The sequence below is a fragment of the Hyperoodon ampullatus genome (assembly GCF_949752795.1).
Source record: "Hyperoodon ampullatus genome assembly, chromosome: 6".
Classification (NCBI taxonomy): domain Eukaryota; kingdom Metazoa; phylum Chordata; class Mammalia; order Artiodactyla; family Ziphiidae; genus Hyperoodon; species Hyperoodon ampullatus.
The window spans coordinates 38745269-38816528 of record NC_136919.1 but is presented as its reverse complement, the minus strand read 5'-3'; the positions used below and the strand labels follow the sequence as shown (position 1 = coordinate 38816528).

Sequence of the window (71260 nt, the reverse complement as noted above, 5' to 3'; positions counted from 1 at the left end):
GTAAAATTTCAAAACGGTGAATCTAATAGCATCATATTATCAATTAAAATGTTGTAATAGCTCCCTGCCCCATGTAGGGAAAGTCTTCTTGAGTTTATTTTCTGGACCATCCTATACATTTCTATGAGAGTGATCTTTATTTTCTGTCTTTTTTTTCTTCAAGTTTTATTAAGATATAATTGACATACAACACTGTATAAGTTTAAGGCGTACAGCATAAGGATTTGGGACTTTTTATTTTTTTTTTTTTAGTTTTAAAAGTTTCAAACCTATGGAAAATTTAATTTAGGGGAAAAACTTTAGTATCTGAACCATCCCAAGAGTAAGTTACAGACATCATGACTGTATTTCCTAAGAACAGGGACATTTTCTTACATAACCATAATGTCATTGTCAAATTCAGAAAACTTAACATCCTTACAATGTTATCGAATATTTAGTCCATCTTCAAAATTCACCAGTTGTCCTAATACTGTCCTTTATAGCACTTTTTCCCCTGACCCAGGAAGAAATGCTTTTCCTAAAGATTAGCCTCAGTATGTACATTTTTGCAGGAGTTCTCTGCTGTGATGGTGTATCCTTGATGTATCAGATTAGGACTCCAGGATGTCAATTTCCCCCATTCCGGGTAATTCATGAACTTTGATTCATTAAGGTGTTGTCTGTCAGATTTTCCACTGTAAAGGTGTAATTTTTCCCTTTGTATCTAATAAACAATTTGTGGGGAGATACTTCAAGACCACAAACTTTCACCCAATGATTCAGTACACATTGATGATTCCAAATGAGTTGTTACTATTCTGTATTATACTATACAATGCAGACTGGTGATTTTCTAATTGTCTTCTACATTCATTAGTTGGCATCCTAGACCTAAATAGACATTTCTCCAAAGAAGACACACAGATGGCCAATAGGCACATGAAAAGATGCTCATCGTCACTAATTATTAGAGAAATGTAAATCAAAGCTACAATGAGGTACCCCCTCACACCAGTCAGAATGGCCATCATTAAAAAGTCTACAAATAATATGGGATTTCCCTGGTTGCCCAGTGGTTAAGAGTCTGTGCTCCCACTGCAGGGGGCATGGTTCGATCCCTGGTCAGGAACTAAGATCCCACATGCTGTGGGGTGCGGCCAAAATAATTTTTTTTTAAAAGTCTACAAATAATAAATGTTGGAGAGGGTGTGGAGAAAAGGGATCCCTCCTACACTTTTGGTGGGAATGTAAATTGGTACAGCCATTATGGAAATCAGTATGGAGATTCCTCAAAAAACTAAAAATTGAGTTGCCATATGATTCAGCAATCCTACTCCTGGGCATATACCCAGACAAAACTATAATTCAAAAAGATACATGCACCCCAATGTTTTTTGTTTGTTTGTTTTTTGGCCACACCCTGAGACATGCGGGACCCTATTTCCCTGACCAGAGATCAAACCCATGCTCCCTGCAGTTGGAGCGCAGAGTCTTAACCACTGGACTGCCAGGGAAGTCCCATACCCCAATGTTTATTGCAGCACTATTTACAATAGTCAATACATGGAAACAGCCTAAATGTCCATCAACAGATGAATGGATAAAGAAGATGCGGTATACATATACAATGGAATATTACTCAGCCACAAAAAAGAATGAAATAATGCCATTTGCAGCAACATGGATGGACCTAGAGGTTATCATACTAAGTGAAGTAAATCAGAAAGAGAAAGACAAATACCGTATGATATCACTTATATGTGGAATTTAAAATATGACACAAATGAACATATCTATGAAACAGAAAGTCAGACATAGAGAACAGAATTGTGGTTGCCAAGGGAGAGGTGGGGGAGGGAAGGCTTGAGAGCTGGGATTAGTAGATGCATAGTATATATAGGATGGATAAACAACAAATACAACACAGGAAACTATATTCAATATCCTGTGATAAATGAGAATGGAAAAGAATATGAAAAAGAAAAAGTTATATATATATAACTGAGGCACTTTGCTGTACAGCAAAAATTAACAGATTGTAAATCAACTATATTTCAATAAATTTTTAAAAAATTGGTATTCCATAGAAAAAAGAGCTTTCTTTTCTCTCCCTTTTATGTATGTATGAATGTATGTATGTATACATGTAGGTGGATGGATGGATTATGGATTATCACTTGTTTTCTACAATGGGTTATAATCCCTTACATTGTATATTTTGATGCTCAAATTGTCCCAGATTTGACTAGTGGGTGGCTCTTCATACTAGCTTCTGTGTCTTTTTGACATGTCCCCATCAATTTTTTAGTGCTTTCTTATGTTCTGGCACAAGAACATGTGTAAATTGTCCTTTCTGAGCCCTGGTCCTAGAATCATCCATTCTTTCAGGAAGGCCCAGTTCCCTTCATTGGGTAATGATATTTAGAAAGTATATGAGGCCTCTGTGATCTGGCTTTGGTCTCATCTGAAAATCCCCTCCTGTGACTCTGTCACTGCCTCCTGTGCTCAGCCACATAGCGTCCTCAAAGTGCCGTGCTCCTCCATATACTCGCTCTTCCTGGATGCCCTTGTCACTACTTTTCTGTATGGCCAATTCTTACTCCTTTTCACAACTATTCAAGTATTAACTGATGTGTGGTCTTCTCTGACCACCACAGAATCCTACCCTGAGCTACGCTCCTTGCAGCACTTCCTCCAGAACTCCTCTCACATGGTAGAAAAATGGCATCTCATTGTTTTAATTTACATTTGCCTGATTACCAGTGTAACTGAGAATATTTGCTTTGTGTGTGGGAAATAGAAAATAATACGGTTCAAGATAACAGGAGACCTGGGATTATAAAGCAATGAGGTTGCTATTCTTTGTGGTACTGCAGTTGAATCTTCTATAACCAATTAGTATCAAATAATGTAGAGAAGGTTATAGTGCAATGACAATTTGGATTATTATTATTTATAAAAATAACTATTTATTTATTAAATAGATAATACACCAACATGGCTCAAAATTCAGAAAGTGCAAAGCAATAGACAATAAAGAGTCTCCATCCCTCTGGCATCTGCAAATCACCTGGCTGCCTTCCTATAGGTAAACAATGTTTTCAATTTTTTTATGTATCCAGATATAGTCTATGTAAATGCAAGCATATATTGGTTATTATATACTCCGTATGTGGTTTACTTTTATATCTTAAAACAAAATGACCTAAAAAAACTTACAAGCATAATGACTTTTATAATTTTTAACAAAAATATGTAAGATTACACTGCAGTCCATAGATTCTAACTCAATATTAGAATAATATCTCAACATTAAGAATTAGCTACATTTTTTCCCTAAAAAGGTGGGAGAAAGATGTTTAAAATGTTTGTGGTCACAGGTCTCTCTACCAGAATGTCTCTGGTACTATATTTTATTTTCTCCATTACAAAACATACATGGATCATTGTTTCCAATACATTTTTGAGATATAATGGACATAACATTATATTAATTTCAAGTGTACAACATAATGATTTGATATCTGTATATATTTTTAAATGATCACAATAAGTCCAGTTAACGTTCGTTACGGTACATAGTTATAATTTTTTTTCTTGTGATGAGAACTTTCAAGATCCATATTTGAAAAACTCTATTCAGATATGCAATACAGTTATTATTAACTATAACCACCATACTGCACATTATATCCCCGTGACTTACTTATTTATAAATGGGAATTTGTACCATTTGAACTCCTTCATTCATTTTGCCCACCCCCTTAGCCCCATCTCAGGCAACCAACAATCTGTGCTCTTTATCGGTGAATTTATTTTTTTGTTTGTTTGTTTTCATTTGTTTTGTTTTTAGATTCCACGTATTAGTGAGATCATATGGTATTTATCTTTTCTGTCTGACATTTCACTTAGCATAATGTCGTCAAGTTCCATCCATATTGTCACGTGTCAAGAGTTCATTCTCTTTAATGGCTAAGTAATATTCCATTGTATATGTATATATCACATCTTCATTATCCATTCAGCCATTGACAGACACTTAGGTTGTTTCCATGTCTTGGCTACTGTAAATAATGCTGCAATGAATATGGGGCTGCAGACATCTTTTCAAGTTAATGTTTCTATTTCCTTCTGATAAATACCCAGAAGTTGAATTGTTGGATATTATGGTAATTCTATTTTTAATTTTTTGAGGAACCTCCATAGTGTTTTCCATAGCAGCTGCACCAATGTATCATCCCTCCACCAGTGCACAAGGGTTCTGTTTTCTCCACATCCTCACCAACACTTATTATTTCTTGTCTTTTTGCTCCTAGCCATTCTAACAGGTGTGAGGTGATATTTCATTATAGTTTTGATTTGCATTTCCCTGATGATTAGTGATGTTGACCATCTTTCCATGTACCTGTCTGTATGTCTTCCTGGAAAAATGTCTCCAGTACAGATTTGTTTTGTTTTTTGTTTATTTTGCTTGTCTTGGGTTTTTGTTTGTTTTGGGGGTTTTTTGGGTTTGTTTTTTGTTTGGGTTTTTTGGCCACTGCACACGGCTTACGGGATCTTAGTTCCCCGAACAGGGATTGAACCCGCACCCTCAGCAGTGAAAGCAAGGAGTCTTAACCACAGGCCCACCGGGGAAGTCCATCCAATACTTTTTTTTTTTGGGGGGCTGCGTTGGGTCTTTGTTGCTGTGTGCGGGCTTTCTCTAGTTGCAGTGAGCGGGGGCTGCTCTTCGTTGTGGCGTGAAGCCTTCTCATTGTAGCAGCTTCTCTTGTTGCAGAGCACAGGCTCTAGGCGTGTGGACATCAGTAGTTGCAGTGCGAGGGCTTCAGTAGTTGTGGCATGTGGGCTCAGTAGTTGTGGTGCACGGACTTAGTTGCTCCTCAGTATGTGGGATCTTCCCAGACCAGGGATCGAACCTGTGTTCCCTGCATTGGCAGGCAGATTCTTAACCACTACGCCACCAGGGAAGACCCTCCAATAGATTTTTTTAAAGCATTTTCTTTTGCTTCATTTTCCTCTCCTGTGGCAAACAGAATTAATTGACAATATAGACACAAGCAACAAAACATCAAAAGCTGAGCTTTCAGTTTTAAAAAATGGAGAGGAAAGTGCGCTGGTTTAGGCAGAAAGAAAGATGAATGTTGTGTTTATAAGAGATGTTGCTTGGAAATATGAAGCTATTTTTTATTTACATCAAATCAGTAAATACATTCACATATGGCATTTTAAGTCCTTAAGAGTCAACGTCTGGAAATGTCAGTGATTACAGGCTGCTCTCAGAGTAAAGTTAACAGAGCTGGAATCATTTCTAAAGAAACCTTTAAAATATTCTGAGTGCTACCTATTTTTAAAAATGGCATTGTAAGAAGATTGGCATAATATTTAAAATAATTTTCTAGAAACAAGCTTTACTTCCAAAAGAGCTTTGATCAAATACATCATCATGATGAATAAGGCCAATTACACTTGGGGTCCTTGTGAGCTGCTTTTAGAAATTCATGTGCAAACCTTCTTCGAGCACTTCAGTCTCCTGCATTTCCCTGCAGGACCTTCTTCAAACCACTGTGAGGTTTACTGCCCCTCCAGTGGGCTATTTATTTTACTACTCTATTTTGTTGGTTACCTTGATATTCTTCCTGCCCTCCCCAAATATATTCTCAATGATTAAAGGCAGAAATTCTGCTTTATGTATCCCTTAATTCTCCCACAGTACCTAACACATAATAGGAACTCCAAAACATCTTTTCCTTGATTATCAGTCTACATCACCTGTAAGGCAGAACCGCAGCACAGATCCCAAGCAAGAAATACACCTCTGTGTTATCATTTTAGGTGGGAACCGAAAGGAGAGCTACATGTTCTAAAGGTGTACAAATTATTTTTCCACTTCCCATGTAAAAATATAAAATTGATGACTGCCCTCTCTTTCAATGCATAAGCTATAAAGGCAATTATTGGATAATAATGTAAGGCACAAAGCAATTCATACATCTACAGAACAGGCTATGGTATATATATATTTTTTGAATATATTATATATATTTATGTGTGTATGTATATATACACCTATACATTTAATTTTCAGAAGTACTATACACCATTTAAGAATACAAAATGTATAGGGCTTCCCTGGTGGCGCAGTGGTTGAGAGTCCACCCGCCGATGCAGGGGACACGGGTTCGTGCCCCGGTCTGGGAGGATCCCACATGCCGCGGAGCGGCTGGGCCTGTGGGCCATGGCCGCTGGGCCTGCGCGTCCGGAGCCTGTGCTCCGCAACGGGAGAGGCCACAGCAGTGAGAGGCCCGCATACCGCAAAAAAAAAAAAAAAGAATACAAAATGTATAAAGAATGACATTACAGATACCCATGTACCCACTATGCCACTTAAGAATGAAATGTTGCCAACTCAGCCATAGCCCACCATAACCACTCTAGTTATCTCGACTTTCATCCCCTAAAATATTTTCATTATCCTTAATTTGCTATTTACCATTCTCTTGCATTTCTTTAAAACTGTAATACATATGTAGGTATCCTTAGCAATACATACTATTTGAAACCTAATACCACAATTAATTCATCCATTTTCCTGGTGATGAACATTAGGATGTCTCCAGTTGATAGATATGAACAAACAATGCTGCTGTAGACATTCTTGTGCATTTTTCTGATTTATATAAGACTGACTCTAGAGCTATACATGTTTTTTATTTTACTAGGTGTTGCCAAATTGTTCTGTAAATTGTTTCTTCAATTTATGCTCTCACTGTCAGTGTATGAAAGTACCCATGACTTCGTATTCCCAACACCTGTATTGTCATACTTTTTATTTTTTACCAAATTCCTGAGTATAAAATAGTATCTCATTGTAGTTTTAATTTGCAAGTTCTTAATCACTAGTGAGGTTCGACATACTATCATATGTTTATTAGCTTTTTAAGAGGTTTTCTCCCCTATAAATTTGTGGTTGTATAGTAAAGAATATGGTCACTCCCCAGAAGAGGTCTAGCCTTTGGTCTCAGCTTCTTAGAGCTGAGCAGCTGGGCCCATGAGCCATGGCCGCTGAGCCTGCGCGTCCGGAGCCTGTGCTCCGCAACGGGAGAGGCCACAACGGCGAGAGGCCCACGTACGGCAAAAAAAAAAAAAAAAAGATTGATGTTGTTTAGGGTGCGAACTTGCCACAAGTAGTAAATAAACCATAGAGATCTAATACACAGTATAATGAATATAAACAACAGTATTGTACTATAAAAATATAACGTGATAAATTTTGTTACAACTGCAATCATATTATAATATATATCAAAGTAACACATTGTACACCTTAAATTTACACAATGTTAAATGTCAAATTTGTTCAATTAAAAAAATGCAATTGGAACTTCCCTGGTGGCGCAGTGGTTAAGAATCTACCTGCCAATGCAGGGGACATGGGTTCGAGTCCTGGTCCGGGAAGATCCCACATGCCGTGGAGCAACTAAGCCCATGTGCCACAACTACTGAGCCTGAGCTCTAGAGCCTGTGAGCCATAACTACTGAGCCCGTGTGCCACAACTACTGAAGCCCACTTGCCTAGAGCCTGTGCTCCACAACAAAGAGAAGCCACCGCAATGAGGAGCCCACGCACCGCAACGAAGGGTAGCCCCCGCTCGCCAGCAAAGAAGAAAGCCTGCACGCAGCAAAGAAGACCCAATGCAGCCAAAAAAATAAAAATAAAATAAAAAACAAGAACAAACAAAAAAAATTAAGCTATTAAAAAATGCAATTTATGGTAGAAGTTTTAGTCATGTGGTATCAGCTTAACCTCTGGAAGGGCTGGAGACTGAGGTCAGCCACTTGGGGAGTTAACCATGGATCCCCAGTAGAGACTCTGGATACAGCTTGGTTGAGCTTCCCTGGTTGTCAGTACTCCATGCCTATGGTCACTCATCAGTGCCAGGAAAGAAACACTGTCCAGAGTCCAAGGGGAGAGGGCAACTGGAAGCTCTGCATGTGGTACTTTCCTGGACTTGGCCCTATGTGCTTTTTCCCTTGGCTCATTTTAATCTTTTAAAGATTTTTAAGACCTATTGATTTTAATCCTTTCCCTGTGATAAATTGTAATTGTGAATATAACAGCTTTCAGTGAATTCTGAGTCCTTTTAACAAATTATCCAACCTGAGTATGGTTTTGGGACCCCCTTGAAATGGCAGTTGGTGTCAGAAGGGAGGGTGATCTTGTGTATTGTACCCTCTAATTTTGCAGTGGTTGATCTCTTTTGCCTATTTATCCTATTATGTTGTTTATCTTGTTTAAAAATTGATTTGTAGAAGTTCTGATATATTCTTGATATTAATCATTTTTTTGTTGTTATAGGCATTGCGTATATCTTTTCCCAATTTATTTTCTCCTTTTTTGTTACCCACTGAACAGAAGATTTTGATCTGATGGAGTGTCTCAGTCTTTCCTTTATGATTTTTGTTTTCTTTAAAATCTTATTTAAGGATTTCTTTCCTACCCTAATTTCAAAAAGACATTCTCCTACAGGAAATAAAAGTAGAAACGTTTCGGTTTTCACATTTAGGTCTTTAATTCTTGTGGAGTTTGTGTGTTTGGTGTGAGTTAGGAATCTATTAAAGAGGATTAGATTTAGCTGAAAATGATAGTGATTTGAAAAACAGTGGCTTACAAATATTGCACTAGTGTATTTATCTTATCCTATGGTAATCAAATATCCCAGTACCATTTATTTATTAATTCTCTATCCTTTATGCAGCATAGACTTGGTCATATATCAAGTGTCTATGTATGTGTATGGACTCTCTATTCTATTCCATATGTGTATATATATTTTGCCAATTCCACACCATCTTAATTGTTATGGCTGTATTCTGCATTTTGATATCTTATAGAACAAGACACTTCTTGCTTGTTGTTCTTCAGGAATATCTTAGCTTTTCTTGACTTTTTGCTCTTCTACATAAATTTTGGAACCAGCATTTCAAGTTCCATGAAAAAAATCTGTGAGGATTCTGTTAGGCAACTGTAGATCAATTTGGGAATAACTAACATTTTTAGGATAATGAGAATTCTTCTTTATGAATATGTTATACCTCTACATTTATCAGCTCCTTTAAATATTTCTTTAATAAAGTTATATAATTTTCTCAGGTTTAACACATTAGATTTATTCCTGGGTCCCTTATAAGTTTTATTGTTCTTATAAATTATTTTATTTTATTTTATTTTTGGCTGCACTGCGCGGCTTGCGGGATCTTAGTTCCCTGACCTGGCATTGAACCCAGGCCATCGTCAGTGAAACCACAGAGTCCTAACCACTGGACCGTCAGGGAATTCCCATAAATGATTTTAAAATAAGTTTTTCTATTTATTAAGGGTATGTAGAAATGCAGCTGAATTTTGAATATTGATGTCATATTCAGCAACATACCTTACTAATTCTAAATATTTTCTTTTTGGTTTTTTATGTTGACAATTATGGCATATGTGATAAATGAGAGTTTTAGTTCTTTTCTAATTCTTATACTTTTTGTTAGTTTTTTTGTGGTTTTGAACTGGCTAGAAATTTGGTATAATGTCAAATGTTAGCAGTAAAATGAGCAGTCTCATCATAGTCCTTTGTTTAAAAGGAATAGTGGGACTTCCGTGGTGGTGCACTGGTTAGACTCTGCACTCCCAATGCCTGGGGTTCGATCCCTGGTCAGGGAACTAGATTTCACATGTATGCCACAACTAAGAGTTTGCATTCCACAACTAAGAAGCCCACCTGCTGCAACTAAGACCTGGTGTAACCAAATAAATAAATATTAAAAATAGAATAGTTATGGCATTTTCTCATTAAATATGATATCTGTTGTAGGTTTTTGGCAGATAGATTTTACCAAATTGACAAAATTCCCTTTTATTCCTAGATTTCTTAAGGTTTTCTTTTCTAATGTGAACAGAGGCTAAATTTTATCATGTGCTTTTTCTGCTTCTTTGAAATAACTATATACATTTTTTCTCCTTTAAATGTGATAATGTGGTGAATTATATTAATTTTTATCTGTAAAACCAAATTTGCATAGCTGGAATAAACTATTGTAGTAAATTAAATGTTTTATATATTGTTTGATTCTGCTTGCCGATATTCATTTTAGGAATTTTGCATTTGTCCAGGGGAGAGTCAAAATTATGATTTTCCTTTCTTTTATTGTCCTAGGCCAATTGAAGTAGCAAGGTAAAATTAGTCTCATTTTTCTATTCTCAGAAAGTTTGTATAAGATTGGAGATACCTATAACTGAGTCTCTTTGTTGTACAGAAGTAATTAATACAACATCAAAACACTGTAATTCAACTATACTTCAATAAAAAAAAAACATTGGAAGTATCTTTTCCTTGAAAATTTGGTATAATTCACTTGTAAAAATTTGGTAGAATTTACCTCTTGATCTGGTGTTTTCTTTGTTAGAAGAAACTGCTGGTTCAATTTTTAAATGGTTATAAGGCTACATAGTATTCTATTATATTTTTTAAGACTTTTGAAAAGTTACTATTTTTTTAGATAAAATATAGTCATTTTCTCTAAATTTTCAAATTTATTGGCATAAAGTTATTCACAGTTTTTTTTATATTTTAATCTCTACTATGCATGTAGCTATGTCCCTTTTTTACTACTAATATTTGTACTTACTCTATTTGTTTCCTTCATCAGTTTTGCCACAGATTTGTCTACTTAATACCAGATTTTGGCCAGTTGTATCTCCCTATTATTTCTTTTTTTAAAAAATTAATTAATTTATTAATTAATTTGGCTGCGTCAGGTCTTAGTTGAAGCACGCGGGATCTTTCATTGTGGTGTGCGGGCTTCTCTAGTTGTGGCGCACGGGCTCTAGAGCTCTCGGGCTCAGTAGTTGTGGCATGCGGGCTTAATTGCCCCACGGCATGTGGGATCTTAGTTCCCCGACCAGGGATCAAACCCTTGTCCCCTGCATTGGAAGTCTGATTCTTAACCACTGGATGACCAGGGAAGTCCCTCCCTATTATTTCTTTGTCTCTTTAATCAATGGCCAATCTAATTTTTCTTATCTCCTTTCTTTTTTTTTTTTTTATACAGGTTTAGTTTGCTTCTTTTTCTTTTGTTTGTGTTGTTTTGTTTTGGTTTTGGCCTCACCACGTGGCTTGTGGGGTCTTAGTTCCCCAACCAGGGATGGAACCCACACTCTTAGCAGTGAAAGCCCGGAGTCCTAACCACTGGGCCCCCAGGGAGTTCCCTAGTTTGCAGTTTTTTTAATTTCTTAAAGTTGAACACTTAGTACATTAATTTTCAGCCCTTTTTTTCTTTCCTAATATGAGTGTTTAAGGGTATAAATTTACATTAAAATACTATTTCTGAAGAATTCCATGAGTATTGTCATTATTCAGTTCTAATTCTTAACATCCATCACAATTTCTATTTTGTCCCATGACTTTCAGTGTTTTTTAAATTTAAAAATGTCTATAGACGTTTTTTGTTGTTGTTATTAATTTCTAATTTCGTTGCAGTGTGATAACAGAACATGGTCTGTATGAAATTGAGTCTTTGAAATTTATCAAGATTTACTTTAAGGCATAATATATGGTTAATGTTTTATGTTCTTGAGAATGATAGGTGCTTTTAATTATTGTTTTAATTTGTTAATTAAATCAAGCTTATTATTTCTATTGTTCAACTGTTCTTTATCCTTAATTATTTTTTAATTTATTTTATTTGCTTCATCCATAAATGAAGATGATCAATAAGGTGACCATATAACCTATAGTCCAAACCAGAACATATGAGAGTGAAAAAGCCACAAAATAATTAAGATTATATAATTTCTTGAAATATTAATTGACAATTGTTTCAGTGTGAAGGGACCTATAATAATCTACTCAAAAACTATTAAAATATTTTTCTATACATTTTAAAACTTTTTATATTGATTATCTGAACTTTAAAAAGGGAATTCCCTGGCAGTCCAGTGGTTAGGACTCTGTGCTTTTTCTGCTGAGGGCCCGGGTTCAATCCCTGGTTGGGGAACTAAGATCCCGCAAGCCATGTGGCAAAAAATAATAATAATAATAAAAAAATAATAATGCAAGCAGAATAATTATGCTTAGCCCATGTTTATATACTTTAGTCCATTTGTAAGCTGAATCTGTCTCTAATACTACGTCTTTGGTATGTTTCTGAAAACTGTGTTATTCAATATGGTTTTATTATTTTTAATTTTTATATAAAATTCCTTGCAACCTTCTCTAACATTGCATTTTATGGTTAAATGACTTAGAATTGTAGACCTCTTCATCTGAGTTTTCTCTGTAGTCCACATTTCAAGTTGACAATATTCAGTCTCTACAGATATTGAGGTACCTGGTAAGCTCAGGACAAATTTTGCTAAATGAAGGATATTTTCAGGTCAATATTTTCATATGAAAAACAAATACTTGTGGGGGAGGGATAAATTGGGAGACTGAGATTGACATATACACACTACTGTATGTAAAATAGATAACTAATAAGGACCTACTGTATAGCACAAGGAACTCTACTCAATACTCTGTAATGACTTATATGGGGAAAAAATCTAAAAAAGAGTGGATATATGTATATGTATAACTGATTCACTTTACTATACATCTGAAACTAACACAACATTGTAAGTCAACTATACTCCAATAAAAAATTTAAAAAAAATAATTCAGCCCTAACATTTTCAGATACTGTTTTTTTGCTTCCACTCAGAGTGTCTTTTTTTTTTCTTTTTTTTTTTTTGCAGTACGCGGGCCTCTCACTGTTGTGGCCTCTCCCGTTGCGGAGCACAGGCTCCGGACGCGCAGGCTCAGCAGCCGTGACTCACGGGCCCAGCCGCTTTGCGGCATGTGGGATCTTCCCAGACCGGGGCACGAACCCGTGTCCCCTGCATCGGCAGGCGGACTCTCAACCACTGCACCACCAGGGAAGCCCTGTATATACATTTTTAAAAACTGGCACATTTTGTCAAAACTACAGTAAGATATCACTTCATACCCATTAGAATGGCTATTTTTTTTTTTTTAAAGCAAAACAGAAAAATGTATGTAGAGTAATTGGAACTCTTGTACATTGCTGGTGGGAATGTAAAATGATACAGCTGACATGGAAAACAGTGCAGCAGTTCTTCAAAACAAACAGCATGCCCACTTGTGGGTATTCTACTGTGGGAATATACACAAAAGAATTGAAAGCATGGACTCAGTTATTTGTACACCAATGTTGATAGCAACATTATTCACAATAACCAAAAGGTAGAAATAACCCAACTATCCAGATGAATGGATAAGCAAAATGTGATACACACACTCACACCCCCCCAAGAACATCCAGCCTTAAAAAGTAATAAAATTCTGATACGTGCTATAACATGGATGAACCTTGAGGATATTATGCTTAGTGAAATAAGCCGGGCATAAAAGGGTATATATTGTATGATCCACTTACGTGAGTACCTAGAATAGTCAAATTTATAGAGACAGAAATTAGAACAGTTGTTACCAGGGGCTGGGGGATGGGCAAATGGGGAGTTATTGTTTAATGGGTACAGAGTTTCAGTATTAGATAACAAAATTCTAGAGATGGATAGGAGTGACGCTTGCATAACAATATGAATATGCCTAATGCCACTGAACTGTACACTTAAAAATGTTAAAATGGTAAACTTTATGTTATGTATATTTTACAATAAATAATGCTTATAATGGTATATTTAATGTAGTATATATTTTACCATAATAAAAAATTTTTAATTGGTAAATTTTAACAACTATAATCTCTGTTTTGATTGACAGCTTGTTTGGACCTAATTATGAATTATGTGTGCACCACAACACATTCCAAAACACATCTGCCCCATAGGTTTCTTAATATAGTATGAACATTACTTTTATCAAAATATATATTCATCCAAATCTATGCTCATATTGTCACCACAAAAACAAATCAGTTTTTCTTCAGGGTTGAATTTTTAAACTGAATTTAGAGTAGCACACACCATACTGTCAGATATTTCATCTTCCGAAAGTTTTGCCTTGATTTTGTAAACTGGATTAAAAAAAAAAGAATCTTTTTTTTAAGCTCCTTTTTAAGGAATGAGTTTATCTGATTTTCTATTTGAAGCATCTGATAATACTGATTTAAAACTGGCATCCTGAAACTGTTTTCAGAGTTTTCTGCTAACAGAGCCAGTACATGAAGAGCTACCACTTCACTTTTTAAATGTGCACAAGAAAACTTGGAATTGAACATAAGTGAAATTAATTTAAAAGAACTCTGATTTAAATGAAAGATCGTTCTTCACAGAATGATGTGTAAGTGTACCTTCTACAACTGCATGTCTTAAATCATCTTCTGGAACACTTCTTAAAATAACTCTTAACCTTGAAGTAGATGTTGTTGCTTCTTTAGAAAGTTTGTCTTCCAGTTTTCATGTGGTCAGTGTTATCACTTTGCCCCCCGCCCCCACCATGGTAGATGGCAACACGAACAAACATTTCATGCAGGCTATTAGCTATCAATCTCCTTGAGAAACAAAAATACTTGAATTTTTAAATTAAACATGAACTTTCATTTTACTGAAATTCTTTTTGCCACGAAGGTTTATTGCAGAAGCTTTACAACGTATTTCCTCACAGGGCTCCTTGGTCTATAGACAGATTTGACTGCAGCCCATTCTTACACTGTCGTAGCCCTCAGAAGTCCCAGGTCTCAGGTAGTGCTTTAGTGGTCTTACTATTAACTCTACAGTGTAAGGCCTTTGAGTTGGCCAAGGAACAGCCTTCTCTAACTCCTGGGAGGGGGACAGCCCTCAGGGCAGCCCATGGCTTCAACGCATGGTCAACAGCCTGGTTTCTGCTTCTGTTTGGCCCTTGTGGAGTTTCCTCACTTTCTTGTAAGTTCAACTTAAAAAAAGATGTTGTTTCTGTTCTGTAGAATGGAGTTGACAATGATAATGATGATAGTAATATCAATTCCACAGAGCTAATGTATGTAAAGCACTTGGAATAGTACCTGGCAAATAATTAGCCCCACAAAACTGTTAGATATTATTATTTTATTCAGCACTTCTACATATTTATCACCAAAAGGTTTTTCAAAATTTTGCATCCAGTACATTATTGGATATGGAGTATATGTTTCACAGCACCTATTATAAGTAATTTTTATATTAAATGCTTGTTTGGGTAGGCAATTTACTACTGCACTGTATTTATGTAACTGTTCCTCCATGAAACCACGTAAAGAACATTTATGTATCTTAAAAAATGTGGTGCACATTTTTATAATGTATATACATAATGTACATTATAAATGTAAATATATAAATTTTGTGTAAGCTATGATTCAGCAGTTTTAAGTCTAAAATCAGTAGAAGGATCTGGGCCACTAGTCTCCTTACTATAAAAAATAGCACAAAATACCTTAATTTTAACTTTTATAACTCATTTTTATTGATTAAAAACATGATTTTACATATATATACACATGAAAATAGATTCAAATTTTTGGACACTTTAAATTTATATTTTGTGTATGACTCCATATGCTTGTATAAGTTCAAAGCAGTATTATACTTGCTAATAATTACAAATTAATTTTGCTGTACTCTTCATCAGAATTCCTGGGACACTTCCAACAAAACATATTATGATTCCAGAAAAATAAAAGATGACTATAGTCTACTAAATAAAAGAAACTTGGAGGTGAGAAGTAGAAACTGTCCAGGAATATACAACCAAACCACAGTGTACATTTAAATTACAAAGTTTTTTTGGTTTTTAGTTTAAACAATTCTTAAAATTTCCTTTCAGAAAGCATACTGATTATACATATCTTAAATATCTAAAACATATTTTTCTCCTTTTACCAGCAACCCCTGCCCCCGTTGCCCCAAACAAAATCCTAGTGAAATGGACGGTGGGTGTGTGGTCAAGATGCTGTGAACACAGGTTCTGTGTAGGTTCGATTTGCTGTATTTCCTCTGAGTAAAGCAATCAGGATAGAAACTTGTGGACTGCAGCCTATATAATTGTACCTTTGTGGAACTTGCTATGTAGCGATATATTCTTCGTATAATTTTAAAGACCTTTTCCTTGCCAAAAAGATGAATCATGTTCATTATAGAATAGTTGGGAAATATAAAAAAGTACGGAAAAGAAAATAAAAACACTTGTAATCCTACCACCTAGAGATACTTAACTGGTGATACTCTGGTGTGTTTACTTCCTGTCTTTCTTTCTAAAAAATATAAACATATACATACAAAAATATGATTATACTGTTTACAGAATTTGAGATCCTGCTTTTCCCAATGGATAAAATGGTCTTGGGTTGCTTCCCTTTCTCCTTATATGTTCTTCATAAGAATTTATGATTTTAATGGCCAAAAAAACCTTCATTGAACTGATATATCATAATGTAAAATAAAAAATGGTATTTATAATTTTATAGCTTTTAAAGTTTTATTTTGCAAAAATAAAATTTAATTTTTTTACAAAAATTTTTATAGAAAATAAAACTTTAAAAGCTATAAAATTATAAATATATATCACATTTTTGACAACTGATGCCTCTCAGCGTGCTATTCAACTGGTGGTACATGGTCTCTTTATGATTTCATAACTCCTCAAAGCCTGGGAAGAGCCAACAAGTTAGGCACTGCACAAGTATACTGCATTCCCACAATTGAGGTCATATCTCAAGGTCCATTTGAAAGCGACAGAGTCTGTAATGTCACACATGGATAACTGAAGGTCTGCTTGTAAAGTCCACGTGCTGAACTCCTACAAGCTGTAAAACAGAGTTGATGGGTTTGTGATCCAACCTATTCCTATCACGGTGTATAAAATGGATGTTGTTACCTAGAAGAGAATAAGAATAAAAGGTAAAGGTTGACACAGAGTGTTATTCATTAGATTTATTGCTTACTAGAATCAAGGAAGCATTTTAACTTTAAATTAGTCCAAAAGAAAAAATTATTTACCTGGAGTACATAATATTCTCTATATAATGACATAATAATTTTTAATTAAGGTAATAAAGCATGAAAAAAATTATCATTAAATAAGGCTAATAAGTAATGTTTTATGAGATCCAAGGGGAAAGATTCTTAAATTATAACCATCTGTTAGGTTTCATTAAATGTAATTAAATAAAATATCCTGTCAAACAGACAGGCAGAATATGGAACTAGCATAAATATCAAGCTGGAAAATCATCTGTTTCTTAAATGTAATAATAGAATAAATCACTTCCTTAAAAAATTCACTCCCAAATACTGGTTTAATAGGCTATCTACATTATAACCATAGACCAAAAGAGGCTGAAAAAAATAAGGGCATTAAGACAATCAGTTACAATACACTTAGATGTTCACAATTCTTTTATCTGCTCAAAAAATAGTTGTAATTTTTTTTTTTTTCCGGTATGCGGGCCTCTCATTGTTGTGGCCTTTCCCGTAGCGGAGCACAGGCTCCGGACGCGCAGGCTCAGCGGCCATGGCTCACGGGCCCAGCCGCCCCGCGGTATGTGGGATTCTCCCAGACCGGGGCACGAACCCGCATTCCCTACATCGGCAGGCAGACTCTCAACCACTGCGCCACCAGGGAAGCCCAAATAGTCGTACTTTATAGTCTGTGTTCTGTTTACTTTGATTCTTGGACTCAAGACCAGAATTTTAACTTAAAACATTAGATTAGTAAATATTATGAGGCATGTTTTCTGCATTGTATTTATCTGCTGTCTACAGTAATCACTGTAGATTTAATATCATAAACTGGCGTATTATCAAATAAGGCAAAATGAAATACTTGGTTAACCGTGTAAGAGGTTTGTATAAATAAGTAAGTAAACCCAGCTCTTTCCTTAAATGAGCTACAATTTTTCCAATGTGTAGTATCAAAATTTTCTCTTTATTAAGTCTGCTCCCAACTTGGCACACAAATGATGCTTTCTGTGTGCTCTTCATTCTCACACAACAGAATGTGTGCTCAAATGATTCTGAAACCTGGAGATGAGGGACTCAAAAAATAATGCCTTACAAGTCTGAGGATGGAAATAATTCATTCAGAAATATGGCTCAGTGTCATTCTGGGTTAATTTACAGGATATATTCTAATAAAACAAGGCTTTTTTTTTTTTTTGGCTAGTCTAACTAGTGTAAATTCATGAGAGAGAGCTAAAGGGAGATTAAATAAAATGAAAGATTTTAGCTAGCTATAGTGTTCCAGCTGCAAAAAAGTTATGATATTTGGTCAAAATCCTCCTTCTAAAGGTGCAAAAAACCAAAAAAGTTATGATATTTGGTCAAAATCCTCCTTCTAAAGGTACAAAAAACCAAAAAAGTTATGATATTTGGTCAAAATCCTCCTTCTAAAGGTGCAAAAAACCAAAAAAGTTATGATATTTGGTCAAAATCCTCCTTCTAAAGACTTCCTTATAGACATCTGGAATTTATTAAAGTAAATGTTAATTTTATAACCTGTAGAAGCTATGCTCACTAATATGAACAGTTTTAAACATGAAGAAGAGCCAAGAAGAATCAGTTTACAACACAGTGATTTAGGCTTTTTGGGTGTTTGTCCCTGACTGCAATACTTGAACATGGTAGAGATCCAATGCCTAACCATTTAGTAGAGGGAAGCCAAAGGAATTTCAGGTGGTACAAATTGATCAGTAAAACTATTTATAGATCAATGGAACAGGGTAGACAGCCCAGAAATAAACCGATGCACCTATGGTCAATTAATCTACCACAAAGGAGGCAAGAATATACAATGGAGAAAAGACAGTTTCTTCAATAAGGGGTGCTGGGAAAAATGGACAGCCACATATAAAAGAATGAAATTAGAACATTTTCTAACACCATACACAAAAGTAAACTCAAAATGGATTAAAGACCTAAATGTAAGACTGGATACTATAAAACTCCTAGAGGAAAACACAGGCAGAACATTCTTTGACATAAATCACAGCAATATCTTTTGAATCCACCTCCTAGAGTAGTGAAAATAAAAACAAAAATAAACAAATGGGACCTAATTAAACTTAAAAGTTTTTGCACAGCAAAGGAAACCATAAACAAAATGAAAAGACAACCCACAGAAAGGGAGAAAATATGTCCAAACGAAGCAACCCACAAGGGATTAATCTCCAAAATATACAAACAGCTCATGCAGCTCGATATCAAAACAACAACCCAATAAAAAAATGGGCAGAAGATCTAAATAGACATTTCTCCAAAGAAGACATACAGATGGCCAAAAAGCACACAAAAAGATGCTCAACATTGCTAATTATTAGAGAAATGCAAATCAAAACTACAATGAAGTTATCACCTCACACCAGTCAGAATGGCCATCATCAAAAAGTCTACAAACAATAAATGCTGGAGAGGGTGTGGAGAAAAGGGAACCCTCCTACACTGTTGGTGGGAATGTAAATTGGTACAACCACTATGGAGAACAGTATGGAGGTTCCTTAAAAAACTAAATATAGAACCACCTTATGATCCAGCAATCCCACTCCTATTCATATATCCAGAGAAATCCATAATTCGAAAAGATACATGCACCCCAATGTTCATTACAGAACTATTTACAATAGCCAGGACATGGAAGCAACCTAAATGTCCATGGACAGATGAATGGATAAAGAAGATGTGGTACATTTATACAATGGGATATTACTCAGCCACAAAAAAGAATGAAATAATGCCATTTGCAGCTACATGGATGAAGCTAGGAATTATCATACTAAATGAAGTAAGTCAGACAAAGAAAGACAAATATCATATGATATTACTTATATGTGGAATCTAAAAAAATATATAAATGAACTTATTTACAAAACAGAAACAGACTTCAAAAACAAACTTACGGTTACCTAAGGGGAAAGGTGGGGGGGAGGGATAAATTAGGAGTTTGGGATTAACATATACACACGACTATATACAAAATAGATAATCAACAAGGACCTACTGTATAGCACAGGGAACTCTACTCAATATTCTGTAATAACCTATATGGGAAAGGAATCTGAAAAAGAATGGATATATCTATAAGTATAATTGAATCACTCTGCTGTACACCTGAAACTAACACAACATTGTAAATCAACTATACTCCAATATAGAATAAAAATTAAATTAAATAAAAAAAGAAAGCTATTTAAAGGATGCAGCTTAGAGTAACTGAATAAGCTCACAGAATAAGCTGCCCCTGGGACTGACTTTCTTCCTTTTTTTTTTGGCCACGCTGCTCAGCATGCAGGACCTTAATCCCCTGACCATGATTGAACCCATGCCCCCTGCAGTGGAAGCACTGAGTCCGAACCACTGGACTGCCAGGGAATTCCCCTTGACTTGCTTTCTGACATAGGGCAAGTCTGCTAGTTTTGTTAGATATAAATAACTAGATTTGATCCTTCTATTGACAAAAAAAAGTTCTTGATGGTTTTCTCCCATTTGAAAATGTTCACCTCCACTGAAATTTTTAAAGAGTGTTATAGCCACATACAAGTCACCAAACCACTGCTGATTTCTTCTATCCCAAATACCTGTAATCACTCAGGTATGGAATCATGGCCACATTACATCCAGTAAACAAACATCAAAAATACACAGGAGCATTTGAAAACAAACGATGACCCCTATGAAAGCACAGCATCCTGACTGTTACCATGTCCAGTTGCCCATTTTTACATGGTGGCTATTTTATGAAGAAAGTGGATGGCCTCTGGACTTCTAAAAAGCACGAGAAGTGTACTGCTGAAGCTGGGCTTTGATGCTTACCTGGACCTAAAATGAGTGTTCCACCTTGCTGAGCTGGATCTCCTTGAAAATCAAAAAGAGGGCCAGTCACTGCCCGCCACAGGCTCCGAATGCTTCCTGAGAGTATATTTGATTTTATATGGGGGCTCTGTCCTGAAATATTAGGAATTGTCTTTAGAAGTTGTCATTTTATATTTGATTAGATATTAAGATAACGTTAGTATTTCTAGAAAACAGTCTCTTTCTTATGAGTCATCTTACTTTTGACTTGTCTTTTTTTCTTCCTTCAAAGAATAGTTCTCAGCCTTTCACAACTGATGTTTTAGACCAGATAATTCTTTGTCCTGTGCAATGTGGGGTGATTACCATCACCCTTGCTCTCTGTACCTACTAGATGCCATAGCAACCACCATTCACCAAGTTGTGACAACTGAAAATGTCTCCAGACAATGCCAAATGTCCCCTGGGGGGAGGGGTCAAAATTGTTCCCAGTTGAGAACTACTGCTTTAAAGGAAGAAGTCATGACAGACCCAGATCATTTTCTGCCACAGAAAAATGTCAGCTACAGACTTGTCAAACTGGTAGTGCTTTCCTTTTTAATTCCCCATTTATGTTTTGTTTAGTCTCTTACCAACTAATAGATAACTACATTCCTCTTCATGAGACATTGTGGCACAGACTGTTATATGCTTGTCAAAACCCGTTTCCTCTTTCTGGGACCACAGCTAAACATTTCCTGGAGTTTGGTAGGGCTATGTGACTACACTCTAACCAATGAGTAAAATGATGTGTGCCACTTCCAGGGCACCTCTTAAAAACCTCTCAGGGAGTGATTCTCCATGTTTCTTCTACATCCTTCGAAGATTGGATTGACAATGGCAGAGCCACAAGATGGAAAGGGCCTGAGTCTTTCCTACCGTGTCCCCGAATTGCTGCTTGGAGAAGCACACAATAGATATACCCTTCTTGAAATGTGAAAGAAAAAGAACCTTCTCCCATGTTATGCTACTGAGACTTTGCAGTTTAGCTGTAACAATAGCAACTATAGCTACCACTCCATCTTTGCTTGGCTGTCAGTTTTTCTATTTCCTTTCTCACAGTAACTGATACTTCACTTCCACTCCCCCCCCCTTTTTTAAAGTAATTTAATATTTTATTTATTTATTTATTTTTGGCCGGGTTGGGTCTTTGTTGCTGCGCGCAGGCTTTCTCTAGTTGCTGCTAGTGGGGGCTACTCTTCGTTGTGATGCGTGGGCTTCTCATTGCAGTGGTTTCTCTTGTTGCTTCAGTAGTTGCAGCACATGGTCTCAGAAGTTGTGGCTCATGGGCTGTAGAGTGCACGCTCAATAGTTGTGGCGCATGGGCTTAGTTGCTCCGCTGCATGTGGGATCTTCCCGGACAAGGGCTCGAACCCGCGTCCCCTGCATTGGCAGGCGGATTCTTAACCACTGCGTGACCAGGGAAGTCCTCCACTCCCTTTGAGTTAAAAAACTCAGTCTCTACCTTTCTTGTAACTTATCTTTTTCCTATCCCTGCCTTTTATGTCTTTTTAGTTTTTTTAAATTTTGGACTCCACCAGTTCTGAGGCCAGAGAATGACTGGTTGAGCAGCAAGACACCATGGCCCAGGTCCTCTTGCCCACCGTCTGCCCCTCCGGGTGCACGTCCACCAGTGTACAGCAGTTACCAGTCCCGTTCATCTTCTTCTGCCGGGTCGCAGCACAGAGCCCAACCCTCAGCCCTGCAGTCAGTTCCTACTAGTGCTTTTTGCTTTTTATTTTGATGATTATGCTGCCTTTGACCTGCCCGACTTCTTAATATTTCCAGATACCTATTATTTCCTTCATCTCTCCAACTTTTCTATTTCTTTCATGTTTATATTAGGATGGACATTCATCTGACCAAGAAACAAATACAGGCTCATTAGCTTAGAGACATGGGTAAAGGACTAAAGTTTACCGTTTTTTAGGATTTTACACTTAAAATAGATGTTCATAAATCCAAACTATCTCCTCATGTCTGAAGAAGGGTCATTTAACATTTCTGAAATTTTAGAAATTCAATTGAAGAAGATTTCACAACCTAGAATTTCACAATCTTTGCTGTAAAGCACAATCTAATTTGCTAGTACGAATTTAGTTATGTGTAAAACTCTTGTTTTTCATTTTTTCCTCTTAGTTTGATTCTTGGACTCAAGACCAGAATTTTAACTTGAAACATTAGATTAAGTAAGTATTATAAGAGGCATGTTTTCTGCATTGTGCTTATGTGCTGTCTACCATAATCATTGTAGATTTAACACCATAAAGTGGCTTATGGTAAGGCAAAATGAAATACTGGGTAAACGCATTACTCCCTTGAATTTAGTGGCTTTATTTTCTTACTCTTTGTCTTTATAAACTTTATAAACTTTAAAATTTATAAAATAATTTTAAATTATTATATTTTATTTTCAGTGTCATAATTTTCAAGTAGGATTATTCTGAAACTGATTCTGAGATTTGTGCTTTTTCAGGCAGGAACTTCAAAAAATTATTTTGTGAGAACCTAATGTTTTCTGTTTGGAAATACAGTACTTTAACACAGATCAAAGGAGTTTAAATGATTTGAATATACTCTCTCTTATAATCACAAACATGTATTTTGCTTTAAATTCATCTGTTTTCTTTGCAATTCCACATCTTTATTGAGGCAATGAATGGTGAGGTGTTACTAAAGTGAAACTCACAGTTTATATCTAAAGTGGCTAAATGACAAACAGACCTTACACATGCTGAGACTCTGCTATAGCACAGGAAAACAGTCTACCAAAGACAAAGGTTCACAACCTGTACTGTTGCAATTTCCTATACTAAAAAGAGAGGGGAAAAAAAGAGCAAATTCTGTATTTATGCTACCTCATAATTGGTTTTAATAAAGTTTAGGTTGCTTTCTTTAAAAACTTCAGTAAAGGGATCCTGTCAACTCTACCTCATAAGTAGCTCTGTGATCTGTCCCTCTGCATCCCTACTTCAGGCTGTGTCATTTCTTTCTAGCCTATTACTACAAACTTGTCAAGAATATCAATGACTCCTGTTTGGCACATTCCAATTGCTCCTCCACCTGGCAACAAGACTGTATCACTTCTCCACTCAAATATAATTCTTTTATGACTCCCCCATTGCCTCCAGAACAAATCCAAACTCCTTGCCATGCTCCCAGACTCAGTCCCCTGGCTCACACAATCCCCCAACTGGCTCCTAGACTCTGGCCAGACACAGGGAACTGCACTTCTCCAACAGTCACATTTTTTCATACCTGTGTGCTTTTTTTTTTTTTTTTTTTTTACTGTACATGGGCCTCTCACTGTTGTGGCCTCTCCCCTTGCAGAGCACAGGCTCCGGATGAGCAGGCTCAGCGGCCATGGCTCACGGGCCCAGCCGCTCCGCGGCATGCGGGATCTTCCCGGATCGGGGCACGAACCCATGTCCCCTGCATCGGCAGGCGGACTCTCAACCACTGCGCCACCAGGGAAGCCCTACCTGTGTGCTTTTGCATGTGCTACTTTCCATCAGCTGCACCATTCCCAGCCTCACTTGACCCAGCTAACTCCTTAAAGAATGAGCTTAGACAACACCGCCTCTAAGAAGCCTCCCCAGATTCTTCTCTCCCTGTGCATTTCTGGTGTTATAGGCATTTCTGCATTATAGGTATTGCCAGTACATGCTCTCCTCTTTTATGAGCCCTAAACTGTAATGTAGTTGACTGTTTGCTTCTGTCTCCCAGAGTAGATTATGAGCATTGGGTTGGCAGGGGCTGTGTCTTTTATCATAGTCCTCCCAGGAACATCCAACACAGTGGGTGCCATGGGTGTCATTCTCAGCATTTGTTGAGAATAAGTGATTTGGGTTCAAGTTGAGTTCTCTTATTTAGTATTTCGGAAGCCAAGTTCTTTCTACCTAAAATATATGTAAATAGTTCACCTAAAGCTTATTATACTCTTAATTGTAAAGAATTGTGTAAGGGCAGGGAATATGGACCATATAAAGATGAATAAAACATCAAACTTTTCAACTAACTATACTACCCACCACCTTAAGTGCAAATATAGAGTATATAATCGAGTACAAGGTGCTATTAAAATACAATGAAGGAAGCAATTACTTCTGCTTGAAGAGCTATTAAGAGCCCCTTTGAGTTGGGCTTTAAATGAAAACTAAGATTTCATCTATTAAAGAACATAGAGCGTTCAAAGCCATGGTGTTGAGGTATGAAAATATATTAACTTAAGCAATATTATTTTTCTTGTAATTATAAAAGTAAAATGTACTTATTGTAAAAAATTCAAGAGCCACTTTTCTCATTCCCATGCCTTGGGGTAATCATTGCAATATCTTTTAAAACATTTTTCATTTCACACATATATAGTATAGATCTTTATGAAAATGGTTTTTATTTTTACAAAAATGGAATCATACTAAAAACACTGCTCTGCAACTTGCATTTTTCATTCATTTAGTACTTCGCCAACAGCCTTCCATGTCATTACATCCAGGAAATGAATCTTTTAGAGTCTCATGAATCTGGATCACTTACTAGAATCATAAAAAGCAGGCTGATTTATGAATTTACCATTTGTTCCCCTATGCCTATATATGCATATGTGAAATGTGAAATACACCATTAGTGTTTTCTACTTGAGACATATTATGTCTTACCTGAGGAGGCAATTTCTTCACCTCTTTTCATTCCCAATCTTTTATAAATTTCTCTCTCAGGATCAACGTAGATTTCATGAGAATACCCAGTCAGTTTACAGAAAGGCTGAAAAAAGAGTATAGTTGGAATTTTTATTAAAAGAAATGGGAGAAAAATAGTGATAATCTGACTTAATTTTAGCAAATTTAGCCTACATTTAGTGATTCAAATAATATAATTTTTATGTCTGAAAGAGATTTAACCTGTTAGAGTCCCAATTTGCTATATATTTACCTCAATATGATGGTAGGATGACTGTCCAATCACTATAAGAGTGACATTTGCTTCCTTTAGGAGAGAAAAAAGATATGTACATATTATTGGAAATCACATGTTTCATACAACTTCCCCTAGTCCAACTCTTTTGTTCCATTCTAATGCCACCTATAGGCTTCTAGAAGAATAGTATAAAGAGCAAAATTGTGTGAGTCAAAGCAAAGAGATGTATGCTAAAATGTTCAATTAATTCAGATGATTCTTTTGCTAAGTAAGAATTTCAAAATATAGTCAGTAGTTTTCTACACTTCCCCCAAAGGCAAACATTAAACAAGAATAAAAACTATTAAAGTAGGGTTATTTAATCAGACAATTTTATTCTTTCATATCTCAATTGATAAGGTCTGCTGAAAATAGATCTTAGTTTTACAAAATCTACCCAATGCGTTCACTCAAAAGCTCAGCTGGGGACAAACCTCTATATGCCTGAAGAAACACACCTGGTTGTCAGACCAATGTGGAACATGCATTCCATTAACAATACAAATTTTCACCTTTAAGATATATTAGTATTTTCCTATAACGAACAACTATTTGGAGTATCTTTATTACAAAAATAAAGGGAAGGAGATATTTTTAGCATTTCTGTTTTTGGTCATATCAATCAACATTTGAGAACAGGTAGGTTATTAGGTAACATCAAAATTATTATTATGGTTAGTATGTTTATAACCAGACAATAATGAATAGGCCAGAAATAGACTTCTAATGCGTGCCTCCCCTTTTTGGAGGTGTTGGAGAGATGTGTGGGATGGTGAGAATCTGTGTTTGTGAGTGTCTGCGCTGGAGAGGTGGTGCACTCCGCATCTCATCCCGTTGCACTCCTTATAATTGGCAGGTGATTTTCACAAGGCCACCCTGAAGCAGGGCTCGCTGCTGCTCACTCTCAGGAAACTTACTTGCAAGAAACTCTTGGGGATTTTGGCCAGATCGTCTACATATTCCTTGCAGATGTAACACAGGAAATGCTGAAATCCCAATACGGGCAAAAAGGACAAGTTAGCAACTAACACCCCCGGGGTCAGAAGGACCAAATACTTCATTATGCGTGATGCTAATTAACACAACACCCAAGACGGGAAGAAAGAGGTGTCGGGGCGCCCAAATATGCATTGAAATTAGGCCACACCCAGTCTGTGCTAGGCCTTTTCGCTCGCTGAGAAAATGCCTTGGCTTGACGGGCTGCTTTTCCATTCCCGTTCAAGGAAGCGAGAGAAGCAGTTCGCATTCCGGAAGCTTCTAGTGGATGACCACGGGAAGGGCCAGGCCCGGCGGGCTCTGCTCTCGGGCCCTGGACCCGTCCAGGGGCCCGATGTAACCACCCCCCAGCGGAGGCCGTGGAAGCAACCTCCGTCCCAGCCTGCGGGTGAGGTCCCTGCTCCGGATCGTCCCGCAGCCCGCGCTCACCCGCACGAAGACCACTACAGCCCGGCGCTCCCGGAACAGCGCGCCAAACAGCACCCGCCTCCCGGAGGCGTCCAGCACCGGCAGGTCGGCCACGGAGGCGGCCAGGGGCTGCCCGCTCTCGGGGCCGCTTGGGACTGGGACTGGGGCTGGGGCGGCGCGGCTGCTGATCTGCCGCGTGACCGGGGCCACGATTGGGGCGGCCATCGCGCCCTGCATCCGCGGGCCCTTGGTTCGCGAGGGTGGGGGTCAGAATCTTTGGTGGGCCGGGTCGCTACCCAAGCTGGGCGTAAGGAGCCGGCCGCACTGGTGGGGCGGGCCGTACTGGTGGGGCGGGCCGTACTGGAGGGGCGGGGCGCACGGCGGGGCGGGGCGCACGGCGCGGAGTTGCTTGAGGTCCAGACCCGCTGTGGCGCCCGGGGAGAGTGAGGGGTGCGGGGGCAAGCCGGGGCGCACATGTTGTCTTCCAGGTTAGGCCCCGCCAAGTCTCTGTACGCAGCTCCGGTGGTTCCGAAGCTCCGGGAAGGTACGCAATCGCTGTCGCGTTTTCTGACTCAGCCACTCATGGTAGGGAGATACAGAGAGAGAGACAGACAGATCCAAGCCGAGAAAGGAGTTAATTAGGAAGAAAGCAACCTCTGCTCTCCGTAGCCGCCTGGGTCGAAGTGAGTTCTTATCTGTTCAAGAGAACCAGTTACCAAGCACATCCATATTTATGATCCGAAAGATTTGTTTTTCCTTCTAGTCTGTTTTTAACCCACTCCCTCCTCAGTTCTCGTGCTTTTTTTTTGGTTTGTTTTTTTGCAGGTATCATTAACATACATTGTAATGTACAAATCTTAAGTGGAGTTAAATTTTATTTTTTAATTAAATGTTTAAATTTAAAAATTTGCCAAAATTTTATCATGAAAATTTTAAAACATGCCCAAAAAGTTGAAAGAATTTTACAGGGAACACTCCTATATCCACCACCTAGATTCTATTTTACTCTGTCAGAATCTGTGCGTCTGTCCACAGTTAGGCGAGTTTTGCCTGATTATCCACCCGTTATCCACAATCCTATAGAAATATGGACCATTGCTATCACTTGAGAAAATTCCCTCAGTTATATTTTTTAAGAGCAGGTATAATAAATCTATTTGTAAATGTGCTAGGGTGTTTCAGGAGTCCATGTCCTTTCTTCAGACTTTTTTTGCTAAAGCTGTTTACCAGGCCCCTCAAGTGATATAACTCTGTGTGTGTATATGTGTGTGTGTGTGTGTGTGTGTGTGTGTGTGTGTGTGTATAAATGATGGATTGAGAGGGATGAGGAAGATGGAGTTAAATGGCTCTGTTCTACCTTAATTTCTCCTGGGGCAGGCTGCAGGCAAGCAGGCATAGAGGAATTTAGGAATTTCTGCAGACTCTGTGAGAGTCAGCTGGTCCTGGACTTGGAGGTTGGTCTTGCACTGGGGTTTCTCATAGATGGTGACCATGTGTCCAAGTCTTCCAGGGCAGAACCAGACAACATTCAGGTTCTTTGTCTTTATAAGTTCACCCACCCTTGTTTCTGGATTTGTGGTTCAGAAAATATGATCCTCTGTTTATGGTATTTGTCTAGTGGAACCCCTTCAGGATCACACTTATCAAGGGCAGAGTGCTAGTGAGGTAAAAGGGACCAATTTCACTCTGCCCCAAAGTGCAGGAGAGACTGATCCTGAATCCTCTGGCTTTCAGTTGTGTGAAGACATACATTATTGAACACACATTTAAGTACTCCCAGTTTGAGACACTCTGCTGTGGGTTTGGACATTTCTAATCATAGAACTGTTTCTAAGTCATGTTCCACCAGTGCTGGGGTGCCACAGATGCACTCTCAGGGGCACAGCAGGATACTTTAAATACTTGAGGGAAGCAGAGGTTATCCTCCTGACATCCTGCTTGTGAGTGGAGATAGTACATGATTTCACATTAGACTACATTTCTTTTCCACTATATTTCTTTGAATAATGTCATATCTTTACCAAGTTGGGTTTCTAACAGTTGTGATAAAAAGCTGGAACTGCACAGGCTTCACTGGTGGTGCAGTGAATAAGAATCTGCCTGCCAATGCAGGGGACACAGGTTTGATCCCTGGTCCGGGAAGATCCCACATGCCGCGGAGCAACTAAGCCTGTGCACCACAACTACTGAGCCTGTGCTCCAGAGCCCGTGAGACACAATTCCTGAAGCCCACGTGCCACAACTACTGAAGCCCGTGTGCCTAGAGCCCGTGCTCTGCAACAAGAGAAGTCACCACAGTGAGAAGCCCAAGCACCACACGAAGAGTAGCCCCCGCTCGCCACAACTAGAGAAAGCCTGCACAGCAATGAAGACCCAATGCAGCCATAAATAAATAAATAAAAATTTTTAAAAATTAAAAAAAAAAAACTAGAACCGCACAAAAATCACTGTGTTTAGGGAATGAGGTTGGGGATGTCCAGTCTGATTCCAAGATTGGAGAGGTTATGCAGTGTCCAACAGGCAGGCACACTCTGGGATGAAATAAAAATATTACTTTTTCTTTTAATTTATAGTTGTATCTTCAAATAGCTACTAAGTTGTTCAGACATAAATACTTATTAAGTTGTTTGGATCTAACTTCCAAATAAAAGAAACTGATAGGAATTTCTTTTGGCCTAAGGGTGCTGTGAATAAACTGCTGACACCAAGAAATAAACTACTGTGAACCAAGAAAGTTTGGAAAGCTTTGAATCAGACAGTAAGCTCCTTGCCTTCTGCAGCACTGTAATATCTTCGCAGACTGGCTCAAGGCCTGGCACACTGTAGGCCTCCATGAATATTGTCTGACTGGTGAATGCATGGAATGTGCAAGATAGGGTGGCGCTAAGAGAGCTTTCACCATCTGGCGTGGATCTAGTATGAATGGGAGCAAGGTAGTCACAGCGCCTTACGGAAATGGTGTTTCCCACTGTCTGAAACAAGCAGGGCAGAGCTCAGAGGAAATATGCCACTGCAGGCTTGCCAGTCCACAGAAACCCATCAACCTAACACCCAGCCAGCTCTATTTCATTCACATTATTCCAGGGGTGAGCCTCACCTGACAGTAGATGCCCAGGTTTCCTTGGTTTAGATGCTAACCACTGACTCTAACCACACTGTCTTCACACTGTGACCAATAGCTGGTCAAAGCTCCCCAAAACTTCCTGGTTGAACCTGGGAATATGTTACTTGGTACATCATATATTCCAGACCATCAAATATTCCAACTCAATTTTCCTGACCTCCTAACTTCTGGTTATTTGGTACACTGCACACTTTTTTTTTTTTAAAGCATTTGTTAGAGTTATGATTAAATAATTATTTGGTTTTTGTCCATTTCTTTTTTTATTGAAGTATAGTTGATTTACAATGTTGTGTTAGTTTCTGGTATACAGCAAAGTGATTCAGTTATACATATATATATATATACATATATATGTATATATATTTTTTCATATTCTTTTCCATTATGGTTTATTACAGGATATTTTTTTATTAGTTTCTGCTTTATAACAAAGTGAATCAGTCATATATATACATCTGTTCCCACATCCCTTCCCTCATGCATCTCCCTCCCTCCCACCCTCCCCATCCCACCCCTCCAGGTGGTCACAAAGCACAGAGCTGATCTCCCTGTGCTCTGAGGCTGCTTCCCACTATCTAACTACCTTACGTTTGGTAGTGTATATATGTCCATGCCTCTCTTTCGCTTTGTCACAGCTTACCCATCCCCCTCCCCATATCCTCAAGTCCATTCTCAAGTAGGTCTGTGTCTTTATTCCCATTTTACCCCTAGGTTCTTCATGACATTTTTTTTTATTTCCATATATATGTGTTAGCATACGGTATTTGTCTTTCTCTTTCTGACTTACTTCACTCTGTATGACAGACTCTAGGTCTATCCACCTCATTACAAATAGCTCAGTTTCATTCCTTTTTATGGCTGAGTAATATTCCATTGTATATATGTGCCACATCTTCTTTATCCATTCATCCGATGATGGACACTTAGGTTGTTTCCAGCTCCGGGCTATTGTGAATAGAGCTGCAATGAACATTTTGGTACATGTCTCTTTTTGAATTATGGTTTTCTCAGGGTATATGCCTAGTAGTGGGATTGCTGGGTCATATGGTAGTTCTATTTGTAGTTTTTTAAGGAACCTCCATACTGTTCTCCATAGTGGCTGTACCAATTCACATTCCCACCAGCAGTGCAAGAGTGTTCCCTTTTCTCCACACCCTCTCCAGCATTTATTGTTTCTAGATTTCTTGATGATGGCCATTCTGACTGGTGTGAGATGATATCTCATTGTAGTTCTGATTTGCATTTCTCTAATGATTAATGATGTTGAGCATTCTTTCATGTGTTTGTTGGCCGTCTGTATATCTTCTTTGGAGAAATGCCTATTTAAGTCTTCTGCCCATTTTTGGATTGGGTTGTTTGTTTTTTTGCTATTGAGCTGCATGAGCTGCTTATAAATTTTGGAGATTAATCCTTTGTCAGTTGCTTCATTGGCAAAGATTTTCTCCCATTCTGAGGGTTGTCTTTTGGTCTTGTTTATGGTTTCCTTTGCTGTGCAAAAGCTTTGAAGTTTCATTAGGTCCCATTTGTTTATCTTTGTTTTTATTTCCATTTCTCTAGGAGGTGGGTCCAAAAGGATCTTGCTGTGATTTATGTCATAGAGTGTTCTGCCTATGTTTTCCTCTAAGAGTTTGATAGTTTCTGGCCTTACATTTAGGTCTTTAATCCATTTTGAGCTTATTTTTGTGTATGGTGTTAGGGAATGATCTAATCTCATACTTTTGCATGTCCCTGTCCAGTTTTCCCAGCACCACTTATTGAAGAGGCTGTCCTTTCTCCACTGTACATTCCTGCCTCCTTTATCAAAGATAAGTTGACCATATGTGCGTGGGTTTATCTCTGGGCTTTCTATCCTGTTCCATTGATCTATCTTTCTGTTTTTGTGCCAGTACCACACTGTCTTGATTACTGTGGCTTTGTAGTATAGTCTGATGTCAGGGAGCCTGATTCCTCCAGCTCTGTTTTTTGTTCTTAAGATTGCTTTGGCTATTCGGGGTCTTTTGTTTTTCCAAACAAATTTTGAAATTTTTTGTTCTAGTTCTGTGAAAAATACCAGTGGTAGTTTGATAGGGATTGCATTGAATCTGTAGATTGCTTTGGGTAGTAGAGTCATTTTCACAATATTGATTCTTCCAATCCAGGAGCATGGTATATCTCTCCATCTATTTGTATCATCTTTAATTTCTTTCATCAGTGTCTTATAATTTTCTGCATACAGGTCTTTTGTCTCCTTAGGTAGGTTTATTCCTAGATATTTTATTCTTTTTGTTGCAATGGTAAATGGGAGTGTTTTCTTGATTTCATTTTCAGATTTTTCATCATTAGTGTACAGGAATGCCAGAGATTTCTGTGCATTAATTTTGTATCCTGCTACTTTACAAAATTCATTGATTAGCTCTAGTAGTTTTCTGGTAGCATCTTTAGGATTCTCTATGTATAGTATCATGTCATCTGCAAACAGTGACAGCTTTACTTCTTCTTTTCCAATTTGGATTCCTTTTATTTCCTTTTCTTCTCTGATTGCTGTGGCTAAAACTTCCAAAACTATGTTGAATAAGAGTGGTGAGAGTGGGCAGCCTTGTCTTGCTCCTGATCTTAGTGGAAATGGTTTCAGTTTTTCACCATTGAGGACAATGTTGGCTGTGGGTTTGTCATATATGGCCTTTATTATGTTGAGGAAAGTTCCCTCTATGCCTACTTTCTGCAGGGTTTTTATCATAAATGGGTGTTGAATTTTGTCGAAAGCTTTCTCTGCATCTATTGAGATGATCATATGGTTTTTCTCCTTCAATTTGTTAAAATGGTGTATCACATTGATTGATTTGCGTATATTGAAGAATCCTTGCATTCCTGGAATAAACCCCACTTGATCATGGTGTATGATCCTTTTAATGTGCTGTTGGATTCTGTTTGCTAGTATTTTGTTGAGGATTTTTGCATCTATGTTCATCAGTGATATTGGCCTGTAGTTTTCTTTCTTTGTGACATCCTTGCCTGGTTTTGGTATCAAGGTGATGGTGGCCTCGTAGAATGAGTTTGGGAGTGTTCCTTCCTCTGAAATTGTTTGGAAGAGTTTGAGAAGGATGGGTGTTAGCTCTTCTCTAAATGTTTGATAGAATTCGCCTGTGAAGCCATCTGGTCCTGGGCTTTTGTTTGTTGGAAGATTTTTAATCACAGTTTCAATTTCAGTGCTTGTGATTGGTCTATTCATATTTTCTATTTCTTCCTGATTCAGTCTTGGCAGGTTGTGCATTTCTAAGAATTTGTCCATTTCTTCCAGGTTGTCCATTTTATTGGCATAGAGTTGCTTGTAGTAATCTCTCATGATCTTTTGTATTTCTGCAGTGTCAGTTGTTACTTCTCCTTTTTCATTTCTAATTCTATTGATTTGAGTCTTCTCCCTTTTTTTCTTGATGAGTCTGGCTAATGGTTTATCAATTTTGTTTATCTTCTCAAAGAACCAGGTTTTAGTTTTATTGATCTTTGCTATCATTTCCTTCATTTCTTTTTCATTTATTTCTGATCTGATCTTTATGATTTCTTTCCTTCTGCTAATTTTGGGTGTTTTTTGTTCTTCTTTCTCTAATTGCTTTAGGTGCAGGGTCAGGTTGTTTACTCGAGATGTTTCCTGTTTCTTAAGGTAGGATTGTATTGCTATAAACTTCCCCCTTAGAACTGCTTTTGCTGCGTCCCATAGGTTTTGGGTCATCGTGTCTCCATTGTCATTTGTTTCTAGGTATTTTTTTATTTCCTCTTTGATTTCTTCAGTGATCACTTCGTTATTGAGTAGTGTATTGTTTAACCTCCATGTGTTTGTATTTTTTACAGATCTTTTCCTGTAATTGATGTCTAGTCTCATAGCATTGTGGTCAGAAAAGATACTTGATACAATTTCAATTTTCTTAAATTTACCAAGGCTAGATTTGTGACCCAAGATATGATCTACCCTGGAGAATGTTCCATGAGCACTTGAGAAAAATGTGTATTCTGTTGTTTTTGGATGGAATGTGCTATAAATATCAATTAAGTCCATCTTGTTTAATGTATCATTTAAAGCTTGTGTTTCCTTATTTATTTTCATTTTGGATGATCTGTCCATTGGTGAAAGTGGGGTGTTAAAGTCCCCTACTATGAGTGTGTTACTGTCGATTTCCCCTTTTATGGCTGTTAGTATTTGCCTTATGTATTGAGGTGCTCCTATGTTGGGTGCATAAATATTTACAATTGTTATATCTTCTTCTTGGATCGATCCCTTTATCATTATGTAGTGTCCTTCTTTGTCTCTTCTAATAGTCTTTATTTTAAAGTCTATTTTGTCTGATATAAGAATTGCTACTCCAGCTTTCTTTTGATTTCCATTTGCATGGAATATCTTTTTCCATCCCCTTACTTTCAATCTGTATGTGTCTCTAGGTCTGAAGTGGGTCTCTTGTAGACAGCATATATATGGGTCTTGTTTTTGTATCCATTCAGCCAATCTGTGTCTTTTGGTGGCAGCATTTAGTCCAGTTACATTTAAGGTAATTATTGATATGTGTGTTCCTATTCCCATTTCCTTAATTGCTTTGGGTTCATTATTGTAGGTATATTCCTTCTGTTGTGTTTCTTGCCTAAGGAAGTTCCTTTAGCATTTGTTGTAAAGCTGGTTTGGTGGTGCTGAACTCTCTCAGCTTTTGCTGTAAACATTTTAATTTCTCCATCAAATCTGAATGAGATCCTTGCTGGGTAGAGTAATCTTGGTTGCAGGTTTCTCTCCTTCATCACTTTAATTATGTCCTGCCACTCCCTTCTGGCTTGTGGAGTTTCTGCTGAGAGATCAGCTGTTAACCTTCTGGGGATTCCCTTGTGTGTTATTTGTTTTTTTTCCCTTGCTGCTTTTAATATGATTTCTTTGTGTTTAATTTTTGACAGTTTGATTAATATGTGTCTTGGTGTATTTCTCCTTGGATTTATTCTGTATGGGACTCTCTGTGCCTCCTGGACTTGATTAACTATTTCCTTTCCCATATTAGGGAAGTTTTCAACTATAATCTCTTCAAATATTTTCTCAGTCCCTTTCTTTTTCTCTTCTTCTTCTGGAACCCCTATAATTCGAATGTTGGTGCGTTTAATGTTGTCCCAGACGTCTCTGGGACTGTCCTCTGTTCTTTTCATTCTTTTTTCTTTATTTTGCTCTGCATCAGTTATTTCCAGTATTTTATCTTCCACCTCACTTATCCGTTCTTCTGCCTCAGTTATTCTGGTATTGATCCCATCTAGAGTATTTTTCATTTCATTTATTGTGTTTTTAATCAATGCTTGATTCATCTTTAGTTCTTCTAGGTCTTTGTTAACTGTTTCTTGCATTTTGTCTATTCTATTTCCAAGATTTTGGATCTTGGAAATAGAATTTTGGATCATCTTTATTATCATTATTCTGAATTCTTTTTCAGGTAGACTGCCTATTACCTCTTCATTTGTTAGGTCTGGTAGGTTTTTATCTTGCTCCTTCACCTGCTGTGTGTTTTTCTGTCTTCTCATTTTGCTTATGTTACTGTGTTTGGGGTCTCCTTTTTGCAGGCTGCAGATTCGTAGTTCCCGTTGTTTTTGGTGTCTGTCCCCAGTGGCTAAGGTTGTTTCAGTAGGTTGTGTAGGCTTCCTGGTGGGGGGGACTAGTGCCTGTGTTCGGGTGGTTGAGGCTCGATCTTGTCTTTCTGGTGGACAGGTCCACGTCTGGTGGTGTGTTTTGGGGTGCCTGTGGCCTTATTATGTTTTCAGGCAGCCTCTCTGCTAATGGGTGGGGTTGTGTTCCTGCCTTGCTAGTTGCTTGGCATAGGGTGACCAGCACTGTAGTTTGCTGGTCGTTGACTGAAGCTGGGTGCTGGTGTTGAGATGGAGATCTCTGGGAGATTTTCGCTGCTTGATATTATGTGGAGCTGGGAGGTCTCTTGTGGACCCGTGTCCTGAAGTTGGCTCTCCCACTTCAGAGGCACAGCACTGACTCCTGGCTGCAGCACCAAGAGCCTTTCATCTACCTCAACCGTATCTTCCCATTCTCATACATTGAGAAAGCTTTTCTGACATGTAACATCATACAGCAGCAAAACACCATCTGCTCTTCTGAAGTAAGACTTAGCAATACTTCTGACTCTCTCCTGCCCAGCCGTATCCCAGTGCTGCAGGGCTGTTAGCTCTCCATCTACGATGAGAGTTTTCATTTGAAAATCAACTTCTTTCTGAGTTTCTTTATTGTCACTGTAGATCTCCCACTTCTGTTTCACGCTGAAGTCTGAGGTCACTGAGGGCTTCCTCAGCTTTGCATTTTTCCTGGGGATGAACTTGGCCTCGTCCCAGAGTCGTGCCTGGAAGTCCTGCCAAGCCTAGCCAGGGCTCGCCACGTCCCAGGAGGCGGCCAGAGCCGCCGCTGCGTCCTTGTCGCCCTCGTCCTCCTCGCTGTCCCCGGGGTCGGACCCCACCTGGTTCTTGCGGCCCCCAGCCAAGGCGCCGTCCCCTGTGGCCGGCCCAGCGGAAGCCGAGAGCAAACTCCTATTACAGGATATTGAATATAGTTTCCTGTGCTATACAGTAGGACCTTGTTGTTTATTTATTTTATATATAGTAGTTTGTATCTGCTAATCCTAAACTCCTAATTTATCCCTCCCTTACCCTTCTTGTCCATTTCTTGAGTATAAACTCCCCGAAAACATGTCCATATCCATTTTGTTCTGCATATCTCCAGAATCTATCACAGAGCTTGGAACATAGAGAGTACCCAATAAATACTCATAAATGGATAAACTTCTTTTTGCTTGTCCATATCCTCTTGTACTTCTCCCTCTACCTTCCTCCCCACTCCCTAGTCTTTCATTTTTCATTTTGTTCTCCTCCACTATGTTTCTGGTATGCCATTATCACCCACACACCTGGCTGAGTTCTGCAGCTGTACTTCAGTCTGAAAATAGTACATTCCTGGTGAATTCATGTCTGCTGCTGTCACTAATGAACCTTGGTTTTTCTGAAACAAGGAATGTGTCTCCCAAGAGGTTAATTCATTGAGAAGTAACTTAGGCTGAAGGGATAAGTTGTTGCCAATATACCCTATCAGCCTTTTGAAAAGAGCCTTGCCCAGAGAGCAAGGTTTCACTTTGCTCCCTTTGTCTAAGAAAGAAGAAAGTACAGTAGAACACTATCTCTGAAAGGCAACTTTTGGGTTTTATTATTAGCTGTTAATGATTAGTGTCAATAGAGTGCAATATTAGCAGGAGAAATGAAATGCACAGATAATAGAGGATTTTAGTACTGGAAGATATTTTATAAACCACTTACACCCATGCAGGTAAGGAATCTGACCCTCTTAGGGTAACTCACAAGTTCAAGCCAAGCTCCCTTCAGGCCTGGTCCAGTTCACTGACCTCATGTCCAGGTGTTACCGACCTGGGTTCTTGGACTCTTTAATCAATAGAAATTGATGAGGCCAGACAAGAAATTCAGACAAGGCTTTATTGGGACTGGTGCTGCAGCACGAGGGAGTGAAAACAAGTAATAGGCTCCCTTGCTTGCTCCCTGAGCTGGGGCAAGCTAATCCCGTAAATGGGGTGAGGGTAGGGGCGGACCCGTGTGCAGGTGGAAGGGGTGGCGTGGGTGGCCTGCCACCCCCTTGGTGGTGCTGTGTGCAGGGATCATGCACAGTACCCTGCTTTTGCTCCTGACACCTCAGAAGTGGCAGCTGGGTTTTTGGTTTTTTTGCATCTTGTTGTTCATACTTTGCCCCAACTGCACATGCAGTTATTTTTAGTCCCTTATAGTTTCTTTGTATTCTTTTGCTTGGACTAGACTAGACGTTTGTCCAGGTGTAAGTGAGGCAGGAGATAGATGGGCCCCAGGCTGAGGAGCCGGAGTTTGACCTCTGTGGACAAATACTCCAAGTTGAGGAGCTAGAGAAGAGCTGAGCCCTGCCCAGATAAGAGGGAAAAGACCACATATCCCTCATTCCCGAAGTCAAGGAGACCTCCCTGACTACACATGCGTAGAGAGGCTCCTCGGAGGTCAAAAGGGAGGGGGCACCACCCCACAGTAAGTGATGCCAACCTACCCATAGGCCTCTTCGCTAGAATCCATCGTGGCTATGAGATGTGCGCATGGGAGGACCCTGAGATATACCATATACGGACTCAGAACCAGGCAAAGCAAGATGATTGGCCAAAGGAAACCTGGAAGAAATGCCCCATAAAGGAGATTCAGACTACCGTGAGGGTGTGATTCTCTCTCTGAGCCCGCCTGTGTGTCTATCCACACATATGTACTCTTTTTCTTCCTCATAACACTTGTTTCACTACTTTCTGACTCTATGTGGAAATTCATTTCTACACAGCTGACAGGCCAGGGCCTTGTCACTGGCCACTCTTCCCTGGTGGTCTAGTGGCTAGGATTCAACGCTCTCACTGCTGCGACCTGACTTCAATTTGTGGCTGGGAACTGAAATCCTGCTTCAAGCCGCTGCAGGCTGTGGCCACCCGAGATCATAAGCACTGCAGCAAAGGGTCCCAGGTCCCAAGTCCCAGCCTGTCTCACAGGCTTCATTTCTACAGGTGCTTTGGTGCTTTCAGCCTCCTCCTTACAGCATCTTTCCATAAGTGCTTTCCCATGTATGGGGAGAAATGTTCTTTCTGAGTCACTTCTCCAGGTGGAGATGAGAATCACCAAAGAAATGTAGTGACGTTGGTCTGCAAAGCATAAAATATCCTAAAATAAGGCATTATTATTACTACAAAAGAATTTTTAGAAAGCTTCAGACATCAGAAAAGAAGAAAGAAAAAAATGGAAAAAGCTCTAGATAAACAAAATTTGAGGGACATTTTACAAAATACCTGACCAATACTCTTCAAAAGTGTTAAATGTCATAAAAGACCAAGAAACCATCACGGATAGGAGATAAGGAGTCATGATAACTAAATGCAGTGTGGTATCCTGAATTGGATCCTGAAACAGAAAGAGGACATTAGTGGAAAAACTGGGGAACTCTGGATAAAGTCTGAACTTTAGTGAGTTGTGTTGTACCAGTGTTAAGTTTTTGGTTTTAACAAATGTATTATAGCTATATAAGATAAGATGTTAATATTAGAGGAAAGTGAGTAAAGGGCAAATAGGAGCTCTGTACTATTTTGCAATTCATCTGTATATCTAAAATTAGTTCCAAAAGTAAAGTTTAAAAAAATGTTCTAGAGTCCAAGTGACAAGAAGAAAGCATGAGTAAAGCCACAAATGATCACCACAGAATTTGGCTTATTCTGGTATGGATGTTTCATTTGGTTACTCTCAAATGTGTTTGTTTTTTGGAGTATCAATTGCAATGTACTATAGTTTCCTTTACACTTTAAGCTTACGAATACAAACTATGTTTCATATAAATGCCCCAAATCCTTGAAATCAGGATGCAACAGGCAGAACCAGTCACAGAGTCAACAAATATTTACTTAGTAACTTCCCTGTGTCAGGTATTGTTAGAAACTAGAAAGATTACGATAATTAAGACAAGCTCAAGGGAAGGAGACAGTAGTCTAGTTGGGAAGATAAACTCAGAATAAATAGTTGTGATGAAGGGCAATAAGTAATATAGCAGAAGTATGAATAAGGTATAATGAGAACTTGTATCAGTTACGATATTTTTCAAGTGACAGAAAACCTTGGCTCAAACAGTTTTGCATCATAAGGATATTTATTATCTACCATAACAGGAAATTCAGGAACAAGTCAGTTTCTAGGTGTGGTAAAATCAGGGCTTTCTTCCTAGCTGTTCTCTTGGTTCTATCCTCCTTGGTATCGGCATTGCCCTTCGGCTGGTCACAAGATGGATCCCAGTTGCAACAGAGCTGCATTTTCTAGTTCAGGTGCAATGAAGAGACATAGAACATGTTCATCCCCAGAAGCCCTAGCAACCTTCTCCTTTTGGTTTAGCTTACCTAAATTTGCTATAAAAAATGATTAAACAGCAACCTGAGTTAAATAGAGTTGGGAAACCAGGAGAGGGTGCTCACATGCTCTGCAGCGATAGCCAAGCCCAGCATTTATAAGAAAGACTCCTTTCCTGGCAAGGACTCAGCCAATGAAAAACCATGGACTCTTTGCTTCTTATAACCCTCCCAACTTCCTTTTCCCTCTGTAAAAGTATTCTTCTTCCCTGCGGTGGGTGAACTTGCATGTAGCTCACTATGGTTGCAGACCCAGAATTGCAATTCCCTGCTGATTTGGAATAAACCCATCTTTTCTGGAGAAAAATCTGGAAGTCTGTTTCAGGTCAACATAGCTTAGACCTGCCCTTCCCTGGACCAGTCTCTGGCAAAAGACTTAAATATCCATGATTAGCTTAAATTGATTATTTGAATAAAAGAGACACTGGGGAAAAAGCCAAAATGACCATTACAGGGTACAAAGCAAGGAGAGATCCATTTTCCAAAGATGATATTATCACTGAGAAAAATAAATGAAATAAAAAATAAACAATCAGAGCTGAACTCAACTGGTTGAAAATCTTCAAACAGGTTGATCAATCTCTGTATAGTTGTGCTGGTTAGTAATGAATGCATCTCAGCTGCAAATCCACCCTTCATTACTTACTCTATGGTAATGAAGAATTTTTCCTTTGCAGTAAACACATTTTGTCAGTTGGGGGCTGTATTAACCATATATTTCTGATGGTTTGACATTTGGGGCCTTGCTGACCCTGGAGGGACTGCCTAGAAGCCAGTTCTTAGAGACAGCAAAGGCCTGCCTGCAAGCACAGCTTTCAGATGCACACTAAACAATCCAGAGCCCATACCCCTCCACCACTCTTTCATTGGGCTCTCACACTATGGGCCACTGTTCCCTTGCACTAATTATAACGGGGCCAGTTATCAGACAACTAGGAGCAGGCCCTACACCCTGGAGCTCACTAAAATTACTCAATCCTAAGCCTGTTTACCCTACCTCTCCCATTCCTTCCCATGAAAACCACAATAAAGGCTGTTGCCCATGTTTTCCCCTCACTCCCTCTGCCTCCTGACTGACTCTGATGCTTCCGTGTGGCCCTACGTGGCATGGCCTGCTCTCTCCTCTTGGGAACTGTGAGTAACAAACTATCTTTTCAATGGCAATTGTCTCCTGACTTGGCCTTACCATACCTGAATAATAATAAGACCTACGTTTTAAAACAGGGGTGCTGGAGGGACATTGCAGGAGAAAGGGCTTCTCTTCTTGTTTTGATGTGCTTCGGTTTGCCTCACCTTGCTCCAAATTCACAATTACCAGGGGTGCACGTGTGGGGACTTCAGTGATGCTCTGTCTCACTGGGCATCCAGGAGCCTGTAATCCCTTGGTGAGCCTGCAGTCCCAGCCCAGGCCCAGTGACCACCTTGTTACAGCCCACAGAGTGTGAACACTGTGCACCCCAGACCTCACACTGCACTGCTCATAGATGGGCTCCTGATGCCCTGACTCCCTCTGCTCACCCAACTGCCAGCCTCAGTCCACTTGCACCCTGGAGGGTTGTTTCCTATTGTTCTCCCAATGTGGACACCACACATGCCAGGCTTAATACCACTCAGTGGGCTCCTGATGCCCAGCTCCCTTTTCATGCCTATCTGGTAGTCTCTGCCCACATGCAGCCTGAAGGAGTATTTCCCGCTTGCCTGGACTATGGACCAGCTTTGGCTTAGGAAACCCAGCAAATTTCTCCATCATCCAATGAGCTAAATCCACATCTCAGAAGAAACTGAATTCTAGCCATGCGGGGGGAGCCCCTGACATGTTTGTTCCTTCCTTGAGCACTCTTCCTCAGCCCTAGGATATTCTTTAGAGTTATCTTTTCACCCTTAGTTACTGCCTATACATAGTTAATAGTTTGTTATATATATTTTTTCCATTTAAGTAATTTGTTTGTTATCGCTCTTCATTGGGCTCTTCATTCAGTAGGTTTGTACTTAAGATGAAAGATCTCAAGATATGTAACTTATCTTAATGATTAATATCTTTGCTGAATTGTAGCAAAAGGTTTTGCAAACAGAATGCCTCTTTTTGAGTTTTTAGTAAATAAGAGCAAGCATCCCTTGATGAATGGAACAAGTTTGCTCTACTTGCAAAGTGGTTTCATAAAGTACATTTGTGGTATCTACTGTTGTTTAGTAACATGCAGATAAAATTCTTGTTGATTTGCAATGGGTAGATTTTAAATGTTCTATAGCCACACAAGAACACCAATTAGAATATTTTCCCTCTTTCTTTAAAATTTGCCAGTCCAGGACATTGAGTCTTTCTTTACGAATTTAGTAAACAAATGATGAAACAATGTTTTAGCAGTTATTTGGGAACCAATTTGAAATTCAGGGACTCTTGGATTTAGGAAACATATTCTAATTTCAGATTGAATTATAATCTACTTGTTTAGATTGTTGAGAAAATAATCACTGAAAAGAAATAATGATGCATCTATTGTTTACTGATTCATCTGTTCAAACAGCTCTCATTTATTGAGCACCTACTGTGTCCCAGGTGCAGTGAACTCCTCTGTTTGAAAAACTAGATGAACTGAGAGAAAACAATAGAGTTAAGAATCAAAGTAGGTTCTGACTCTAGTATGAGCTTTTTTGTTGGCTAATACTATTTTTCATATAATGCCTTAATTCACTGCCTAATTTCCTTTTTATTTTTTAGAATAAAAGAGAAATTTATTGTTCCATGTAACAAAATAGCAGGAAAGGCATAGATATGGCTTGTCTCAGAAGATAACACCACCAGGAACTTCTTCCTTCTTCTCTAGTTTTGCATCTCTTTATGGGTGGGTTTCCTTTTCTCAACTTGTCCCCTTATACTATGCCTGAGAACATGGCTACTCCCAGAATCATGTCTCACACACTCCACTGGGGATGAATTGAGCTTCCCCCTTGTGAGGTAATGGAAAATAAATATTGGTTCTGCCCCCAGTTCCTGGCACAGAGCTCCTGAAACTCTTGTAATTTCCTAAGTGATGAGAGCTCATGAGGCATTTTTGTTCTAACATTTGGTCTTTGACCCTGGTTCCTGACAGTGCTCCTAAAACCTTTGTAATTTCCTGGGTGATAGGAGCATCTTTTATTCTAATGAGGCAGCTCTGGATAGCTCTTGGATAGGGGCTGGTTGCAGGAAAGACCAAGCCATGATTAGAAGCTTGGAATTTTCAGCCCCACTTCCCATGCTCTTAAGGAGTGAGACGGCCTAAAAATAGAGTTAATGATTGATTATGCCTTCATGATGAAGCCTCCATAAAAATCCCAATAATAGGAGGTTCCGAGAGCTTCCAGGCTTGTGAACATGCAAAGGTTTGGGGTGGGTGCTATGCTCAGAGAGAGAGCATAGTAGGTCCATGTCCTTTCCCCCCACATTGCCCTGTCATCCTTCTGGCTGTTCCTGAGTTATATTCTTTTTATGATAAAACTGTGATCTAGTAAGTAAAATGTTTCTCTGAGTTCTGTGAGCTGCTCTAGCAAGTTAATAAAACCTGAGGGCCCTCATGGGAACCTTTGGCTTTTGGCTAAACTGGACAGAAGTTGTGGGTAACTTGGGGACCTACTACTTGTGATTGACATCTGAAGTAAGGGGGGCCGTTCTTGTGGAACTGAACCCATGACCTGTGGAATCTGATACTATCTCCCAGTAGATAATGTCAAAATGGAGTTGAATTGTTTGGATACCCAGCTAAAGTCTGGAGCATTGTTTGGAGGAGTGGAGAGAAACCCTCACCCCCCTCCACCGCAGCACACACACTGAAATTGGTGATCAGAATAAAACACCCTTCCTAGGTCTCACGTTTAGAAGCCAGAGAAGAGCCCTGAATGGCACAGTTTGAGTCAGATTACTAAACCCAGGCCATTCAATCAAGGTTCTTTGATGGACCCAATTTGGATTAGGTACCTAAGCATAGACCTATCATTGTGGCAAGGAATGTGGAGTTTATAAGAGGATTGCAACTCCATAGTAAACACTTGAGTAGACAGTGTGTATCTGAGTGATGATGGGAGGTTCACATCTGGGCAAATAAAACAATATTCAATAAGAAGCCAATGTGGAAGTAGGTTATTACTAATTACTATCAATGAATGATTACTACAGTGCTGGAACCCTCCTATAAGCTTATTATTGCATTTAATACAACTAAATTTGATTTTTTAAAATTGGCACACATTTCAAAGTTATTCATTGCAGCACTGTTTCTTTTAAAATTATTTATTTATTTATTTATTTCGGCTGCACTGGGTCTTAGCTGCGGCATGGGAACTCTTAGTTGTGGCATGCATGCGGGAATTGAACCTGGGCCCGCTGCATTGGGAGCATGTAGTCTTTATTTTTTTTTTCTTATTTTTTTTTTTTACAGCTTTATTGGAGTATAATTGCTTCACAATCGTGTGCTAGTTTCTGCTTTATAACAAAGTGAATCAGTTATACATATACATCTGTTCCCATATCCCTTCCCTCTTGCGTCTCCCTCCCTCCCACCCTCCCTATCCCACCCCTCTAGGTGGTCACAAAGCACCGAGCTGATTTCCCTGTGCTATGCGGCTGCTTCCCACTAGCTATCTACCTTACGTTTGGTAGTGTATATATGTCCATGCCTCTCTCTCGCTTTGTCACAGCTTACCCTTCCCCCTCGCCATATACTCAAGTCCATTCTTAAGTAGGTTTGTGTCTTCATTCCTGTTTTACCCTAGGTTCTTCATGACATTTTTTTCCTTAGATTCCATATATATGTGTTAGCATACGGTATTTGTCTTTCTCCTTCTGACTTACTTCACTCTATAAGACAGACTCTGGGTCTATCCACCTCATTACAAATAGCTCAATTTCGTTTCTTTTTATGGCTAGTAATATTCCATTGTATATATGTGCCACATCTTCTTTATCCATTCATCCGATGATGGACACTTAGGTTGTTTCCATCTCCAGGTTATTGTAAATAGAGCTGCAATGAACATTTTGGTCCATGACTCTTTTTGAATTATGGTTTTCTCCGGGTATATGCCCAGTAGTGGGATTGCTGGGTCATATGGTAGTTCTAGTTGTAGTTTTTATTTTATTTTTTTGCGGTACACGGGCCTCTCACTGCTGTGGCCTCTCCCGCCGTGGAGCACAGGCTCCGGACGCTCAGGCCCAGCGGCCATGGCTCACGGGCCCAGCCGCTCCGCGGCATGCGGGAACCTCCTGGACCGGGGCACGAACCTGCGTCCCCCGCATCGGCTGGCAGATTCCCAACCACTGCGCCACCAGGGAAGCCCCTATTTGTAGTTTTTAAAGGAACCTCCATACTGTTCTCCATAGTGGCTGTAACAATTCACATTCCCACCAGCACTGCAAGAGTGTTCCCTTTTCTCCACACCCTATCCAGCATTTATTGTTTCTAGAGTTTTTGATGATGGCCATTCTGACTGGTGTGAGATGATATCTCATTGTAGTTTTGATTTGCATTTCTCTAATGATTAATGATGTTGAGCATTCTTTCATGTGTTTGTTGGCCGTCTGTATATCTTCTTTGGAGAAATGTCTATTTAGGTCTTCTGCCCATTTTTGGATTGGGTTGTTTGTTTTCTTGTTATTGAGCTGCATGAGCTGTTTATAAATTTTGGAGATTAATCTTTTGTCAGTTGCTTCATTTGCAAGTATTTTTTCCCATTCTGAGGGTTGTCTTTGGTCTTGTTTATGGTTTCCTTTGCTGTGCAAAAGCTTTGAAGTTTCATTAGGTCCCATTTGTTTATCTTTGTTTTTATTTCCATTTCTCTAGGAGGTGGGTCCAAAAGGATCTTGCTGTGATTTATGTCATAGAGTGTTCTGCCTATGTTTTCCTCTAAGAGTTTGATAGTTTCTGGCCTTACATTTAGGTCTTTAATCCATTTTGAGCTTATTTTTGTGTATGGTGTTAGGGAGTGATCTAATCTCATACTTTTACATGTCCCTGTCCAGTTTTCCCAGCACCACTTATTGAAGAGGCTGTCCTTTCTGCACTGTTGGAAGATTTTTAATCACAGTTTCAATTTCAGTACTTGTGATTGGTCTGTTCATATTTTCTATTTTTTCCTGGTTCAATCTCGGAAAGTTGTGCTTTCCTAAGAATTTGTCCATTTCGTCCAGGTTGTCCATTTTATTGGCATATAGTTACTTGTAGTAATCTCTCATGTTCCTTTGTATTTTTCAGTGTCAGTTGTTACTTCTCCTTTTTCATTTAGAATTCTATTGATTGGGTCTTCTCCCTTTTTTTCTTGATGAGTCTGGCTAATGGTTTATCAATTTTGTTTATCTTCTCAAAGAACCAGCTTTTAGTTTTATTGATCTTTGCTATCGTTTCCTTCATTTCTTTTTTATTTATTTCTGATGTTTATTATTTCTTTCCTTCTGCTAACGTTGGGTTTTTTCTGTTCTTCTTTCTCGAATTGTTTTAGGTGTAAGGTTAGGTTGTTTATTTGAGATGTTTCTTGTTTCATAAGGTAGGATTGTATTGCTATAAACTTCCCTCTTAAAACTGCTTTTGCTGCATCTCATAGGTTTTGGGTCGTCGTGTTTTCATTGTCATTTGTTTCTAGGCATTTTTTTATTTCCTCTTTGATTTCTTCAGTGATGTCTTGGTAATTAAGTAGTGTATTGTTTAGCCTCCATGTGTTTGTATTTTTTACAGATTTTTTTTCCCTGTAATGGATATCTAGTCTCATAGCGTCGTGGTCAGAAAAGATACTTGATACGATTTCAATTTTCTTAAATTTACTAAGGCTTGATTTTTGACCCAAGGTATGATCTATCCTGGAGAATGTTCCATGAGCATTTGAGAAGAATGTGTATTCTGTTGTTTTTGGATGGAATGTCCTATAAATATAAATTTAGTCCATCTTGTTTAATGTATCATGTAAAGCCTGTGTTTCCTTATTTATTTTCATTTTGGATGATCTGTCCATTGGTGAAAATGGGGTGTTAAAGTCCCCTACTATGAGTGTGTTACTGTCGATTTCCCCTTTATGGCTGTTAGTATTTGCCTTATGTATTGAGGTGCTCCTATGTTGGGTGCATAAATATTTACAATTGTTATATCTTCTTCTTGGATTGATCCCTTGATCATTATGTAGTGTCCTTCTTTGTCTCCTCTAATAGTCTTTATTTTAAAGTCTATTTTGTCTGATATGAGAATTGCTACTCCAGCTTTTTTTTGATTTCCATTTGCATGGAATATCCTTTTCCATCCCTTCACTTTTAGTCTGTATGTGTCCCTAGGTCTGAAGTTGGTCTCTTGTAGACAGCATATATACAGGTCTTGCTTTTGTATCCATTCAGCCAGTCTATGTCTTTTGGTTGGAGCATTTTATCTATTTACATTTAAGGGAATTGTCGATATGTATGTTCCTATTCTCATTTTCTTAACTGTTTTGGGTTTGTTATTATAGGTCTTTTCCTTCTCTTGTCTTTCCTGCCTAGAGAAGTTCCTTTAGCATTTGTTGTAAAGCTGGTTTGGTGGTGCTAAATTCTCTTAGCTTTTGCTTGTCGGTAAAGGTTTTAATTTCTCCATCAAATCTGAATGAGATCCTTGCTGGGTAGAGTAATCTTGGTTGTAGGTTTTTCTCCTTCATCACTTTAAATATGTCCTGCCACTCCCTTCTGGCTTGCAGAGTTTCTGCTGAAAGATCAGCTGTTAACCTTACGGGGATTCCCTTATGTGTTATTTGTTGTTTTTCCCTTGCTCTTTTAATATTTTTTCTTTGTATTTAATTTTTGTTAGTTTGATTAATATGTGTCTTGGTATGTTTCTCCTTGGATTTATCCGGTATGGGACTCTCTGTGCTTCCTGGACTTGATTAACTATTTCCATTCCCATATTATGGAATTTTTCAACTATAATGTCTTCAAATATTTTCTCAGTCCCTTTCTTTTTCTCTTCTTCTTCTGGGACCCCTATAATTCGAATGTTGGTGCATTTAATGTTGTCCCAGAGGTCTCTGAGACTGTCCTCAGTTCTTTTCATTCTTTTTTCTTTATTCTGCTCTGCAGTAGTTATTTCCACTGTTTTATCTTCCAGGTCATTTATCCGTTCTTCTGCGTCAGTTATTCTGCTATTGATCCCTTCTAGAGAATTTTTAATTTCATTTATTGTGTTGTTCATCATTGTTTGTTTTCTCTTTAGTTCTTCTAGCTCCTTGTTCAACTTTTCTTATATTTTCTCTATCCTATTTCCAAGATTTTGGAACATCTTTACTATCATTATTCTGAATTCTTTTTCAGGTAGACTGCCTATTTTGTCTTCATTTGTTAGGTCTGGTGGGTTTTTACCTTGCTCCTTCATCTGCTGTGTGTTTTTCTGTCTTTTCATTTTGCTTGTCTTACTGTGTTTGGGGTCTCCTTATAGCAGGCTGGAGGTTTGTAGTTCCCTTTGTTTTGGGTGTCTGTCCCCAGTGGCTAAGCTTGGTTCAGTGGGTTGTGTAGGCTTCCTGGTGGAGGGGAATAGTGCCTGTGTTCTGGTGGATGAGGCTGGATCTTATCTTTCTGGTGGGCAGGTCCACGTCTGGTGGTGTGTTTTGGGGGGTCTGTGGCCTTATTTTGATTTTAGGCAGCCTCTCTGCTAATGGATGGGGCTGTGTTCCTGTCTTGTTAGTTGTTTGGCATAGGGAGTCCAGCACTGTAGGTTGCTGGTCATTGAGTGAAGCTGGGTGTTTGTGTTGAGATGGAGATCTCTGGGAGATTTTCACCATGTGATATTATGTGGAGCTGGGAGGTCTCTTGTGGACCAGTTTCCTGAAGTTGGCTCTCCCACCTCAGAGGCACAGCCCGACGCCTGTCTGGAGCACCAAGAGCCTTTCATCCACACGGGACTGTAGATCCTGGTTTCCTCAGCCAGGAAAGGACACAGCATCTGATAAGATGGAATTAGCACCTGGGTGAAGAAAGCAGTGTGAGTGTGGTCAACACTCCATGAAAGTCATGGCATCATTACCTTTGAGCAGTGAAAGTACTCCATTGCTTAATCTCCTTGAGTCTCAATATTCTCACCTCCCAGGCAAAGGAAGAGACTCTGTAGAATAATGAAGTTTATACTGAAGATAAATTCTTCTTACTCCTGCTGGGACAGTCACCTGAAACTGCTTATATCATAATCGTTGGTCAGTCAAATCCACAGGGCAATTCTCCTCAAGCAGCAATCAGGGGTCCATGGAAGCTGCTAGTGTTGGAAGGTCTCCTGCAGAGGCAGGGGGTGGGTGTGGCTCACCGTTAGTACAAGGACACTGGCAGCAGTTCTGGGAAGTACTCCCTGGTATGAGCCTTCCCAGAGTCCTCCTGTCCATTTTTATTTTTATTTATTTATTTATTTTTATTTTATTATTTTTTTTTTTGCGACACGCGGGCCTCTCACTGTTGTGGCCTCTCCCGTTGCGGAGCACAGGCTCCGGATGCACAGGCTCAGCGGCCATGGCTCATGGGCCTAGCTGCTCCGTGGCATGTGGGATCTTCCCGGACCGGGGCAGGAACCCGTGTCCCCTGCATCGGCAGGCGGACTCTTAACCACTGCACCACCAGGGAAGCCCTCCATTTTTAAATTGAGTTGTTTTGTTACTGTTTAAAAAATTCTTTGTATAGTTGGGATACAAGTCCTCTGTCAGATATATAATTTGCAAATTGTTTTCTGTCTGTAGCTTGTATTTATTTTTATCTATTTATTTATTTATATTTATTTATTTTGTCTGTGCCAGGTCTTAGTTGCAGCATGTGGGATCTTTGTTGCAGCATGTGGACTCCTTAGCTGTGGCATGTGGACTCCTTAGCTGTGGCATGCGGTCTTAGTTGCAGCATGTGGACTCCTTAGCTGTGGCATGCGGTCTTAGTTGCAGCATGCGGACTTCTTAGTTATGGCATGCATGTGGGATTTAGTTTCCTGACCAGAAATTGAACCCAGGCCCCCTGCATTGGGAGCATGGAGTCTTACCCACTGGACCACCATGGAAGTTCCTATTTCCATCTTCTTGCTATTGTGTTTCTCAGAGTAAGTGTTTTATTTTGATGTTCAATTTATCAGTTTTCTATTGTATATTTATCTATTTATTATGAGTATTCTGTCAAGACTAAGTTAAGAATATTTTCCCTTTTTCTTCTAAAAGTTTATAGTTTTACATTTTATATTGAAATCTCTGATCCATTTTGAATTAGATTTTGCATAGGGTTTTAGGTTTAGATACGTGTGTGTGTGTGTGTGTGTGTGTGTGTGTGTAGCAGATAGATATATAATTTATTTTTTGTACTGATCTTATAACCTGCAAACTTGAATTAATTTATTAATTCTAGGAAGTTTTTATTTTTTTCTGGATTCTTTGGGATTTTTGTGCATACACAGACAATTATGTCATATGTAAATAGGTATAAATTTATGTTTTTCTTTTATAATCTATATGCCTCCTTTTCTTTTCTTTTTTTTCTTTTTTTGCCTTATTGTGCTGGCTAGACTTCCAGTACTATGTTGAATAACAGTGATGAAGGTGGGCATCTTTGTCTTAGTCCTAATTTTGAGGAAGATATTCAGTCTTCCATTATTAAGTATGTTAGCTGTATTTTCAATTAATTATCAAGTTGGTGACATTCTCTATTCCTAATTTGCTGACTTGAAAGAAAAAACCATAAAACGGAATTTTTTCAAATGTTTTTTTTGCATTAATATGATCATGACATTTTTCTTCTTAGTTTAATATGTTGGATTACATTAATTTATTTTCAAATGTTGAATGAGCCTGGCATTCCTGGAATAAATACCACTTTGTTGTGATGTTAGTTTTTATATATTGCTGGGTTTGATTTGCTAATAGGCGTTTGAGGATTTTTTAATGGAAATTCATGAGAGATATAAATACTTAGTTTTCTTTTTTCTTATTGTCTTTGTCATGTTTTTGTGTACAGGCCTCATAAAATGAGTTGTAAAGTAGTCCTTCCTTTTCTGGAGGAAGTTGGGTAGAACTGGTGTTAATTCTTTAAATGTAGAAGAATTCTTCATTGCAATCAACTGAGCCTGAACATTTCTTTTTGGGAATGCTTTTTGCTATGAATTCTATGTATTTAATAGTTATAGACAAATTTAGATTTTCTGTTTTATCTTGAGTTTTCATAATTTGTGGCTTTTGTGATACTGACGTCTGTATTGGTTGGTTTCACATAAAGTGTCAAAGTGACACACACAGAGTTTTTGTAGTGTTCCTTGATTATCCTTCCAGTATTTGTGTAGTGATATCATCTTTTTCATTCCTGAATTAATTTTTTTTTTCAGTCATAGTAGAGTTTTATCAGTTTTATTTCTCTCTTTAAAGGATTAAGTTCAGGTTTCTTAGACTTTTTCTTCTCAACATGATTGAATCTTGCTCTTACATTATTTCTTTGCTTCTGATTGCTTTGGGTTTTTTTACTCTGCTCTTTTTGTTTCTTGAGATTTGAGATGAGACTATTGATTTGAGACCTTTTTTTCTAATGTAAGTTTTTGGTGGTATGAATTTCTTGCTCAGCACTGCTTTAGCTCCAGTACACCAATTTTGAACAAGTTTTTTCCTTTTTGTTCATTTCTAATTATTTTCTCATTCCCTTTGTAACTTCCTCTGTCCCATGAAACATTTTAAAGTGTGTTAATTTCCAAGTGTTTGAAGATTTTCTTTTATTTTGTAAAATTTTTATTGGAGTAGAGTTGATTTACAATGTCATGTTAGTTTCTGGTGTACAGCAAAGTGAATCAGTTATACATATACATATGAGCATTCTTTTTAAGATTCTTTTTCCATATAGTTCATTACAGAGTGTAGAGTTCTGTGTGCTATACACTAGGTCCTTATTAGTTATCTATTTTACATATAGTAGTGCATGTATGTCAATCCCATCTTCCAATTAATCCCTCACCCACTCTTTCCCCACTGGTAACCATAAGTTTGTTTTCTACATCTGTGACTCTGTTTTGTAAATATGTTCATTTGTACCATTTTTTTAGATTCCACATATAAGCAATATCATATATTTGTCTTTCTCTTACTTCACTCAGTATAACAATCTCTAGGTCCATCCACATTGCTGCAAATGGCATTATTTTGTTCTTTTTTATGGCTGAGTAATATTCCAAGTAGTTTCTCAGTTTATTGTGTATCAAGCTAGTTAGCTGATAAATAAGCTAATTATGCTTTTGTCAGTTGGCAGTCAGTTCCTTAGAAAGCTGGAAGATCACTAAAATAGCCAGTTGGTCAGGCAGGTTAATGGTACTTGGAGACTGTGCAGTCTCCACAAATTTGTTTTACCCCCATTATAGTGTGAAGCTGCCTTGGTAGAAGGACAGAATATACTATTTCTGCTAGGCTTCTAGGGAGACCTTTAATGTGAGAGAAGAGGTATTATATACCTGGCAAGGAAAAACAAAACGTGGAGGTAGGTCAGAGCAGATGTTATATCTGTTCTTTTGGGGTCAGACATGTCTCCTAGGAGATAGATTCTTGGACCTGAGAAAATAAAAAACTTTTCCTTGTAACTGTCAGGAAGTTGATTGGGAAGTAAAAATGAGCAGAACTAATGGTATGATGAATTAAATACATGACCCCAAGAACTAATTATTTTGCCTTCCCATTTGGTTGATCCTGAAAATCTAATTTATCATTGTTATTGTTATGCACAATTTTTTTGATTGGTACTTAGCTATAGCTATGTACCAATACATAGCTATGCAGACATAATTTTGAACTGGGAATACTAGTTTATTGAAAATAAATTTTGTTTTGGCTGAAAGGGATCTGAAGAACACTTCTGAATATTGAGTTTTCTCTTAGCAATTTTAGAAAATATCCAGAAGAGGAGAGTCTGAGTGGGAACTTAGAGCAATAATTTCCTTAACTATTTATAATAAATAATGAATAATCTCAAAATATAATTTGAAGCATCAAAAGGAAAAATCTTCAGATATCACTTTGATAATTCTACCTTCAACAAGTATTTTTTAGTGCACAATACGTAGAGGGACTCTTCATAATTTTTTAATGCCCAATACGTAGAGGGACACGTTATGAACAAAACAGATAAAAATTCCTGCCTTCATGGAGGCTTCTTTTATTAGCTTGAAGACCCTTAGTAGGCAGGCAGACAGAAAATTGACTCTGCCAGTGTCTCTAGATAAGGCACCCATCTGTTGGAATAAAAGTTAATACTTGGAAAGGAGATAAACCAGGCAGGGAGAATGGAGCGTTCGTGACTACAGCATAGACCATGGTCTCCAGTTGATAATGTATTATCTGGAGAGGCTTCCCCACCAAGGAGACAGCAGATACAGCCTAAGTGCCGTCAGGGGACTTTTGTCACCTGGCCTCCCATTCAGGCCACTTGGGTGAATTGGTTCCATCTTGGAGGGTAGATAGTCCTGCACTTAATAGCAAATCCAATCATAATCCTAAAAGATGATATATGAAAGGGGGTGTAAAGGAGATGATTCTACATATCTTAAGAAACAGAAATTTTATGAAAGAATGACTTTCTTTATATTACCAACAATTATAAAAACGGAGTAAACAGTAATCTCTTGATTTTCAGGGAATATAGTACTAACTGGACATTATTTTCTCTTATCGCAGTTGAATCTTCTTCACAATGCTGCTGGCAGCTCTGGAGTAACAATGTAACTGGTCTGTGATGTTTCATTTCCAAAGTCCTAGGAGGTATTCTCCTTTTCTAAACTTGATTCAAATACCCTTCAGTGAAACATTCAGTATCAGGCCAGAAAGACAGGGTATTTTTGGCTAATATGAGGTATGTGCCATCCCTGTTCATAAAAGGAGAATCTGTTACTAATATGGTCATGAGTAGTCAGTCATATGCAATATGTTTACAAATGACAAGTTAGTATATGAAGATATTTAAAATCAGTAGGAAAGGGATGAATCAATCAAATGGCATATGGAGCACTGGCTACTAATCCAGAAGAAAAAAACTACATTCTTGTATCAAATGACACCAAAGGAAACATTGGATATATACACAGACCTTTACTTTGTATCCAGGGTAAAATGGTAAATGTTTTGCCATCAGTATGATATGGATTCAGGTAGCAATGCTGGCAATCAGAGTAGTGGGGGCTTGATCAGCAACTTGATTCCAGTCAGTCTTATCAGAGAATAGTCTCTTTACCATGTGAATCTAGTTGAAAAACCCAGACGTTGTGCTCAGCAGCTGTGATTTTCCCCCCACAGTTCACAGCACCAAACAGGGGTGCTTTTATATGCCTATAGTTTTACAACAGGCATGTCAGATAGCTAGGTACAGTAAGAACCCAAGAATCAATGAAAACGCACCAAGTTTCATCAGAGGGAATACTGGCTAGAGTTGAGAACATCTTTGTGTTCTGCCCAGGACACGAGCAGCCACATTAGCTTTGTGGTCTGCATAATGGCACTGAGGTTGAACAGTCACAGTGTCCAAGTGGTTTCAACTAGCAAAACCATCAGTGAAACAGGCCCAATTAGAGTACTTATGAGTTGAGGGTCCTACTGAGCCAGCAGCTTTGCTTCAGGCAGCAAAGTGGGGGATACATTTCCTCTCTAGGATACATTTCCTCTCTAAGGGATAGTTGCTACTATTCCATGTATGACTGAGATACTGCTGGGACCAGGGAAGTCAGAACTAGGTGTGGCATACAACATGAGCATTCTCAGTCTACTAGCCAGTCACAAAGCCCCACTTAGATGAAAGGGAGATAGGGAAATTTAGTTTAGCTATCAAATTCTTACTAATGAGAAGATTACCAGCACATGTGATATGAGTTATCTAACAAGGCATGACTCCATCCAACAGGGTTTCCAGAGCACCTTGAAAGAAATCCTGTGTGAATTCTCTGATACACTCTCGGAGTTGCCTTTTGGGCAAAATTCTTCCTATATTCAGACTTATATGGTTTTTCTCCTTTGTGAATTTTCTGATGTCAAATAGGTTGGTCTCTTAGTCAGAAGAATTTTCCACAGTTATTATATCAATTTGATTTCGCCCCCTCCCTGAATTCTCTGGTATACACTTAGGGTTGACTTCTTAGGCAAGTTTCCATATTATTACATTCATAAGATTTCTCCCCACTGTGAGCTCTCTGATGTATTCTAAGGTTTGATTTCTGACCAAAAGTTTTCCCACATTTATTACACTGAAAGGGTTTCTCCCCTGTATGAATTCTCTGATGATCACTAAGGATTGCCTTCCGGACAAATTTTTTCCCACATTCATTACATTTAAATGGTTTTTCCCCAGTGTGAATTCTCTGATGAACTCTGAGGGTTGATGTCCGGGCGAAAGTTTTCCCACACTCATTACATTTAAATGGTTTCTCTCCTGTGTGTGTTTTCTGATGTTGAATGAGATGGTCTTTTCGCCAGAAGGATTTTTCACATTCTTTACAGTGATAAGTTTTCTCACCACTGTGAGTTCTCTGATGTATTCTGAGGTTTGACTTCTGGCCAAAAGTTTTCCCACATTCGTTACATTGAAAGGATTTCTCCCCTGTGTGAATTCTGTGATGATCTCTGAGGGTTGACTTTTGAACAAAAGATTTTCCACAATCACAACATTCATAGGGTTTCTCTCCTGTGTGAATTCTCTGATGTCCCCTGAGGGTTGACTTCTGGACAAATGTTTTCCCACAGTCATTACATTTATAGGGTTTCTCTGCTGTGTGAATTCTCTGATGTGTACTGAGGTGTGACTTCTGGGAGAAAGTTTTTCCACATTCATTACATTCAAATGGTTTCTCTCCTGTGTGAGTTCTCTGATGTTGAATGAGATGTCCTTTTTGACAGAAGGATTTCCCACATTCATTGCATTTATAGGGTTTTACTTCATAGTGAGTTCTCTGGCGTACTTTGTGGGCTTTCTGGTAAGACTTCCTATTTTCATGACATTCAAAGTGTGTATCTCCAGTTTGTGTTCTGTCATTACATACCAATGGATTCTCTTCTGTGAGAGTTCTCTGAGGTTGAGTAAAGTATGACTTCCTGCTGCAATTATTCCCACTTGTAATACATCCACAGTGTTTCACAGTCATGTTAAATTTATTGTATTCCTTGATAGCTGACTTCTCACAGAAGGATTTCCCACACTGGTTAAGATGAGAGTGTTTCTCCCCTGTCGCAGTTCTTTCGTGGTCAAAGAGAGTTGTCTTGTCATAGTTTTTCCTAAACTCTCCATCTTTACAGGATTCTTGTCCTGTATGAGTATTCTTATGTTTAACACATCCAGCCTCAACATAAAAGGCTTTTCCAATCCCATTAAATTCAAAAGCTTGCTTCAATGTTTGACACTTTTGATGTTCAGGAAGATTTTCCTTATAACTGAGGGTTTCCTGATTTTTATTATATTCATAAAATTTCTCTCCAGTATGAGTTCTTTCAAGCTTAATTTTGAAAGGCAAATTTTCACGTACATTATAACAATCTGTTTTTTTTGTTGAGTAGGTTCTACTATTAATGATAAATTGAGAAATACTTTGCGAATTCACTCTGCATGAGTCACATTTACAGGACATTTTTGATGAAGAAACAGGAACTATGTGCAGATTAAATGGTTTTCTCAAAACTTCTTCTTCCTCTCTAGGCAACTGTTTATTATTTATAAATGTTACTTGCTGCAGGTGTTTGTCTTTGATTTTTTTGTTCCTCTTGATTAGATTTTCATCTCTGTAGTCTTCTAAAACAGAAAAATTGAAAACAGTTTGAATCTTACTATTCTTATGGATGGGGCTTATAAACATATAGCCTATGCTGCATTTCATTTTTTGGTTTCTCAAGATTAATTTGTGGGTTTGTGTGTATGAGAGAGAGACACCCTCCTTTAAAAAATAATATTGATACAGTGAAAATTAGAGAGGAAACTGGTTATAAATATATATCTGTAGTTGGATTGTGATAAATTGGATTTTCCTACCTGGGTGGAGAAGGGAGAGAAATTAGACTTTTATGGGAGTGATGATTTTAGGGAGCAGGAAAACCAGATAATTAATACAACACAGGGGGTTATAAGCTTAAGTAGAGTAACAAGAAAATTAGGAGATAATAAGCATTGATGGGTTAGGCCCAACAGGAGAATGGTTTGGTTTGAGGAAGTAAATTACAGTAGAGGTCCAACATTATCTAGGCTCTACTGGTAGAATCCTCAAGAGTCTTCATACTTCAATTTGATATCATTCCTTATTTCCATTCAGTCTTTCAAAATCAAATTAAATTGATAGCACCAACCTCCTCATGATTAAATGAAGAGGTTTATAGCTCAGGATAAAACCCATCTTGCAGCTGTGAGTCACAGAAATACAAACAAGTATAAGACTGATAAAAGGAAAATCAATTCTTGTAATTAAATTAGATTCACTGCTCAATTCTGGCTGTGATACCTTTGACTTATTCCATCTAACAAAACTGCAGATAAGTGAACCTGATCACTTCGTTCTAAATTTCCACATTTCAGTTTGATATGAGGGGTGGAATTTTAAATGAGGTATTATGGAAGACCTTACTGCAAAGATCCAAATTCCTATGCATTCTAGATGCCCATCCTTTCTGGCTTATATGAACTGTGAATACTATTTTACTTTTGGTTCATCTTGTAACTTTCTGTTAAGCATGAAACATAATTTATATTTGCATAAAACTTATATGTGCAATTTAACAGTATAGAGTGAACACTCATCGAATTAGAAACCATGTCAAGAAACAGAACATAAACGGCTCTGCAAAAATCCCTGCCTGGTAACAACTTCCTCATGCTTAAGAGTTCATCACTCTCCTGATATTTACTTCCTTGATTTTCTTTGTAGTTTTACCACCCATATATCAATTCCTAAAAATGTAATTGAGTTTTGCTTGTTTCTGACATTTACATAAATGTAACCATACATGCATATTTATATTTTTTGTTTAATATTATGTTTGCAATCATTGTATAAGATTTCATATAGCTGTATAATTCTCCCTTAAGAAATACTATTCCTTTATTCTATTGTTGATGAGCCCAATTTTGGCAAAAATAACCAATATTGCCATAAATACTGTTTTATTCATTCTAGAGAATACAATCATGCCTTTTTATAGGGTATATAGTGGGAAAATGATTACTTGGTTACAGGTGTGTAAAACTTTAACTATTTGATAACATCTTCCTGATTTCATAGTGGTTTTATCAGTTTACATTTTCAGTCAATAAATAAGCGTCTTTAATATTTTACATCGTCCCCATGACTTGCCATTGCCAGATTTGTTAATCTCATTTTATGCTATACATATTATTTACCTCACCTTATACTCTATTTTGCATTCTGTGAAAAGTAATGGGATTGAACACATTTTCAAAGATTTAACAGCTGTTTGAAAGCTCCTATATATAAAGTCTTTCACATACACTGAGTTGCTATGCTTTCCTATATAAACTTGCAGAAGTTTTTACATTTTCAGGATGCTTATCCTTTCTAGGTTACTTGTATTGTATATCTATTCTGCTACTCTGTGGCCTGTCTTTTCATCCTTTTAATGGTATCATTTATGAACAAAATTCTCAATTTTTATGTAGTCAAGTTTACTAACCATTCTCTTTTGACTGGTATTTTTTGTGCCTTTGGGACTTATAAGAAAAGTCTTGAAATATGAAGGTGTTCACTGCTAAACTGACCTTCTGGAGTCTAACTACCCCACAGAATTCTATTAGTGCTCAGTAACTCACCTTTATGGCTCTGGTTTGAGAATTCTTCCTCTAAGAACCAAGGCTCTCCTCCTTGCTCCAATTTGAAGATCACCTCTGGTTTGAAAATGCAGTTCCCTGTAAACAGGCAACAACTGAGTACTTAAGCCAGATCATGAGCTTTTTAGTCTCCAGAAGTGGAAAAAGCTTCAGGAACAGCATCCTGAAGGCCCTCAGCTGAATTTATCATTGGCAGCTGGCAATGGCAGTCAAACACTTTCTATTCCTCAGTAGGGCTTGGTTACATTATATTCCTGAATAAAACACCTAAATGACATTAAAATCTAAAGTATTCACGTGTACTGATGCATAAAAAGGAAATGCCTTCTGTATGGTGTTATGAGGGTAAGTTATGCTTATATGCTCACCCACTGAGACTAGGTTGTTGTAGTTCTCTAGCATCACATCTCTGTAGAGGGTTTTCTGAATAGGACCCATTTGCTGCCACTCCTCCTGGGTGAGTTCGACAGTTACGTCCTTGAATGACACTGATGCCTGCAAGAGTATATTTCTGTTTAATCTGGGTTTAGAATTAGATGACATAGAAAATACGCATGAAAACAGTTCTTATGTTTACCATAAAGAGCTTAAACAAATGAATATAAAGGATGCCTATTTTGGATCTAATTTTAGCTTATACTTTGGAGGTGCTCAATTAGTAAAAATATTAATAACTTAATTTGTATGTATTTATGAGTTATATACTTGTACTCTCAATAAGTATATTAGTAAAACTTTTGTTTTTTTAATTTATTTTTTAGCAAAAAAATATAAATACACTTCTTACAATTTTCATCCCACTCTACTACCCTGGGCATGCTCCAGGGAAGCAGTCAGCAAATTATGACCTGTGGCCAAATCCAGCTTGCCACTTTTTAAAATAAAAGTTTTATTGGGACACAGCAACCCCCCACCCCCAATAATTTTGTATTGTCTATGGCTGCTTTTATGCAAAAACAAGCAGAGCCTAGCAGTTTTATCAGAGACTTTATGACTATCAAAACTGAAAATATTTACTACCTGACACATTACAGAAAAAGTTTGCAAACCTCTGGACTAACGAATACAATTAAAGGAAAGACTGACAGCATAAAAATAACAACAAAGAAAACACAATTTATAGAGGCGGATGTATGAAGACTGAAAGGAAAAGGATGCAAAAAGATATATACATAATCACTAACCAAAAGAAAATGGATGTGGTTAGATTAACAAGAAAAGCAGTAGACCTGAATGTAATAAAGTATGAAATATATATATATATATATATATATATATATATACACACATACACATATATATATAATGATAAAATGATTCTTTTAACAGAAGGTGTAACATAAATTGATATGCTTCCAAATACAGCATATCAACACAGCTTCCAAATACAGTCAGTTCTCATTATTCAGATTCTGTATTTGCAAATTCACCTACTCACTAAAATTTACTTTTAACTTCCAAATCAGTACTTGTGATTTTGCAGTCATTTGCAGACATTCACATAATGATAAAAAATTTGCCCAATACACGTTTTCCCAGCTGAGTCTGAACAAGATAATGCCTTGCCTTCTTGTTTCAGCTGTTGTACCGTAATCATATCCTTTTTGTAGTCTATTTAGTACTTTTTTTCATTTTTGTGCTATTTCTTGGTGGTTTCACATTTTAGAATGGCCCTATTGTGTAGTACAGAAGTGCTATCTAGGGACTTCCCTGGTGGCACAGTGGTTAAGAATCTGCCTGCCAATGCAAGGGACACAGGTTCGAGCCCTGGTCCAGGAAGATCCCACATGCCACGGAGCAACTAAGCCCGTGTGCCACAACTACTGAGCCTGCACTCTAGAGCCCGTGAGCCACAACTACTAAGCCCGTGTGCTGCAACTAATGAAACCCACGTGCCTAGAGCTCATCCTCTGCACGAGAAGCCACCCCAATGAGAAGCCTGTGCACTGCAATGAAGAGCAGCCCCTGCTTGCCGCAACTAGAGAAAGCCCGCTCACAGCAACAAAGACCCAATGCAGCCAAAAATAAATAAAACTAAGTTTATAAAATACCATATTTAAAAAAAAAAGAAAAAGAAGTGCTATCTAGTGTCCCTAAGTGCAAAAACGCTGTGATATGCCTTATGCAGAAAATAAGCATGTTTAATAGGCTGTGTTCAAGCATTAATTATGGTGCTGTTGGCTGTTAGTTCATGTTCATGAATCAACAATATTACTAAATAAGATGTTCTTAAACAGAAACACACATAACCAGGTTACATATTGATTGGCTAACCAAAATGTTGTGACCAGGAGCTTGCAGGAACCTAATCCTATATTTCCCCTGGGAGCAATGGTTCAGTATTTGCTAATTCAGTGTTCATGGCCACTTTACAGAACAGAACTACTGAGAACAATGAGTATTACTATATATTGTATATATATAAACAATAGTTGAGAGAAATTAGATATACAGACACACAATTATAATTAGTGTTTTTAATACAACTCTCTCAGTAACTCACAGGTCAAGCAGACTGAAAAACCAAGAGAGATTTAGAACAGGGGTCAGAAACTTATGGGCCAAAGACCAAATCTGGCACACTGTTTTTCTGAAAATAAAATTTTATTAGAGCACAGTTCATGTTCATTTGTTTATGTATTATCTATGGCTGCTATAAGACTAAAACTGTAGAGTTCAGTAGTTCCAAGAGAGACCATATCTCCCACAAAGCCTATTATCTGACATTTACCAAAAAAGTTTGCTGACCACTGATACAGAAGACTGAAATGATGTAATTACCCAACTTAACTAACTGAAATATAAAGGATAATCTGATCATAACATAAATAATTTTCTGGTACACTTTGCATATTATAAAACAAAAACAGTAAGTCTCGCCAAATTAGAAAAAATTACAATCATACAGTGTGGCTTTAGATTTTAGCTCAAAGATGTAGAAAGCTGAAAAGAGCAATACTAACATCTTACACGAACAAAGCTTGGCGAACTGAAAATTAATGTCTTTTTGAACTCATTAGAGAAATGAAATTGCATGGCAAACAATCTGAAATCAGGAGAGAGACAGGTACCTGTAGGGAGAATCAGGACCCATTCATTTGCTTACTGAACCATATGCTAAACTCCATATAAGAAGATAGGAAGCTTAAGCTATAAAAACCACATGTATGCAAATGTGAAGAGTGTGAAGTCCCTAGGGAGATGGTATGTGTCACAGACATAGGGTAATTTCTACCTTCTTTGTGAGATTTTCTCAAGGAAGCCTATCTGTCATAGAGAGGATTGGGGGAGAATTCAGAAGAAGCCCCTTTCTGTCCCATGCGGTGATAGCTAGCATAGAGGAAGAACAGTCAGTGCTTAAATCCACTCAGACTCATGCATATCTCCACTAAAGAATACTTAATCTGTAAGGGGAAAATCATCAGAACACATAATGTGATTGGTGGGATCTCACTGCAGTAGGGAGAGAGCAATAGCAGACACTACCAAAAATGATGCCTAGACCTATCTGTCCTATCTCTTCTAAGTAATAAAATGCTGAGACCCAAGTTCTCAGTACCTAAGACTGAGGTTCAATTAGAAGATAAACCCCATTCCCAGAGAACTGGCATTATTTGGCCTGTCCAGTGGTTCCCTAGACCACCCCTTTTCATTTGACATGACTCAAAGCTGTAAATAACATTTTCCCTGGGGATATGACATTATTTTTTTTGTTTGTTTGTTTTGCAGTACGCGGGCCTCTCACTGTTGTGGCCTCTCCCGTTGTGGAGCACAGGCTCCGGACGTGCAGGCTCAGAGGCCATGGCTCACAGGCCTAGCCGCTCCGCGGCATGTGGGATCTTCCCGGACCGGGGCATGAACCCACGTCCCCTGCATCGGCAGGCGGACTCTCAACCACTGCGCCACCAGGGAAGCCCAATTACATTATTTTTTTTTAAAAATCATGGGATATTGTTTACCATCATGGCTACTTGACTGCTACAGGCAGTTTTTAACAGCTAAGGGAAACAACAGTATTACTAAAAAGCTTAAAGGGAAAAGCTGGAGAATGAGATATCCAGAAGGGGCTTTGAAAAGCTCAGGTATATTCCTGATGATCTAAAAGGTGACACACAATCCCTGGGCTGTGTGCACATTCAGGAAAGACCTGAGAAGGTGCTAAACCTTTGCCTCTCACTAACCTTGAGGCTCTATGAAAGAAAAGTGAAGGCTAATGTGGAGTAATAAAATGCTGGGCTAATTGTTGAAGGCATGCCCCAACATACACACAGAGTAACTCAGCAAATATTGGGAGCCTTATTTGTTACAGGTATTTAAGGAAATCATTATCCAATTATTAGCTGGCTATTTAATTAATGGAGCAGTGACTTCAGTTGGCCACACATGACAAAGAATACAGATTCTACAGAATTAGTTCAAAAGAGTCACTAGACAAATACATAACAACAGCTGCAGTTGTTGAGATTCTGATTACACATTACACATTATATTTTAAAAGTCCAGTTTTCAACAAAAATTTGAGACGTAAACAGATGAGAAACTATTACTCATATATAGGAAAACAAACAGACTATGTATGAAACAGTGTAAAAACTGTCTCTGAGTAAGTCCAGACATTGGACTTACTAGACCAAGACTTTTCATCAGCTGTTTTAAATATGTACCAAGTATTAAAGGAAACCACATCAAAAGAATAAAAGTAAAGTATGGGAACAATGTCTCACCAAATAAAGAATGTCAATAAAGAGACAGAAAGTATACATATATTGAAAAAGCAAACTGAAATTCTGGAGTAGAAAGTATAATAATTGAAGTGAATAAGTCCCTAGAGGGCTCAAGAGCTGAAGAGGCAGAAAAATCAGCCAATTTGAATATAAATCTATTGAGATGACCCAATCTGAGAGCATACAGTAAAAATAATGAAGGAAAATGAACAAAAGGCCTCAGTGATTTGTGGGTCACAATCAAACACAGCAACATTCACATACCAGAAGTAGGAGAGAAAAGAGGAAAAAGGGCCGAAATACAAAGAATAAAACTTGAAAGCAGCAAGAGAGAGGTGATTCACTGCCTCCAAAGGCTCCCAAATAAGATTAATAGCTGATTTCTCATTAGAAACCAGGGAAACCATTAGGCAGTTGTATGACATTTTTTTTTTTTTTTTTTTTTGCGGTACGCGGGCCTCTCACTGCTGTGGCCTCTCCCGTTGTGGAGCGCAGGCTCCGGACGCGCAGGCTCAGCGGCCATGGCTCACGGGCCCAGCCGCTCCACGGCATGTGGGATCCTCCCAGACCGGGGCACAAACCCGTGTCCCCTGCATCAGCAGGCGGACTCTCAACCACTGCGCCACCAGGAAAGCCCCTGTATGACATATTTAAAGTACCAAAGGGAAAGACTGTCAACCAAGACTTGAATATTCAGCAAAACCATCCTTCAAAAATGAAGAAGAAATTATGACACTCCTAGGTAAATAAGGACTGGGAAAATGTCATTAGTATACTTGCTGTATAAGAAATATTAATAAGGGAGTCATTCAGGCTATAATGAGAGTACACTGGACAATAACTCAAAAATCCATATGAAGAAGTAAAGAAAACTATGTAGGCAAAAATAACTACACAGGTAAAAATATAAAAGACACTATAAATGTATTTTTTTGTATTTATTTTTCTCCTGTATGATTTTAAGACCACTACATGAGGCAGTAATAAGAAATGGCTACTAGTATACACACATGTATGAAATTGTTAATTTAGATGACAATAACAGCATAAAGCAGTGAGGAGGGTGTGAAGCTATAGAAGAGCAAAGTTTTAGTATACTGTTGAAATTAAGTTTGTATTCATCTGAACAATACTGTTATAGTTGTTAATTGTAATCAACAAGGTAGCCACTAATAACTGAGAAAAAATGTAGTAAAGGCACAACAAGGTAACTGAAATGGTATACTAGGAAATATTGACTTAACACAAAAGAAAGCAAAAATTGTGAAGTAGAAAAACAAAATGGACATATCACATACTCAGGCAAATGTCTAAATAGAAGACAAATGCTTCTTACATTAAATGTTAATGGTTAAATATTTGAATTAAAAGGCAGAGACTTGCAGAATGGATTGAAAAAATATGATCCAATTATATTCTGTCTACAAGTAACACTTGACATTCAAAGACACAATAGTTTGAAAGTAAAAGACTAACACAAGATATATCATGTAAACAGTAACCAAAATAGACCTGGATTGCCTATACTAGTATTAGACAAAACAGACTTTAACTCATTATTGACTGGGGGATTTTTGCAAAAACTAATGCCTGTGGCCGGCAATTTTTATTTCAGATGGCCAAAAATTAATTCTGTTATTTCACTGACACTTTGCAGGTTATTACATTTAATAGTTACACCTGTAAAGTCTTCTAATTTTTGTGAAATGTTGTCTTCAATCCACTCTTCTGTAGAAGTAAAGGAGCAAGTTCCAGCACCTTGAGTTTCATTTTCACTTTCCATATTAGAATCAATGATTCTGTTGGTTTAATATTCAAACCATCTGAATCAGAACTATATTCTGAAGAACTATCATCTTCTGAGAGACTAGTACATATGTTGCTTGGACAATCAGAGAAAGTATCTGCATAAAATTCACCAAAAAATTCTTCTTCACTCAAAATTTCATGATGTGTCATTTTTGAAAAATTTTACATTTATAACATACACAAGGTTGGAACAAAAAAGCTAACGGAGCAAAATGTGAATGATAATGACAATCATAAGTTGTATAATGAATCCTTGATCAATTTTAAGGTCTAACAACTTCACACAGTGATGTTAATTTTATCAATCTCTACAAACATATTGATACGTCTCCGGTCAATAACGTTCGGGTAACAAAAGACTAAGTATTAATGTATCTCTGGTCAATAATGTGTTAAGACCAAAAAAACAAAAAACAAAAGAGAGAGAGAGAGAGAGAAAGGACATTTTACAATGGTAAAAGGGTCAATAAATCAAGAAAACAAAACAGTTATAAACATACATGTACCTAACAACAGAACTTCTGTTGGCAAAAACTGACAGAACTGACAAGATAAACTATTCAACAATAACAGTTGGAGATTTTATTGCCCCACTTTCATAATGGATTGAACTACTAGACAAAAGATCAATATTGGAAGAACACACTTGAACAAAGCTGTGAACTGTAGATCACAGATATCTACAGAAACACTCAGGCCAACACCAGAAGCATACACGTTCTTCAGTAAATATGGAACATTCTCTGGTATAGGCCATATGTTAGGCCATGAAACAAGTCTCAATATATCTTAAAGGTTAAAATCATACGAAGTACCTTCTATGACCAAAAGATAATGAAACCAGAAATCAGTAAGAAAAGGAAAACTGGAAAATTCAAAAATATGTGGAAATAAAACTACACACTCTTAAAAAATCCAAAAGATCAAAGAATAAATCAAAGGGAATCGAAGGGAAATTAGAAAATATTTTGAGATAACAAAACAAAAACACAACATACCAAAACTTATGAGATGCAACTAAAACAGTGCTTAGAGGGACATTTATAGCTATAAATAACACCTACATTAAAAAAGATCTCAAATCAATGACCTAACTGTATATCCTAAGGAACTAGAAAAATAAATGTGAACTAAACCCAAAACTAGCACAAGGACAGAAATAATGAAGATTAAAGCAGAGAAAAACCAAATAAAGAATAAAAAACAATATAATCAACTGAATGTTGGTTCATTGAAAAGATCAACAGAATGGATGAACCTTTAGGCAGACTGACTAAGAAAAAAGAAGACTCTAATTTACTAAAATTGGTAATGAAAGTGGGGCCATTATTACCGACTTTACAGAAATAAAAATGACTATAAGAGAGCACTATAAACAACTGTACACCAACAAACTAGATAACCTAGCTGAAAAGGACAAATTCTTAGAAACATACAAACTATGAAAACTGAGTCAAACAGAAATAGAAAATCTGAAGAGTTCCACGTAAGGAGACTGAATTAGTAGTTACAAACCTCCCAACAAAGAAAATCTTAAGACCAGATGGATTCACTGGTGAATTTTACCAAACATTTAAGAAGAATGAACACAAACCCTTCTCTAACTCACTCCAAAATAGAAGAGGGAACACTTCCTAACTCATTCTATAAGTTACTTTTAACTGAAGTCAGACAAAGAAATCACAAGACTAAAGATCAATATTCCTTAGAAATATAGATGTAAATCTCCTCAGCAAAATACAAGCAAACCAAACCTAGCAGTATATTAAAATGATTATACACCATGACCAAGCAGGATTTATCCCAGGAATGTAAGAGTGGCTCACCAAAGGAAAATCAATCAATGTAACAGCACAGTAATAGAATGAAGGAAATAAACCACATGATCATCTCAATTGATGCAGAGAAAGCATTTGACAAAATCCAACACAAATGATAAAAACACTCAACAAACTAGGAATAAAAGAGAACTTCCTCAACACAATAAAAAGCACTTTTGATAAATCCCAGCTAACGTCATACACAATGCTAGAAGACAGGAAGTTTTCCTCCAAAGTTCAGGAATAAGACAAGGATGTCCACTGTAACCAATTTTATCATTGTACTGGAAGTTCTAGCCAGAGCAAATGAGCAAGAAAAAGAAAAAAAGATAAAAGTGGAAAGGAAAAAATTAAAACCACTCTAGTCAGACTACATAATCTAATATATAAATATATATAACACATAAACACTAAATCTACAAAAAGTTATAGCTAATAAACGAACTCAGCAAATTTTCAGGATTCAAGATCAACACACAAACATTTGTATTTCTAAACACTAGCAATGAACAATAAAAAAATTAAGAAAACAATTCCACTTAGAATAGAATAAAAAGTAAATACTAAGCATAAATTTAACCAAGAAGGTGCATGATATATGAAAGGGATAGTACTTCAGACCCAGGTGTGAGACATCCCAGGAATGCAAGATTGGTTAAACACTGATAATTCAATCAGTATAATCCACCCCTTTAACAGAATAAAGAAATAAAATTATACTGTTACCTCACCAGATGCAGAAAAAGCATTTGACCAAATTTAATACCTCTGTGTAATAAAAATTCTCAGCAAACTAAAAACAGAAAGAGAACTTCCTCATTCTAATGAAGGGCATGTACAAAAACTCTAAAGTTAAAACCACACTCAGTGGTGAAATATTAAGTATTTTCCCCCTCATGTGAGGTAGAAGAAAAAGATTTCTATTATCATCATTTGTATTCAACATGGTACTAGAAGAATAAAAAGAAATTAAAGACATAAAGATTGAAAAGGAAGAAGTAAAATTTTCTTTATTTGCAAGACATGATGTGTATTTAAAATCCAAAAGTATCTACCAAAATAAGCTATTAGAATAAGCGAATTTAACAAAATAGCTAAATATAAGATCAATATTTAAAAATCCATTGTATTCTGATAAACCAACAACTAAAAATGAAATTTAAAAATATTTACATTATCAAAATAGATCAAATACACAGGAGTAAATCTAATGAAATGTCAGACTTCACCTCTACTCTTAAAAAACCCCAGCAGGATTTTCAGTGGAAATGAAATTTCTATGAAAACACATAGGATCAAAATTAGCCAATAAGTTTTTTAAGAAGTAAAACTTTAAGGCCTACCCTATTTCATGACTTACTGAAATACAACAGTAATTATGACGGTGAAGTACTAGTAAAAAAAGAAATAACTGGATCAAAGGAAGAGAATACAGTCTAGATATAGACCACTTGACTGGTTCACTTGATTGAACAACAGAAGCCCTGCTGCAATTCAGTGGACAGAGGATGGTCTTTTCAACAAATGGTGCTAGGGCAACTGGATATCCATATGGAAATATGAACCTTGACACTTACCTTGTACCATACACAAAAGTAATTCCAGGTGAATCAAGCTCAAATAATCAAGCATCCACTAACAACACAGGAGAATATCTTCATGATCTCAGAGTAGGGAAAGATCTTTCAAACATGACACACAAAGAACTACCATTAAAGAAACACTGATATTGAGCTTTATTAAATTTCATAACTTAGTTCATCAAAAGACACTAGAAATAGTCAAGTCACAGAATGCAAAAACATTAGCAATACATACATCTGGCAAATGACCTGTATTGATAATATAGACATAACGCCTACTAATCAATAAAAGCAAATAATTCAATTAAAATAGAGAACTGAACAGTTACTTTACATAAAAGATATCTACATGGCCAAAACAAATGATGGTGCTCAATACTAGTATTTATCACAGAAAGCAAATTATAAATTTCAATGAGAGACCACTACACATGACTAAAATCAAAAAGGCTAACAGTAGTGAGAATTTGGTACAGATAGAAGTATAAATTGGTTCAACCACTTTAGAAAGCTACTTGTATAACCAAGAGAAATGAAGATATGCCAAGAGACACAAAGGAATGTTCACAGCAGCTTTATTCATAATAGTCCCAAACTGGAAAAAACACAAATGAAAAACCAACAAGAGAATGAGCATACCATCATACATTCATATAATGGAATGCTGCTCAGCAATAAAAAGTATTAAAATACATAGCAACATTGATGATCTAAAAATATGTACAGAGAAAAAAGACAGACCACCCTTCCCCTGAAAAAGTGTATGCATTGGTATGCTTCCATTTATATGGTGTTGAAAATGAATTTATACTTTTTTTCCTGATAAGTGAGGTTAGATTAGTGGTTACCTCTGCAGAAGGGGGCAGTTATTATTAACTGAAAATTGGAAGGAAGGAAAGAAGCTTCAGGGATGATGGAAATGTTTTTCTCTCTTAACCTGGGTGGTAAATTATATGTATATACATAGGTAAAAATCCACTCAGTTCACAATTAGAGTGCACTTTACTAGTATTAAAACTGTACCTCAGTTAAATAAATAAGTAAAAAATTTTTAAAGATTTAAAAACATTTTATAGTTGATAATTAGGGAAGGTTTATTACATTATCCCTTTGTATCTTTCTATATTTTAACAATTTCTCAAAATGCCACTAGTAAAAATGAAAGAACTTGGTCAACTCTGGACAAAAAGTGTCCAAAGACAAATAGTGAAATAGGGAAAAATATCTGTCACATATGTCAGAATAAAAGGATAAATTCTTTAATAATTAAAAATTCTTTAATAATTAAGAAGCCCTTTAAAATTAGTAAAAAAAGAAGACTGATTCACAAAAAAGAAATATAAATGACTTTTAAAAATATATGAAATTATGCACAATCTCAGCTCTCATACACTTCTACAACAGGGATCACCATTCTGCCCTCCTATGAGAAAACTCTGGAGTCACATGGACTTACTTTACCCCTTTCATGTCTTTCCCATTCTGCTAGTACTTCCACATTAAAAACAAAATTGCTTTTATTACATGAATTTCTTCCCCATATCATATGCTAGAACTCATGATGACATCAAACCCTTAAGGATGGCATCGAAGGACTTCTAGTGTTAGGGGCTTTAGTCCCAACTCAAAATTCATACATTGAAGTCCCTAACCCCCAGTACCTCACAATGTAATTGTATTGGAGATAGGCTTTTTATTTTATATATAATGAGGTCATTAGGGTAGGCCCTAATCCAATTTGATTAGTGTCCTTATAAGAGGAGGAAATTTGGACACAGATATGTACAGAGGGAAGATTATGTGAAGACAGCTATCTATAAGCCAAGGAAAGAGGCCTGGAACTGATTCTTCCCTCACAGCTCTCAGAAGGAACCAAGCCTGTCTACCCTGATCTCAGACTTTCAGCCTCGAGACTGTGAGAAAACAAATTTCTGTTGTTTAAACCATCCGGTCTGTGGTACTTTATCATGGCAGCCATAACAAACTAATACACCTAGTCTGGTCCCAAGATTTCTCCATCTCTCTTAGTGTTCCCTGAGAGGAAGTCCAAAGTGTAATAGGCAAAGATTCTTACTGGACCTTGTATCCCTTGTTTAGTCCACTTGATGTTATTCTTTCAAGATGCAGTAACCTGCCCATACTCTGCAACAAAACTCCACCCATTCTTCAGGACTGACACAATTCTTTTCAACTATCCACCTTTGATCAACTGAGCCTATAACACCAGTCTGTCCTTTCTTTGACAAACTGCAAATCCTGATACTCATTGAATTCAAATGATCAATCAATCAACTAATTCC

The 71260-nt window shown here is 37.7% G+C and overlaps 1 protein-coding gene across 1 annotated transcript; it reads right to left on the bottom strand.

Moving 5' to 3' along the window:
* Window positions 1-16752: 16752 nt before the first annotated feature.
* On the bottom strand, window positions 16753-27424 carry PRXL2C (peroxiredoxin like 2C; the record flags this gene model as incomplete). Its single annotated transcript, XM_079706033.1, has 6 exons — window positions 16753-16880; window positions 20810-20941; window positions 25486-25591; window positions 25760-25813; window positions 26701-26769; window positions 27209-27424. The coding sequence occupies 6 exons, from the start codon at window positions 27422-27424 to the stop codon at window positions 16753-16755; spliced, it is 705 nt and encodes a 234-aa protein (XP_079562159.1).
* Between the last annotated feature and the right edge of the window lie 43836 nt (window positions 27425-71260).